Source organism: Phocoena phocoena, chromosome 17 (genome assembly GCF_963924675.1).
Source record: "Phocoena phocoena chromosome 17, mPhoPho1.1, whole genome shotgun sequence".
Lineage (NCBI taxonomy): Eukaryota > Metazoa > Chordata > Mammalia > Artiodactyla > Phocoenidae > Phocoena > Phocoena phocoena.
Genome location: NC_089235.1, coordinates 16,464,414 through 16,536,502, shown reverse-complemented (window position 1 = coordinate 16,536,502; position 72,089 = coordinate 16,464,414).

Sequence of the window (72,089 nt, the reverse complement as noted above, 5' to 3'; positions counted from 1 at the left end):
ATTGGCAGGTCTCACCTCCTTGAATCATAGGACTGACATCCCCATCTCTTTGCTGGCTCTCAGACGGGAACACTTTCAGTTTCTAGAGGAAACACACACACACACACACAAACACAAACACACACACGGCCCTTGCCTGGCCCTCTCTATCTTCAAGCCAGCAACAGTGCTTCAAATCCTTCCCATGCTGTGAATCTCTGACTTCTTCTTTTCCACCAACTGAAAACACTCCCAGCTTTTAGAGGGCTCGTGTGATGAGGTTAGGCCCATCCAGATAACCTCCCCATTTTAAGATGTATGGTGTGTATAACACAACCTAAATACGGAAGTAAAACCCATCCTACTCATAGAGATTATGCAGTGTGTGTACAGCAGGCTGGGAAATGTTGGGACTCGTAGCATTCTGCCTATCACAATGAGCCGCTACAAGGGCTATGACTCAGCTTCGTATAGGCAGAGAAGTCGATGATAATTTAAAAGCCCCTCCTGCTCCCTAAACTCTACCACCTGCTCCCTAAACTCTACCCCACGGACCGACCAGTCCTAACGCAAGTTCTTTCACCGGTGTTAATCTTCTAGGTTAACCAAAAAACAAGGGGACACTGTCTCTAGAGCCCACGCAGATCAAGAGGAAAAGGAACACAATGGCCAGGGCATCCTTCTTCTCAGGGTCTCTCATATGTGCACAGTCACAGGCATTGATCTAATAGAATCAATCACTGGTAACCAACTAGGATACTCTAGTAGATGCTGTTTTTCTTGACAGCCAAGTATCAATTACCCTTTCTCTGGCAAGAACATCATTATTTTCCTTTAGGGAACCACCCGTCCCCCGCTCTAAGTCCACGGGATTTGGGTAGAAATAATTCCCTGCCTAACAACCAGTGGGGTATTGGACCCAGACCTGCCTGTGAGGGTACAACCACCCTCTGGCCACAGAGTTTTCCTCAGGGATGTACCTATAACCCAGGCTGAGCTAACCAGTGCCAATGAGTCCTGAACTTCCACTAAATCTCTCTAGACAATGAAGCTGTCTTTCATTGGTGATAGAATGCCTCAAGCAGGGTTTCTTAACCTTAACGCTATTGACATTTGGGGCCAGATAATTCTTTGTTGGGTGAAAGGGCTGAGCACTGTAGGATGTTTCACAGTGTCCCTGGCTTTTACCTACTAGGTGCCAGCAGCACTGTCCACCCCTGTCCCCAGTTGTGACAATCAAAAATGTCAACACACATTGTCAGATATCCCTGGGAGGGAAAATTCACCAACTACTGAGAACTTCTGTCCATCGTGTCACCAAGAGGAGAGAGGCTGCTTGAGAATTAAACCAATATAGGGAACAGAGAGGGGCAAATCCTGATGACAAGAGTTGAGCACTTTTGAACATTTTCTCACTAGATATACCCTAGACTTTTTAGTGATAAGCAAAAATGAATTCCTTTCTTTGCTTACGCCTATTTGACTTAGGTTTTTGTTTTTGTTTTCTAAATCAAGCACTTTGGATAACATAAAGCCTGAGGAAAGAAATGCTGAGAAATCAATTTCAGTCAATCTGGTAACGTAAGCCTAGGTCAGACAGTTAGGAAAGTGAGCTTCTTAAAAGTAAGGGGAATAGAATCTAATAATGATAAACTTCACCAAATTCATAACGCTGTCTTTTTCTTGCCTAGGATGCTTCACATCAAACTTGTCTTTGTAGGCAAGTAAGTATTAATTGACTGACTGGTAACTGTCATATAGCCTCTGAAAGGAGAAGTTCCCCCAAAGACGTACTAAAGAGCATATTCAGTAGGACTTTTTCAGATGCAAGTTACAGAAGCAAACCTCCAATTAGCTGAAAGAAATGTACTTAACCATAAAATAAAATAAAGTAGAATAAAATAAAACAAGATATTGAATACCAGAGGTCAGGGAAGGCTAGAGACGAGCTGGTCCCAGGACAACTGAAACCATTCTCCTCACTTGCCCCCAATCTCTGCTGCTCCCTGCACATCACTTTCTTTTGCCCTTGATATGAAATAGCTTCTTAAAATGACACAAAATATAGCTGCCCATGGTTTCCCAGCATTTATCTTCCACCCACAGAGGCAGGACCTCTCTGCATCTCTATCTCAAGTTTAGACACTTAGCCCAGAGAACAGACTTGGAGGTGATATCTTTTCCCCGATTAATCCATCAACTGTGGCTCGTGGATGGGCTACCACCAAGGGCCCTGTGTTACCCCTAAGCGGTGGTGTGAGGTCATATAAGGACATGGGAAACCCCTGTAGTAAACCATATGGACTGTGGGGGCAGGGTGGTGTCCTGGGAAGGAGCGTCCAGCAGTCATCTGGGAGCGAGGGCACTCAAAGGAAGCTTATTGGAAACTTTTTCCTTGAAGTCCAAGCAATTAACATTAGGTCTGGCTATACTTATATTGTTCCTTCAAGGTTACTTTAGTTCAGTTCAATAGCAACTTGGAAAGAGCATAACGATCCTGAGATGCACAGCCCAGAGAAACTAAATTGAAAAAAAAAAAGAAAAAAAGGCTTCGTGGAGCACACAGCAGAACCTCATTAATGGTGGCCTTGTTAAACACAGCTTATAGATATAACTGATGGGACCCAGCCCAGACGTTGAAAACGGTATCTGTAAGCAGGTCCAGGTATCAGAGCCTCGGGGCTCTCTGGACAGCTCCATTGTTTGTAGACCTTTAGCTGGAGCTGGAGCTTGGTGCCCTGTTGACGCCAGAATCTGTCTGCCAGGTTCCCGAAGGACTTGCTGGATTTCTGGATGCAGTACAAGTCCCCTGTGTGTTAGTTCAGTTGAGAAACTTTTCCATGTTCTTTTTTTTTTTTTTTTTTCTTTTTGTAAACCCAATTACACAATGGCTGGGGCTAGAGTGTAAGAGGAGAGAGAGGCAGAAGGAAGCTGCTGGCCTAACCGAACTCTCTAGTTTTCCACAGAAAACAATAAATCATCCTGGTAAACCCACAAGCTGATTCACATCTTCTGGACCTAACAAAGATTACCGGAGGGAAATTTTTTATTTTGATGACTTCTGAGCCGTGGTTCCGAAAACTCAGCAGTAATTTGAAGGAAGAAAGAAAGGAAAAAACCATCAGCTCTTCTACCTATTCTTACTACATGCGTGGAGGTCAACACCAGTGGTTAGAAAACTTGTAAATGACCGAGCAACAATCACTAAATCTTTTTTCGGCAACATCATAGGAGCTTGATGAGGATTTTAGGCTAAACCAGAGCCAAAAGAAATTTTAACAATCCAGGCCGACCCTCAGAGCCAAAGGCAGAAAGATATGTTATTCTTCCCTCCCTACTTGTGCAGATAAATTGTATATAGATAAGGGGGGGCCAGACAATATTTCTGCACCTCAGCTCCCAGATCTGTTTTTACTTCTCTGCAAAATGTTTCTGAGGTAAATTAAAGTTAGAGGAAAGGCACAGATCTAATCTGTCGGCTTGGTTTTGAAAATCTTAGGCCTATTCGTCTAAACAGTGCTTTTCAAACATTTCTTTTTTCCTCCAGCGGTTCCACACGTAACCTCATTCAGAATTCCGAAATCTAAAACAGAAAACTGGGAGCTGTTGGCAGACATGAGGCGGGAGGCCCGGAGTTGCTCACGCTTGGCTTCCCCTCTCCCTCAGGATTCCACAGAAAACCACTCACCTAAGGCACTCTTAAATTGAGTGTCTGGACAAAAGTCACACCATGGTCACTCCTAGACACTTGAAAGAAAGATCTGGGCCAGATTCTCCAGATGGTGCTGCAGGTGGAGCCTGCCCTGGTGTCTTTGGTATCAAGTTGGTCATGCCACCTTCATGAAGGTGGGAAGACACAAATGGGAGACATGGAAACGGGGAGTGGACCACCTACAAAAGCAGGCTGGCCAATTTCCCTTGTCATGAAATTAGGCTAAATTTGCAACGAGGCAGTTATTGGCAGTCCTTTCCACCCCTAGAAAAGTACAAAAAGACACTGAGCTACCACACCGATCACCACCCCTGCACTCACTCCCTGGGAAAATCCAATCTTTGTCCCAAAGACTGAAGACCAAGGGTGTAGGGATGGAGAGCAGCCCCCGTCATGGTGGCTGTGGCAAGTTGAGACCCAGGTTACTCAGCTCTCAAACTAGGACCTCCCTGAGGTCCCAGCTGTCAGGCAGCAGTGAATTCAGATCGGGATGATGGGACTACAAACTAAGGGGATTTGTAGGATTTGTGGATCAACTTTCTGCCTGATGGCTCCTACCTCTGAGCTCTAAGAACTTAAATCTGATCAATATAAAATCTCATAAGAATTTCCTCCTTTTTTTCTCAGAACATAGATTCAGTGAGCTAAGTTTTAAATTCCAATCCAACTGCATTTTAAATTCAATTCAAAATTTAAATTTAAATTCAAATTAATATATCATTTGCAAACCACATTTGTTTTCCCCCCGATGACATCCTTGGGAGGTAGACAGCTGATAGCTGCTACGTATTTGCTCATATATAACATACCTAAGGCAGAATTCTTTGTTCTTCTACCCATGCACTCTCCCTCCCTGCCTCATCCCAACATTCCCCTAGTTATTTATGTTAAATCTTAAAAATCATCCTTAATTCCTCTCTGTCCTTTATATCTACATTTAGTGAATTAGCAAGTCTTGTCAATACTACCTCAAATATACGTCCTTAATCTGACCACTTCTTGGCGTCACAAAACTCTAGCCTGAGCCATCATCATCTTTGGTATCATCTTATTGGTTTCCTTGCTGCCTACCCTCCATTCTCCAGTTAGCAGTCAGAGTGATATGCTCAAAGCTAAACCAGATGATATCACTACCCTCCATAAAATCCCCAAGTGGCCCATTATACCAAGAAAAGTTCCAAACCATTCACCATGCTCTGAAGTTCCTAGTAATCTAATCATTGCCTACAACTTTTACCTTCCACCCCCAAACCCCACATGCGTGGGGCCTTCTTTAGGTTCCTCGAACCCACACTCATTCCCATTCTGGGCCTTGGCGGTGCTGTTTCTTCTAGCTGGAAAATTCTTCGCTCAGGTCTTTGCAGGGCTGTTTCCCTTTTACCATTTACATCTCAGGTCAAATATCACTTCCTCAGTCATTTTTGACTATGTGAGCTAACATGGCCTTCCCCATTACCACTCACACATGCTCTGTGTCATTGATGTATCTTATTGCCTTTACGATATTAATCACTACTTAAAATTATTCACGTATTTTATTAATGTATTTTTTGCATTTTTTCCCATACTAGAATAAAATTTGTGAAGTCAGGGATTTTTGTCTTATTATTCTACTTTCAGTGTCTAGGACTGTGTCTACCACATGGTAGATAATCAATAAGTGTTGGCCAAATGAATGAATTGTTTTTCTCCCCTAACTGTGAATCAGGTGCTGTGCTAAGCCCTCTGCATATATTCTTATAGCAATAGTTAATCAGGGTGGCAGTAGACCACAATGGTAGAGTGTGGACTCTAGCACTAGAGTTCTGAGATTGAACCTTAACTCATCACTTACTAGCTGTGAAACCTTGGGTAGTTGGATCTCATTTTTTTATCTGAAAAAAGTAAAAATAAAAATAATACCTACCCCACAGATACTCACGACAAACTTAGAACAATATGTTACCCATAATAAGCATTTAGTAAATACTAGTTATTCTTACCACATTGTTTCACTTTATCCTCACGACAACCCAATAATACTTATCTACATACTACATCTTAGGAAAAGTCCTCAGCCAGATAAAATAATTTCAACCCTAGTCCATGGAGCTAGTACAGGGTAGCACAGAGATTAAACCTCTGATAAGACAATACTCTCAATGCTCTACCATGCTGCTTCATACTGTGGGCTATTTCCAGGATTCTCCAGATTTCTAGGTAATTCATTATACAATCATGTATAAAGCAACAACAATGTGCTTTATACACGATTGTATAATCATGGACAGTATGGTAGCCTTGTAGATACAAATATGGATATTTCAACATTCCTGCCTTTACTATTACACTTTAGAGGGGATAACCAACTCTTGTCCTGGCTAACTTTCTAACAAGGATGGAAAATGCCTCTTATAGTTCCCCACAGTGAGAAGGTAGGAGTGAGTGCTTACTGTCTTTGGGCAAGAGAACAGTTTCCTCCTCTTTTCCTGATACATGCACATGTTTCTTACATGCCACCATCATCTCTTAGATTTCCCTGAGTCCCTTCATTCAAACAAGTCTTTGGTTGAAGCCCTACCCTTAGCCTCCTCCACACTGTTCCCCTACACAGGGATAGGCATTCACACTTGCTCCAGCTGGCCACCCAGGCTGCTCATATGGAATAATAACTCTCACTGGAGTAGGATGGTGGTTCTAGAATTGACCAGAGGCTGCATTGGGATGAATAGATGGAAGCCCGAGGAGAAGTGACAATGCTAAGAGGGACTCTGGGAACTTGAGGAGAGAAAAACTGAACCATATGTTTCCAATAGAGAACTTCTTTCTCTGTCATCTTTTCCTTGGAAAAGTTTAATGAAGCCACATAACTATTATGGATTGAAGTCTATCCGCAAAAAGAAATTTGGAGCTATTACACATCCATGGCACAAGGTGACAGAAACCATAATTCTCTACAAAGATTCTTGTATGAAAATAAAATGGATGGATGAAAGGGTGAATGGATATATGAACAGACAGATGGATAGACTTATAGATAGATTGATAGGTAATAGATTTATGTCTTCCTCATTTTAAAAATATTTTGTCACCTTTTTAATCTTATATATTACCATAATATGATATGCTTATATATCTCAACTGTCTCCATATTGCGACAAATGTTGAAAATAGGCAATTAATCTTTGAATTCAATCGTTCCTTTGTTTCTAATCTTAGTGATACTTTTACAATAATCTCTTCTTTCAGGTATATTTCAACATAATTTAGCAGAAGAAACTTGAATATTAAAAGAGAAGTAGCTTTATTTTGGCATAATAGGAAGTCAAACAGCATTTTAAAACTTTCCTGCTAATCATATGAAATAACATATAAAGTGCCTGGCAGAGGGGTATGCACATGGCGGGTGTCCAATAAGTTCAGCATCATTCCTTTCAACCCTTACATATAAACCATCACTGTGTCGTAGATGTCAATGAGAATTAAACAGTAATTAGCAACTAAATACAAAAACTTCCTTACCATTTCTCATGATGATTTAAACATCCAGATGTGCTTTTTCCCCATTGTTATAGATTCTCTGAAGTCAGATTATCTGGGGACCAAATTACCGTTCCACCATTTTCCAGCTGTGAGACCTCCCCCGCTTCCTGTCGAGTCACTTAACATCTCCAGGGCTCAGTTTCTTTATCTGCAAAGTGGGGACAATAAGAGAGTGTTTATGATCATTAAAGAAGACAGTAAGACATATAAGGGCTTAGAGCAGTGTCCTGCATGTGGTAGATACTCTCTGAATACAGTGGTCTGGTCTTTTGGGTTGTAAGCTGGAGGAAAATTGTCTTCTTCATCAGAAAACCACCTAGACATTTGAAATGTACCAACCACAGTGCATAGAAACCACGCATAGGTACCACTCATAGGTACCACTGCAACAGAAATAAGGCAATGATTTGAGCTTTGAATAATTCTTTTACAGACTTCATGGGATTAATTAGCTTTATGTCTCTAAAATCAGCAATTAGCATTTTAGGAGTATGTGAAAATATGCCTAATGCAGGTATAAAACAGCATTTCCCACCTTCTTTACAATGGTTTGTGGTTGTGGAATTGAATTTCAGCCAAATAATATCAATCAAAAAGTAATTTAGAAGCAGCCCAAAATATGTAACATGGAAATATTACATGCAACTCGAAAGTAAATTATGTTTTTCACAAGAGTGAGGGAGAACTACAGAGTCTGGATTTTTGAAATGAGAAAGAGCTGCTTGAGGCTATTTGAATGGTACCAAGTGAAACAGAGTACCGTTCAGCTGTTCTTGGAGTTACCACAAAAATATACTCGATGATTTTATGACAGCAATAAAGCAAAGAAAATACAAGCAAGAAAGTGATCTGTAAGAAAAAGGAATAAAATTCATCACTTGTACACTTGCAACATACACATCTTGAGGTTCACATTTGCAATTCTAATAAGCATGAGACCTCATTGGTTTTCTAAGCATGAATATGCCCCAGCACAGGGTGATGTCTCTTGAAGAGCGTAGAAGAGGCATTCTGTGTACTTGCTGTCCTGTGGTTAGCATGTCCCATGGAATAATTTCAGCATGGAGTCTCAACTTTTAGATCACAGTTTGAGACACATAAAGAGTATGCAACTCAGAGCTCATCGTTATGAAGCGTAAATAAGACGAGGAACCATTTTATTTTTGTTTGAATTCCTAGTTTTTCATATTAGCAAAGCTCTAACAGCACCAGCAAAAAAGAGACCAGGAGAGAATTTGTTCAAAATAGCACAGAGAAGGAGGGAAAAAAAAAATCCTGGAAACAACAACAACAAAAGGCCCCTTTCTTTTGGCATTGTTACCTCGGATCCCCATTTCTGTATATTTTAACTTTTATTCTGTTTATCAGTTTCTATCTAAAAAATAATGTCTGAGCCAAATTTTCATCCTATGTAACTCTATGAGGATTCTCTTTGGCTTTCTTGGAGTCTAATTCTCCCATGGCGTTGCACGAGATGTAAATCTGACCCTAAGGGAATATTATTTCAGTGAGAGGAGAAACTGCCTTTCATGGCAGCATGGTATCATTTAAGTGTTTTTTTAAATGTAATCTTTAAGGGAGATATAAAATTTATAAGTGGTAATGATATCATTTTAATCATTTCAAGCTAATAGGCCGACACAAAATGAGGGTGTTTTCTTCTTAAGTGTGTTTAATCAAATGCAGAGTTTGGGAGTCTCCAATTTAGAGATACTTCTTCAAATAAGCACTCTTCCTGCTGAGTCACTGTGGTTTTCCTGGAATGGGTTTCTGAAGGTTGGAATTTACATGGTGTAGCATTTTTTCTGTCTTAAAGAGCCTTTTCGACCCCCTACTCCAACCCATTCTCTGGTTCACTTGCTCTCCTAAGTCACGAGCCCGAGGACATCCCTCCATGAACAACCTGCAGGATTATGTGGCTTCATCTCTTCCTGGTTGACCACACAGAACTCTTCCTGAAGACAGCAATGAGATCTAAGGGAGTCCAGGCTATGGAGATCCAATCCATTCTCAGTAACCAAGATATTCATCTCAATGCCCATGTACAATTTGTACTATTGATTTTTTTCCCTTACAACTATAAAGGTTTAGTGTCAACCAGTTCTACTACTCTAATACTGGCATGCCTTTTCAGTGCCTTGCCAGTTAGTAAAGTTTAGGCTATGTTTTTAAAGAACTGATCAGTTTTTGTCAGCAATGCTGGCTCTCAGCAAAAATATACTATTGCTTTAAAAGGACCAGAGGACAACTTTTTGGAAAGTACGGATCTTCTGGTTAAATAAAAATTGAAGGAGAAAAAAGGAGGAAAAGAAGGACCAACTGTGCTATGGATACTGTCCATGCACAGGATTTAGGCTCTTTTCCCTTTAATATACACGTACCTTTCCTCTCTTCTATTCTAGAGCAGTGCTGTCCAATAGAGCTTCCTATGGTGATAGAAATATTTTATGTCTATGCTGTCCAGTAAAACAACCACTGGCCGTATTTGGCTACGGAGCATTTGAAATGCTGCAAAATGCATTTGAGGAAGTGAATTTTAAACTCTATTTGATTAATTAAAATTTAACTTTAAGTAGCCCTGTCTCACACTGTTGTGGTTAGTGCTGGTCTTGAATCTTGAGTTGTGTAATTTTGAGTCCATTTTTATTGTTCCTGTTAGAGTAATAGATATTTATATTTCCTCATGTCATTTTCAAATCTTACTGCAAAGGATGCAGCACAAAAATTCTTTACCTTATTTTTATATGTCCCATGGGGAAAATGTTCTTTATCGGCCTCTCTAAAAACTTACCCTGTTGCTGAAAGTTCGTTCACCTTTTATTTATTTGGACAACAGTTTATTAAATGAAGATAGGAAAAAGCCTAGCTTGATCTATGGTCTGGGAAACCCAGCTCCTAAGTGTAGTTTTGGTCTCTTTAACATAAAATTACTATAAGGTCAAATTTGATTGTATTGGCTTGCTAACCACTTTTTGATTTTTAATTGTTCATTATTGCTCTAACAGAGCCTTCAGGGTCCATGCTATAGGACCAGGTCATAATAAATTGCTTCCAGCATTTCTAGATTTTTAGTAACTAACCTCTCTCGGAAGGGACCCCTAACATATTAGTGTTGTACCAAATTCTACCCAATCTTGGGTTACAATAAAACACCCATGCATTTTGTAATTTTTTTTCTGAATGCTTTGTAATTTATTATATAGAATACAACTTTATTTAGGAAAATTATAATAAAGGTGTTTATAATCTAATTGATGAAATTCGAAATAAATGAATTTGAAGAAAATTAGGTATGTGTATTAGTGAAATACCTGATTTTCGTCTTTCAAATGTTTCAATTTGTGAAAATTGTATAGAACTCATGTAAAAATCTATAAGTTGATATTTTAAGTGTTAATATTCCCTACACATATCACTTGATGGGTTACTAGTGTGTTGTTTAAAATGTTGAGCACCACTTAAGATTTATATTAACCATTGTAATAACATACTTTCTAATAGATAGCTATAATAAAATTTTTAAATAAATTTAAAAATAAATGTGGAAGGGTTCCTTAAGACTACACCCATAAGGTAATATTAAAATTTATGTGTAGGTAAAAACAAATCCTGAAAAGTAGTAATCCTTAAAACTATCTTTAGTTACACTTGAAAAATATCTCAGTATTAAAAACATATAATCTATTCTAGCCCTGTTAAAATGCAAGCTTGATAAAGTAATCAGTAAAATAATAAAGAAGAAAGTAATTAATATTTATTTGCTAAAATAAAATTATGTATTTAAAAGAAGTGGGCAAATATTTTCTTTTCTTAAGCTTCCTTCAACCATAGCTGAAATACAGTAAGAATTGTAACTGGGGAAACATAGGTGATATTAAGCATGACAATATGAACAAATCATAAATCACAAAAGATGGGAAAAAATGATACCCATGTGTATAAATCCTTTTGATACATTACTAGGATTTAGATGTTAGAGAGCTAGCCTTGACATTAACCATTATCTCAATGCTTAGATGTTTCTGAAGAGATAAAACATAAGACCAGGAGTGGCTTTCAGACATTGGACACAAAGCCACGGAGGTCTTTGACTAGAGCTGGTTTACAGGCTTTTCTTTGTGAATCACCCTCTCTCCCTACTGAGCTGAGAAAGAACTGATGAGTAGGAGGAAATAGAGAAATTCCCTAACTCTCTACCAAGACATTAAAACCACCTAGATATTCTAATGGGGCTTATATATAGAAAAAACTATTAGCAATATGATGCATTCATATACTCATGAAATCATAGAAATGAGATACAAATTTAAAAGAACGCAGTTCAAGTAAGACATATCTAGGCAAATAACTTAGATGTACATTAAGGAAGTAATGATTATTCTCAGGAAATTTAGATGAGAAATTTTGTTTAAATGCTACTTTTTTTTGCTGTCGTTTAATTTAAAAACTGTTAAGGCGGGGAGAAATATGAAAGTCAGTTTGGAAATAAAGCCAGTCTCAAGAGAAGAAACATGATATGTAAACTGAGTATAATGGAGGAGAAAAGTTCAGGAAGTCATAAGCAAATTCAGGGATGTTGAGAAACCAGTTCAATTTCCCCGAGTTTTTATTTATTAAGTATCCTGATTCCAAAAGTAGAAGCTAAGTGATGAACTTCTAAGTACCCATATGCAACATTATTTTGACTGACCTAGAGTCTTATTAAAACGACTTTAGAGTTTATCAATGATGATGTAAGCAAAATAGCCTCTTGGAGAGTAAGTTTTAGCAGTGGTTTCTAACAAAATTCAGAAAAGAGCTACAAAGCCATTAACACTTAGAGCCACTCTGGTAGGGCTGTTGTGTTTGTAACCAAAAGGCATCATGGAGTAAACTTGCAATGGCTTTTTGGTAAAAAGTGCTAAAGTTCTCATCTATGGTTGTTGAATTAGAGAATCTTAGGGTTAGAAATCATCTTAGATGTTGCGAATTCATCCCAACCCTTTCTGCAATACCCCTGCTGAGGGCTCATCCAGACTCTTCATAAACACTAACAGCATTAGAGAATTTAGCAGATGGTTTTTATTTTCAGAGAGTTTTATTTGTTAAAATGTTCTTCTTTGTAGAGTTCCTAAGTGCATCTATCTTTAACTACCCTTCTCTAGTACTAGTTCTATTTTCCAAAGACACTCAAATTAAGTTGACACCTCCTGCCCAGAAAACGCTGGCCACTTGTTAAGTTCTTTCTTCTCCTTAGTTGCTTTCATCGTTGCTCACTTACCACGTCTTCTGGTCTTTGCCATCTTTTCTGGGTCTCTCCAGTTGGCCCACGACCCTGTTAGACTAGGGCCCCTTGAAACCAGCACAATATCCCAGGTCTTGTCTCACCTAAGCAGAGTAAATAAAGCAGGACTTTGCCTTCCTGGAGCAAAGCACTGTGCTTCCTTAGAAGATCGGGTCAAGTGCTTTGGCAGCTACATCACACTGCCAACTCATATTGACCATGTGATTCACAGTGTGATGTTAGCTACAGGCATTTCATAGGTAAGCAAGTTCCTTCTATGCCCAGTTTGCAAAGAATATTTACCATAAGTGATTGTGAATTTTGTTTCTGCATCTATTGAAATAACCATATATTTTTTCCTTTATTCTATGAAAGGAATGAGACAAACCTCACTGAGGCATTTTATAAATACATAAGTGGAACCAACATGGCATTCCTGCAATCAATCCAAATTGGTCATAATACATTGTCTAATATATGTATTGCTGCATTCTACTTGCACATATTTGCTTTAGAATATTTGAATCTATTTTCTTGAGTAATATTAGCCTTAATTATCCCTTTCTTATAGAAGCTTTGCCAGTTTGAGTAGTAAGGTTAGGCAGGCCTCATAAAAATGAGGTAGGAGGTGTTCCCTCTTTTTCAATTCCCTGGAAAAGTTGGTGTGCTAACTCTCCCATAAATGTTTGGTAGAGTTTGCCAATGATCCATCTAGTTCCAAAGGGTTGTTTTGTTTTGTTTGTTTGGGTTATTGTTGAAGTTTTAAAATTACACCATTAACGTCTTCAATAGCCATGGGTCTTTTGGATTTTTTTTCATAATAGCTATTTCATTAATGTCTGGCCTTATTTTATTATTTCCTTCTTCTTTTTGGATTGAGCTGCAGTTCTTTTCTAACTACCTGAGATAAATGCTTAACTCATTTCTTGTCAACCTTTGTTCTTGCTGTATGTATGAAAACAGCACATAGTTTTTATTTAATCTGGTATAATTTTTGCCCTTTGATGACATAATTTAGTATATTTAACTTTTAATGTAATTACTAATATATTTTGGGTTAAATCTATCATTTTACTATGCCTTTCTGTTTGTTTTGCTTGTCCTCTATTACTTTTTCGCTCCATTCTTGTCTTATTTTAGATTAATTAGCTTTTCCATCTATTTCTTTATTGGTTTGGAAATTATATTTGGGGGAAGATATTTTATTAGTTCTTACCTTAGAAATTATAATATGTACCTCATCAAAATCTGATGTTCGACTTCTACTGCCAGACAAAACTGAGCAACAGGGACTAGATTTATCCTCCCACCTGAAACAACTGAAAAACTAGATGAAATATATGAAAAAATATCTCTAAAGACTCTGGACATAAGGAAACTAAGGACTGTGCTCCCTGAGAGGCAAGAAATCAAGGTGTCAGGACTTGCAGTGACCTCCGCTTACTGCCTAGAGCAGGTCAGTAAGCCTTTGCAGGGGAGCCCCCAGGAAAGCTGATGGTATCTCTGAGGTGTGGAGATGGATCTGGGAGCCAAGGAGAGCAGAGTTGCTAGGGTCTGTAAGGCAGAGTACTGAAGAGAAGAGCACTGCAATGGGGAGGCACTCTGGATGTCTGTAAAAGGTTTGTCTCAAGTACTCAGTTGGGTACTGATCAACACATGCATTTGAGGAAAACTACCCAAGTCCAGGGAAAGAACCACCAAAAATATTAAAGGGAACAGTGCCCCCAGATCACCAGGGCCAGGAAAAGTGCCTGCACCTATATTAACTCTATTTTCTTCTTTTCTGGATTCTTGATTTTCAGGCATCTGGGGCTTCACTGACAGAGGTGAGGCTACTCCTCCCAGGGCCAGCTAATTCCTAGAGAAGCAAAAGACTCCACTGCAAGCATACCTTTCATATGTATACCAACCAACCCAAAGCCCATACTCCAGCTGTCTTCTTTACTGAACACTCATACTCTAGGAGTTAATAGTCCTCTGCCCTAATCTCCCTAGGGCCAGGTACCAGACACTTAGGGATCACCCGTGTATCCCAGAGCCAGCTCTAATTATTCAACCTATCGAATCCTAAGCCTGGTCAACTGCTGACCTTACTGTATTTATTTATATTTACCTGCATTTTATCATTTTTCCCCTCTCTATCTTTTCTTGTATCTCTCTTCTTCTAACTGGGATGATTTTGATTATGTCTGAAAAAAAGTCCTTAGGTATTTGTTTTAATGTAGGTCTTCTGGTGACAACTGTTTTCATTTTTTATTTGAAAATATTTTGTATCACCTTGACTCCTGAAGGATTTTTCGCTGGATAAAGAATTCTAGGCTGGCAGGAGATTTTTTCATACATTACATTATTGATATCATCCCTCTGTCTTCTAGCTTTGTTGCTATCAAGAAGCAGCTGTCAGTCTAATGTTGCTCTTGAAATAATCTGTCACCTACCACCACTACCCCTAATACTTTTAAGATTTTCTCTTTGTCTTTGGTTTTGGGCAGTTTGTCTATGATGTATCAAGGCATAGGTTTCTTTTTATTTTCTGTGAGTTTAGATTTGTTAAACAATTAAAATCTGTGGATGGATAGTTTTCAAAACCCTTGGAAAATTTTAGTCCAGAATCACTTTAAATATTGTGTCTTCTACACTCTTCACCTCCTTTAGTTCTAGGTCCCCAATTGAATCTGTGTTAGACCAACTCACTGAGCTGACTGTCTTTCACTGTCTTTCATGTATTCCTCATCTTTTTGTCACTCCATGCTTTATAATGGACAGTTTATTCTTAGCTACCATCAAGCTTACTGTTTGTCTCTTGCTAAGTTTATTTTGTTCTTAAACTCAACCATTGCGTTCTCAATTTTAGTTATTACAGTTTTTAGTTCTAAACTTCTGTTTGGTTCATTTCACATCCACAATATCCATTTTAATTTAAAGCTTTTTGCTGAATTTAAGTTGAGCTTTTATTTCTCTAAACATAGAAATCATAATTGTTTATTAGTCTATGTCTGGTGCCTTTTCTGTGTGCAATATCTGTAGGTCTCTGTTCTTTGTTGTTTGTGCTGGTTCTTCTTCATGTTTTCTTGTCTTCTCATATGCCTAGTTATATTTTATTGTCTGTTGCACATTGTATTTGAAAAATAAATTTTGAACATGATTTGAGACCTAAGATGATATTACTTTCCTCCAGAGACAGCTGTCTTCTTTTGCCACATTTTATTTTTTAAATGTTCAAAAATATTAAAAAATTTAAAGAATTTTACAGTGAACATTTGTAGAGTCACCACCTAGACTCTACCTTTAACATTTTTTAATGATTTACTACACTTTCTTTATCATCTATCTATCTGTCTATCCATGTGAGAGGGTTTTTTTTTTTTTTTCTTCCCTCTGCCAAACACAGTTTGTTAGGAGAAAAATAACAATCCAGGATCATTTCCGTCTAATTTCAGGACTTTATATTTTTCTGGACTAATAAAATGAGTTTAAGTGTGCATCAGCGTGAAAGCTGTTTTACTCCTTCCTTTTTCCTTATTAGCATGCATCCCTTCAGGGCACTAACCCAAAGTATATGATGATTTAACAAGCCTCTCTCCCTTGGAAAACTCTAGACTAAAACTCTGGCTACCCAATTCTTTGAAACTACTAGATGTACTGCTCACTCTTTCATATTAATAGATACCCCAGGGCAAAAACAGCCCCATATTGCAGATTTCCATTCCCTGGATTTGCATCTCCTCCTTTATAGTATCTTTGTAGTGATTCAATATTTTGTCAGCTCTTTTATGCTTTTAGAAGTTTTTACAAATATTTCATCCATTTTTGAGTTTTCTTAGTGGAAAGAAATGAACGACCTAGGCTACCATGACCAGGGCATAAATCTCCCATTCTCTCATGAACCCATTCAAATCATAATTTCATCCCTATCACTTCATTAAAACAGTTCCTCTCAAGGTCACCAGGGACTCCCAAATTTACAATTCCAGTGGTGGATTCCCAATTTTCATCTTGACATTTCAGTAACATCTAGTATTAATGATCAAATTTTGCTTTATTCACTTGCTTTCCAGGACTTCCACCTCTCCTGAATTTTTCTCCCATCTCAGCTAACTGGTCCTTCCCCAGAATCCTTTGCTGGAATCTCTTCCTTGAATTAGATCCTAAGTATCAGTGTGGCCAGAGCTAAATCTTTGCAAAATTTCAGTTTTCTAGGCCTGCTTCCTAGGTGATCTCCTCCTGTTTTAAATAACATATACATCCATCTTGACTGTCAATATTATTAATCAAATCCTAAATCTAACTATCAGAAACATTTACCTTTCATCTTTTTTTTTTTAGTTCTCTCTGTATTATAATTTGACTAGTTTAATTTCAGGCTGGTTTGATTTAAAGCTAAATTTTAAATTTAATTCACATTTAATATTTGAATTAAGAATTCCTCTGCAAGATTTTCTCTTGTGATACAGCCACCCTTCCCCACCCCTATCCCTATGTTCACTCTAACTTTAACATTCAGACAAAAAAAGGGTGATACATATCATTGATTATAAAAATCTGAAGAACTCCATTGATCATCAGTTACAATCATGCCAATGGGAACTGCACAATCATAACCAGCTACAAAGTACTTAGGATCTAATAAATTCATCCCTTAAATTTCCACAAGGAGAAAAGCATGGAGTAGAGAGTAATAAATGCAAGACGAGATGACTGAATCAGTCCACTAAAGCTCTAATGAGAAAATGAACAGAGCCATACCAGAATTCCTCATGGCTCATCACCAGCAGCTAAATTTCTTCAAAAACCAGATTTCGGATATCCCACAATTTATGTTGAATACACATTCAAAATAACATTAAGTACTCAAATAGTCTTTGTATTTTAATAAAGTTTTTAAGCCCTAATGAAAAATGACAAGTCATTCGTAGAGAAAGGAACTGAGAGTAATGTACCTACTGTCGCAAAGCAGCCTGGTAGGTAGAAATAGAACAAAAACCTATGGGTTCTGATTTTTTTCACCCATCTGTTCTGTATCAAATTGCCTATGCAACATTTTCAAGATATAATAAGCATCTTGACATTAACATATCTAAAACTGAATTCTTGATTCCTCTAATCCCACCCTGGTTCAAGCCTCTCCTCCTCAGTGTTACACATCTTTAGTAAATGTCATTATTATTCACCCACGTTTTCAGACAAAAACCTATACGTCATTATAAAATTTATAACTTTTATGGCTTCACCAATTTTGGAAAATTTTGACTTCCGTATCTTCAAATCTTTGGCCCCATTCTCCTTGCCTTCCTTCTGGAATTGAAAAACCAATTTGCTGAATCTTCCCACCATGTTTCACATGTCTCTTATACATTCTTCATACTTCTGTCTCCTTGTGCTTTATTTGTGTTGACTTGCCTTACACTTCATTTAATCCTCTTTATGGCTGTGTCTAGTGTGCTTTTAAACCTGCTGTCAGGTCTCTAATTGTATTTATTTTATTTTTCAGCCTTAGAATTTCTGTTTAATACTTTTATTAATATCTAGTTATCTTCTGGGCTTCACCATCTTGCAGTCTATTTTTTAAATCATATGTGTTTTTTTCTTTGTTTGTTTGTTTGTTTTTTGAGTTCATGTCAGATACCCAAATAACTGAATCTCCAAGTGGTCTGTTTATATTCTATTACTTTCTTGGTTTTCAGTTATTTAGTTACGTTTCCTGATATGCTTGTTTATTTTTGGTTGAATGTCAGACATTTGAGGATCTGGATGATATTTTCCTTTAGAGAATTTGCTTTTGCGTTTAACAGGAAGTAGTAAAAAGTCTGAAAGACATCAGTGTTTGAGCTGATTCTGATTTGATTTTCAGTCTTAGGAAGCCTGGCCCATTTTTAGTTCAATTTTACTCATAGAGTTTAGCCCTTTAGTGGTCCCAACAGAGTATCTGAGGTTTTCCCAGGCCCCTCTGGCTTGATGAGTCCGAAACTTCCACTTTTGTCTCCCTAGCTCCATGAGAGTGCTGAGAGCTCTGCTCAGTTTTTCAGAACATACGTGGACCTGTAAACGTCTCAAGGTGAAAAGCAGCACTGAATGTTGGGTTACTTCTCTGTACATACTCTTTTTGGGGGAGGAGAGTGGTCTTGGAACTTCATATTTTGGCTGTCTTGGTGGTTCCATGATGACTTTATACCCATGTTTTTAATATTTTATCCAATTTCTCCAGTTCTTAGTGCATGGTCTGATAAATTCGAATCCACTATAGCCAGAGCAGAACCCATAGGAGTCAATCTTGATATTTTTTTTCTTTCTCCTGTATTACACCCATGTTTGAGCCACCAGAAGGTGCTGTGTATCCTACCTTACGAAAATACCTTGAGTGTAACCAGTTATCACCTTTTACTCTAGGCTGATATCATATCCCACTTAGACAACTACAGTAACCACCTAAATGGCAGAGGAGTTAGCTTTAGATGAAAAGTTAGAGGTTATTTTGAAAGAGAGAAGGAATATAAAATAGATATGGATAAAAGTAATTTTGTATATTTGGTGTTAACTAAAAAACGTGAGCAGGTTTCTCTCTGGTTTCTTCTATTTTCTTTGTAACTTAGGAGGTGAGGTCATCTGCTAGGGAAGGGGCAGAGGTGTCAGATCAGAGGTTTAAGGAGAATGAGAAAGTGATTTGATCAAAATAATGCAGCATTGGTGAGGGCCCATTTGAAGTTGGCCATGAATATAGTAGAACCAAGCTGCCATGTTATATGACACAGAGGAAATAAATAGCTGGAGTCACCAAACCTAGTGATTTGTAGGTAAATACAGTCAAAAGATAAGAGGTGGAGGAACTTTACGTTATTGAAAAGATTGTTTTTTTTACTGGAATGATGGCTTGCAAGCTCTAATTTGGATAGGAATGAAATTTTTTAAAATAGTCAAAGGCTAATATATTTGTATAAAGTGAAATTGTCAATGACCTAGAGGTGCCAAATGAGGTGAAAGAAGCATCACCTCATGGGGTGTAGTTGAACAGACAAGCTGAAAGCAGGAAGGTCATGGTCACATATGGATTCCAAAATTAGTGATATTGGAGTTAGGGAAATTGCTGATGACGACAGTGTCTGATGTGAGGTTATGGCCTGATGGACAGAAGTGGAGTGGAGACTGAGGTCAGGAGGAGATGAGGAACCAAGAGGCGTTGATTATGGCAGTTGAAACTGTGGGTCCTAAAGTAGCTCAAGATGATGGCAGGGCTTGAGGGAGAGAAAAGGACCATAGCCAAAGGCCAGTGTCTTCCATTGGCTGGGAAGTTGGAAGAAGAACGGCCTAGCCAAATGGGATGGGTTTCAAACAGGAGATGACTAATAATCTGAGAGCAGCAGTGGGGAGGACCACTCCTAGGTCCAGAGTAGTATGAGGTGTTAGAAGATAGACAATTACTTGCCAGTACTTCATGAAAGTGGTTTCTTTGTCTCTCAAGTCTCAGAGCTGGGTCAAGGACAAGAAAATAAAGGCTATTTCAGGAATGACTGAGAAGTGGAAGATGGATGGTCAAGTGTTTATAACACATACCTTCCAAGCTGCTGTCCAACCTTGAGACCCTACAATAACAAGATGTCATAAAGTATTTGTATTGTCTGGACATAATGCTTCTCAAATGAGGCATACCAAAAAATTCTTATTTTCTGGAGGATAAAATTAGTTTGTGGTATTAAATAATATCTAAATATGAAAAAGCTACTGCTAAATAACTGTCTCATGGTGAAGGAAAGAAAAAAGACATTATTAGCTGATACTTATTTCTCAAGAATTTGAAGGAGCATGCTAGTCATAAAAACAGCTCCCTTAAGACAAAACAGCAAAGTTGCTCATTTTGTTGAAGAAGTAGCATTCCTGTGTCTATGAAATGATTTGTGTGGTTTCTCCCAGTAATGTGTCAATATGGCTTGATTTTTTAGTAGATAATATGTTCATATTCATATATGTGTAGCTTCCAAAAAGAGGTAGAATGTGGTTTTCTTTTTACATAGAAATTTGGAATAAGGAATTTTTTTCGTTTGTTGATTAGCTCTGAATTATCCAGAGAGTTCCAGATTAACCAAAAACATCTTGGTTCACTTTTTCATCCATTCAACAGATATTTACTGAATACCTCATAAGTGCAACATATTGTTTTAAAAGCCAGAGATATAACACAAAAAGAAAAGGTTAGATTTAGTATTCATTTTTTAGTATTTTCCAAAAATGGTCATGTAAGCTAATTCAAAGGACAACAAATAGCATGGAATAATATGAATTTCTGACAACTCTCTTGTTAATTTGAAAAATTATTAGGTTTTAAAGATCCTTGTATATTTGTTTTCTATATGCTCTGGTATGAATATGGGTATTAATTGATAAAAATTGTGGCTTTTTTCCCCTGAAACCACCAACTTATTCCACAGTCTACAGAATTAAATCCTTAGGTTGATTAAAACTATGCTTATAGATAGGCTGACTTTCCCTCAGTTTTTCCCCAGGACAATCCCTGTTGTTCTGGATAATACTCTCAAAATATCCTGGTTCAGAAAATAAAATATATGGTCAGGTTACTCAGAGACAAATGAGCTACAGGACAGAACTTAAGATTATATTTTAAAAGAAGTAAAGAAAATATATAGGGGCCAAATATGAGTTTATAAAATTATAATATTCGAGTTAAAAGTTTCTATCCATAACCAACTATAGATTCTCTATAAGGTTTTTTTAAGTGTTATTTTTTGCATTAATTATTTGAAAACAAAGAACAATGTTGATTAATGGGAATTTGGGTTTTAGAACAGATTTTTAATAAGTGGTGACGTACGATATTTATCTGCAGAATCAGTAAAAGCTATTAGCTTTGGGTTCTGCCACAGAAAGACAGCAGCATGTTATGCATGATATCCAGAAAAAACACTAAAATAGTTTAACGAGCAAATTTCACTGTACCCTCAGGAGTGATTTTTAGTCAAGATCACTCCAAGTCTGCTATAACAAAGGTCAGGATATAAAGAACACAGAGGTACTGTCCAAAGTGCCTTGTGACTTACAGTGTAGCTGTCATCCATGACATTCTCAACTGACAGTCCTTCCTTTAAGTCTGGAAATATTATCTTATACTTTCTTTCACTTATCTTTTCCACTGGCATTTGTAAGTTGTTGCTTAAAAATTATATGTATATACACAATGGGTTTTCAAATAAGGAAACATTTGTCCTGAAACTACTTTTTTAGAATTAAAGCTGTTTGGATAAATTATCATCCTATTCAAGCCAATGAAGCAAAATTACCCCCTGGGTTTCTGAGGTTAAGAATTTAGCCTAACAAAATTATAGCTCATGTCTAACTAAATGTCAGTTCATTAATAAGTTTTATGTGCAGTACCATAGAGATTGCATTTTAAGAAATTCAATTCCGTGTAAAGATGGCTTAATGATATCTTCAAAACTTAAACCACGACAGAGTTAGAGGGGATATATACCCATTTCATAGGTGAAAAAAGCTGAAGTTCAAATGTAAAAATCACAAAGGGAAATAAAAAGGAAATGTAGAACCTAGGCTTCCACTATATGGAAAACAGAAATTTATTATTCAGATTTTTTTTTTTTTTTTTTTTTTTTTTTTTGTGGTACGCGGGCCTCTCACTCTTGTGGCCTCTCCAGTTGCGGAGCACAGGCTCCAGATGCGCAGGCTCAGTGGCTATAGCTCACGGGCCTAGCTGCTCCGCGGCATGTGGGATCTTCCCGGACCGGGGCACGAACCCGTGTCCCCTGCATTGGCAGGCAGACTCTCAACCACTGCGCCACCAGGGAAGCCCTATTCAGATTTTTTTAAAGGGATTGTTAGAAAGGGAATTCAAATCCTATTGATTTGTTTTACTCTTTCTCAAGTAATGTCAATAATTATATTGGCACTCACTGAGCATTTACTCTACGCCAAGAATTCTATTAGGTGCTTAATCTACATTATCTATTTCTCAATACAGTGTGGTAAGGTGGTTGTGTTCATAACTACTTTGCAGAAGAGGAAATGCAAACTGAAAAGGTTCATTTATTTACCTTGGTCTCACAGAGTCGGGATTCAGACTCAGCTGTCTAATTCCAGAGCATCTGCCTTAAACCAGGCTGCTAAACCAGTTAAGGGGACGTTGTCACCCCGGATGCTCAAAAACCAAGAGATTGTCCTACCTCCATTTTGCAGATGGAAAAACTGAGGCCCTAGCCCTGTGCAATATCACAGCCTTGCTTGACTTCAGAGCAAAGCTCTTTCTCCTGTACCAGGCCGTCTCCTTAATCTCATCTTCCCCCTTAAAATTATCTTAATTAAAAAAAATGTAAGACCTAGAGATTGTCATTCTGAGTGAAGTAAGTCAGACACAGAAGGACAGATATCATACATCGCTTATATGCGGAATCTAAAAAAAAGGGTACAAATGAACTTACTTACAAAACAGAAGTAGGGTCACAGAGGTAGAAAACAAACTTATGGTTACCAGGGTATAAGGGCAGGGGCGAGGGATAAATTGGGAGATTGGGATTGACATATACACACTACTATATATAAAACAGATAACTAATAAAGAACTACTGTATAGCACAGGGAACTCTACTCGATACTCTGTAATGGCCTATATGGGAAAAAAATCTAAAATAAAAAGAGTGGATATATGTATATGTATAACTGATTCACTTTGCTGTACACCTCAAACTAACACAGCATTGTAAATCAACTATACTCAGCTAAAAACTTCTTTTAAAAAAGTAAAATCCATATTCTTCCATTCTCCCTTTGTATAGGCTAGTACTTTACTCTTCCACTGAAGAGAATTTCTCTATGTGGCTAAACAGAAGTGTTTATACTAATGCACTTACAGGTCGCCTACGTCTCCCTGTCTTAGTGAGACCCTTTTATGATTGTCAACTGGCATGAAGCGTATACACATGACGTGTATATTTGAAATACAATGGAGTGATGGGAGGAAATGACATTATCTCAAACTAATCTAATAATATATTTCCACAGTAGTTATTTTTTATCTTTATTTGCCTCTTTTTCACCTGATATTTTCGCATACTACTTCCGGTACTAGGAAAGTTTTAAATGAGGGTGGAGTTTTGTAGACACTTAAACCACCTTAAAAGTTGTTTTTAATATTTTCTGCACACTTTATAGCTTAGTGTAGGTCCCAGTGGAACCAGTGTTTTATCATTTGCCAAGAAATTACTTATGCTCTGATTTCTACAAGTTACTTCTCTATGACTCAGTTTTGTCATAAAATGGGAATAATAAATTCACCTACTCCAAAAGATGGTTGTGAGGACTGATTGAGTCAATTCATATAAAGATCTGGAATTAGGTCTCAGAATTCGTATAAAGAACCTGGCAATTGGGTGATCAGATTTCAATTTTCATTATACTAAGATTATGAAGGTACTTAAACACACACACAGACACACACACACACACAGACACACACACACACACACACACACACACACACACATCAAAGCCTTCCAATGATTTGTTGCTTGTCCAGCTTTCCCTTTCCTTTGGCAATATCTTCATGGTAAATCTAAGTTTCATGAACACAAATTACATACCCTCCCTAGCTGCAATCATTTTGTTTTTGAAATTGGAGAAATGCTAAACTACACCAGAAGTGACCCATGACAAAGAAGACATTTTGAAACTAACAAAATAAAGAAACTTCCTACTAAAAAATGGCAGTTAAACATTGGACTCAAAATTGGGTAAGAGATCATCTTGTCTATATTAATCATCAATTATCTTCTGAAATAGATGGTGGCTATGGTTATTGTCAACCTTCACGGAAAAGAAATCTTGACCCAAATGACTACGCAATGTGATGCCTTCCAAAAATTTTAGGGGGATGAAATATAGCATGTTCCTCGTAACAGTGGGAAATCATACTTCTAAAAAGGCAAACCAAATACAGATCTTAGGCCCAAGAATATTAGCAACAAGTTCGCCTTGTCTATAAAACAAATGTGAGTGACAGCCACAACACTGAGATCGTTGTCAGAACTGAGCGCATACACTCTACTGTAGGTCGTCCTCAAGGTAATAATATGATGGCTATAAGAACAAAAGGAGGGTAAGCTTCCAACATACACCATATTTGGGTAATTTGAAAAGACATCTGTAATGGAAATGCTGAAGTATATACTCTTTCCCAAAGATTTGTTGGCAAACTTAGATTAGCGTGTATGCACATGCATACTTATAGTACATGTGGTTTTGTCCAACCTCATGAGTGAAAAACTTCCCTGGAAGTTTCATTGTTTCAAACTATATATTTTTTTTCTGTAAACTTTGCTGTTATGGCAAAAGTACCACGAATTTTGTTGATTATTATTTTCAATTGCTTAGATTTTCTCTGCTCTGAGCTGGTGCCAGAACATACTCAGTGAAATCTGCCCATTCTGGAAAGATTGTAGATGCAAACCAAACATCTAAAGTGAAGGAAGACAAACATACTCCCGAATGATAATTAATACAGTATATCACTGAACACGGCACACAGATCTTTCATGTCCATGTGTGTATTATGCCTATATTTGTAGTCCTGAATCAACAATGTGACTGTTATCTTTTTCTGTGTACATTGCATGTTCTGATTTAAAATTTCAGAATGCTTTCCCATGTCAATGACAATCTTAATAGAGTCCAATTAGTTCCACAAGGCACTTTCTGATGCACAAGCCTCTGGCTTGATTGCGGTGAATGGTGGGTATTTCCTGTGTTTAAGCCCACATATGGATTGAGTAAGGCAGTGGCAGAGGGACTACTGTTTTCCTTCACTACATCTTCATTTCTTTTTCACAGGCTAAGGCTTTTTTGTTTTTCCTGGCTCTGTTGTCAAAATACTGACCAAAGTTTTGGCTCATGGTTTGGAACACCAGGCCAAAACAATCCTCTGGAAACTAGTGTGGCAAAATGTATTTTAATCTATACATTCACCATTCAACCGTGTGCACTGCCACACCCACTGACCCACTCTGTGGTTTAAAAACAACATGGGTTTGCCCCCAGAACAGCTTGATTTATAGGACAAGTTTTTTCAAGTCTGCTCTATCAACATTAAAAACTGTTCTGAGGCTTGGTTTCATCACATCTCTTGTGGAAAAAAAAAAGGTATTACCTACACTGGGATCATTTTTGTTTCTGTTTTTAAAAACAAGGTGAATTCCTTTTGCATTCTACAGAATTTCTTTAAAAATGTGTTCAAATAATAGATTATTGTGATAATGCATGAAAAATATGTCTGAATCAGAAAGCAGTTAATGCAATTATTAAAAGTATTTCCTATCATGTTACAAATAAGAAAAGATTAAGAACTTTCCTAGAATGAGTCTTCATATTTTTCTTTTTAGGCTAACTCAAAGTGATTAATTCCTTTAAGTGTCAGAAACCATGTTTTTTCCTTGTCTTTCCAGAAGTGCTGGATTAATTCTTCAACTCTATCTCACAGTACAAAAGCATCAAGGGTTGATCTCCCAACCAACTTTGAATATTGCTTGAGAGATCAGATTGTCCAAAGGTATCCTAAAGAGCTTTACCAACAGTGACCCTGCTCTTAATTATTCGTCCGTTCCATTCCCTCCACTGAATATCCACTGAACCCACTTTTAAAGTTCTGAATATTTTAATGAATGCTAATTGCCTCTCTGTCAACAAAAACAGATTTCGATTTGTATCTAATAATACCTGTTCCACTCAAGATGTTTGCCTTGAACAAGGCTACGTGGAAAATTTTGCTAAATGACATTAAATTTGCCACCTGGGTTTTCTCCCAGATGAACAGGAAGAGCTAAAATGGTCAAGAAAATATCCTTTGATTTTAAATTAAGTATTAACCCTTTCAGCAAAATGCAATTTATAGCATGTGCTGCAGAGAATTTTATGGCTCCCCCTTCCTCCACTAGAGAGAGAGGGAGAGGGAGAGAGAAAGAAGGAGGGGAAGGGAGAGAGAGAGGGAGAGGGACAGAGAGAGAGGCAGAGGGACAGAAAGAGAGAGGGAGAGGGACAGAAAGGGGGGGGAGAGGGAGGGAGAGGGACAGAGAGAGAGAGAGGAAGAGAGGGGAGGGGGGAGAGGGAGAGAGAGAGGGAGGGAGAGGAGAGGGAGAGAGAGGGAAGGAGAGGAGAGAGAGAGAGAGAGGGAGAGAAGGAGGGAGAGAGAGGGAGAGAGAGAGAGAGAGAGAGAGAGAGAGAGGGAGGGAGAGAGAGAGGGAGAGAGAGGGAGTGACAGAGAGAGAGGGAGAGAGAGGGAGGAGGGGCAAACTTTTAAAATGTTGCTTTCTCTCTTTCCCTCTCTCCCCCTCTCCCTCCCTCCCCGCCCCCCTCAGATCTGACTACCTCAGTCTTAGTAAACGTTTATATCTCTAGTAGTTCAGGAAGGGTAAAGTTTTCGAAGGTCCCAAATCTAGAGTCTCTTTTTTTTTTAATTAACGAACAATGTCGATTTGGGAACGCTGACATTAAGAGAGAAGGTGGCAAAAAACGATAGGGCAGACGCCGTGGCTTTCTGATTGCTGGTGGCATACCCTGGGCTATCCGATAGTGCAGTGTTTATGAGATATTTTGGTTAGCTGGAACCTTTAGACTTAATTGTACAGTCCCCTATTCTCAACCCAATTACCATTTCCTAAACTGTACATTTCCATAAGCTAGAGACGTTCGCAGTTCGAAATACATTTGCATTTTTAGATTCCGGGGCTACTGATACCACCTAAAGGTTTTCACGTTCATTTGGGACAAGGGTTTAAGATCTTAAGTCAGAGGCCGCTTTCGGCGCTGTCACCGTCTGCGGGTGCCTGAGCCTGATGTTACCGGACACGCGCGTTCTCTGCGCACCTCGGCAGCCCTGGCTGCCAGCTTTCTTCACCTGGAATCCGTCGAGGCTGCACGAACCACAGTAAATGCACCAGTGCCAGGCCCGCCCAAACCCAGGCACCCCAGAGTGGAGGAGGGAGTGGTGGCGACGTCACGCCTTTGAGTAGATGTCTGAACTGAGGACGCTGCGGCGGGTAACCCGGACTGCAACGCCCATCCACCCAGCAGGGAAAATCCACCAAAGAAGGCCGAAGGCGGATCTCCTGCACCCAAACGGGCTGCGACTTCAATGCGCCGAATCGTGTCTCGAAGTGCCTCTTACGAACAATTAAAAACGTTTAGCCATTTCGTAGGAAACAGAGAAAGGCTGCAAATACCTCGAGCAAAGAAAACAAAAGTGGGGTTTTTTTGTGGACAAAGGGCTTTTATTTATGATCTCTGATCTGTTTAAACATCGGTCCCAGAAATATTGGCTATTGAATTATCGAAGATTGTATTCACTATACAACTAATAAAATATATCTCGAAAGGCTGAAAAGAATCAAGACGTTGTTATATTGCATTTATTTTTATTAGGGATTTGCAGTTCATCACGTATTAATAATACATTCTCACTCTGTAATGCAACAGGACTACATCTGTTTTCAATACTTGCTGTATAGATTAGCCTACTGGTCTTTCTGATCTGCTTCTGCAGTTGCAGAATAAATATCATAATTAATGCTATTTTTGTGCCTATGTGTGCCCCTTTTGCACAAGATCAGAGAGGTTATTGGGCCTGCCGATGTGACCCTAGTTTTCAACTCAGGTGATTAGCATAGGGGATTAAGTGTGTCTACTTATTATCCATTGAAGATTGCAAAGATACAGCAGACAATCACAATCATAATTCCAAATGAAAAGAAAGCATGATTCTTTAAAAGTGTTTGGAGGGTGCACAGCAGGGCATATTTTCTTTCTTACTGGCAAGAGTTTGTAACTGGATATGTTAACATTACTGAGAACATGAAAACATGAAACAAAAGTATTGATTCAAGAATTCACTGAAGAATCCAAGTGCACACTGGTTGGTTTTATTTTCTCCTTTTAAAGCACAAGTTACATTGGTTGTTTATGGCAGGCAGGTACAATGTGGCTGGTTCTCTCTTCATGCGTCTTTCAACATACACGAAAGAAAGTGTTATTTGTATTGTTAAATTTACATTATCTCCTCTTCAATTGCATCAGCTGCTAACTAGATCTAGAAATAATGACATTTAAAGGGAAAATGGCAAGCATCTCCAAAAGACTGCAGTATAATGGAAGAACCTAATTAATTTAACCTCATAATCTTCCATAATGGCTGAGTTTCATCATTCCCACAGATGGAGCTCAGAGGAATTAACGGCGCTGTGCATCCCCACAGACTCCACGGAATGACTGGCTAAGGGAGATTTGTCTTTATATTGCTTCGACTCACATGTTGGCAATGCTTGCTTGAAGTATACTTGGAAATATTCTAAGAGGACAAAGTGTGTGGCAAAGCAAAGGTTTAACCTCAGGGAAGTGAGAGATTTGCACGTGTCTACACGTCTTTGAAAATGCCATTATTCATTTTTTCCCCCTAAATGAGTTGTAATCTTTTCTGGAATTTTTGCTAATATTAGAAAATAGATGTGGGGTTCTGTATGAACACATGGGTACAGCAATATATTGGGGATATTTTTAAAAGATAGTTGCATCATGAAAATAGCTTTACTACTATGATTTCTCTGCTACAGTGACCAATTCCCTAGCCATTATGTACTGCCCAAATTCATTATCAGTAAAGAGATCTGAAAGCATCTCCCCCAGCCATTTTTTCTTCCAAAGAAGCCAGTTTCTTTCCACTGTCAAAAAAATAACTGTATCTTACTTTTTACATCCTTTAATTGTGCATATAAACATGGATTCCTGTTTCTCTGATCACAATGAGCAGAGTTAATCTCAGAAAATATTGACAACAGTGTTTGAAGGAACCTCAATGTCAGACCATCCGTATCTCACTTGCATTCAATAGGCTGACAGTCAGGAAGTTGAAATTATTTTTGTGGGTCCCACAGCAGTCTTAAAAACAGGGAAAATGGTAGCTGCTGAGGCTCACCAGAGGAGAGAACGTGAAGTTATTATTGCATAGGGTCACGCTTATTCATTCAATGATCATTATACTTTAATGTGCCAAGTCCTGTGGGTCTTTCCCGCAGGTGCTTCTCTAACGCGTGTCGAGTTTTACGCACGCTTTTCTGTCAAAGAGTGGTTTGTAAGCTGCTGATCTAAATTTCGAAAATGCCCCACATCTCTCTCCATCTCCAGAAAACTGGCGAATCCGCCCTCTAGGGAAGCGCGTCTTTATCTGGAAAAAGCCCTACTGGTCTTCAGGTGGTACCTTGGCCGAGAGGAATCACAGCCTCTCAAGCGCCTTCGCAAAGGTGTTTCTCCCGTCACACTGTGGACGGACGGTCCGGGCTCCTGCGCGCTTTCCCGCGCCTGGTCACCTTTCCTCCCGGAACTGTGTCCCACGGTTCCCCCAGAGTAGTGGTGGCCCCAGAAATTCTAGGAGGCTTTAGCTCAGGGCAACAATTGGCTTGGAGTGTGGCTGGGAGTTGGGGGACAGAGGGTCTTCAAGCTGTGATGTACTGCACACAGGTTTTTATTTTCCACTTAGATTGTATGTTCACTGCGGGGGTGTTGGGAGGGATGCTAAAGCCTCCCCAGATGACCTTTAAAAGCTCCAACCCTGCCCTGGAACGCACCTTGGCCGAGGTAGGTCGCCGGAAAAACAGGGGTGCAGGGTGGTATTCCTAAAGGAGAAAGGAGACCGAGGAGAGAGAATTTACTCCTTGTCATTTTCTGCCGCGGCAGTTCCTGATGCTGAGGAAATGATACTGACCACAGCAGAGTCCGCAGAACTGCGGAATGAAAACCGAGGAGGGGGTACGGTCGGGGCTGGAGATCGCGGATTCTCAGAGATCAGTAAAGAAGAGCGAAGGGCTCCGTTCGCCGGAATCTGTGGGCAAAGGAGCGTCTGGGTTTGGGGATGCTGTAGCCTGGCCTTGCAGCGCACGGGATTGCGCGGGAAACGGCCTGGCACGTGGTTACGCTTCGGTTAATGAGGGCGCACTGGGAGTCCGACCTCGGTTCGGATCCCGAGTCTTCGACCACCTGGCTGGGTGTTCATTCACTGAACACACATTGACTGATGGCTCGCCCTGCGCTAGGCATTATTCCAGAGGCTGGGCGTACAGCCGTGTCATCCTGGACTGGTCACTTGACCCCTCGGAATGTCATTTCTTCATCCATACAGCTGCAGGGTTGGATGACTACAAGGTCACTGAGATCCCTTCCAGCTGTCAAATATGACACAGGCGCGAATGGGTGTGCCCTCCGCTGACGGATGAGCCCCCTACTCTCGGCGGTGGGCGGGGAGAAGGACCCGATAGGCCCTTTGCTTCGGTCACTTCTAGGCTGGCAAGACACTATTGGGCTAAGCCGGAAAAACACAGCTGTGCGAGGGTGCGGGAATCTAAGTCATCGCAGCCCCCGCAGGCTTGTTTTCCAAAATCCTACCGCACGCCTAGGTGCAACCTCTCTTCAGAAGCGTATTCTTACTTATCTGACCATCCTCGGTGTCAAAACAGGCCTCTGCAGCAAGCCGGCCGGCATCAGGCCCCTTTCGAGCCCGGGGCCAGGGGCCCGGCCAGTCCTCACCGGGCTACTCTTGCTGCGGCCCGGGGTCCCACTCTCGCCCGGCGCTGGGAGGAGAACCGACTCCAGCCCGTGGAGCCAGGACCACCGCGGTGGCCGGGTCCGGGCCTGCGCCCCCCGGCGTTGCAGAGCCGAGCCCTAGGTCCCGCGCTCATCGCGGCGCCTCCCCCCACCCCCCAGCGTTGGCTTTCCTGTCCCAGTTTCCATCGAACCTTTGTGAGCGTCTGTTCTCGCCTCTCGGGTGTCTGTTTCTAGCTCACGCTGAAAGTGGAGTTCGAAGACGAGGGAGGGGGCCGCCCCGGCGAGCCGTGCCTCTGGGGGTCACAGAGCGCACTCCCAGTGCCGGCGCGGGCAAGCCGTTCCCGAGCCCCCGGGGCCCCGCGCCGGGACAGCAGCGCCCCTGCACCCTCTCCGCGCGATCTCCCCGACGCTACAGGTGGCGAGCAGGGCCCGGGCCCCCCTCTCTCGCCCAGGCCTCCCGCGCCTTCTTCGGCGCGCCCTGGCGGGTGAGAGGCAGCGGTCTCCAGCGAGCCTAGCCCGGCGCCCTTCCCGCCTGCGGCCTCCTAACATCACCGCCGCTGAGCCTTCCTCTAACCTCCCTCGGTGGGCTTAAAATCTCGTGGTCCTCCTGGCTCATCCCTCGCGCTCCCTCCCCCAGCTGCAGCATCCCGGAGCTCGGAACCTGCGCGCGGGTCTGCGCCGCGGCGTCGACGGGCCGGGCCGCCCCGAAGCTGGCGGGGGAGGCGGGGAAGGGAAGGGAAGGGGAGGGAGGGGCGGGAGGAGATGGAGCCCAGTGAGAGGCCGTGGGTTCGGGCAAACTGATCCTCGCAGGGCTAAGCAGAAGCAGCTGCTGGTAATCGGCGCCGCCGGGGAGGGAGCGGGTTTCCCAGTCCCGGTCGCTCGCGGCTGCGGCGGGCGCGCGGAAGGCCAGAGCCACCGCTGGCAGGAGCGAACCACACGCAGCGGAGGCGCCCGCTCCACCCGCGGGCCTCGATGCAGACCCCCTCCACCTTGCGGGGGACCCCTCAGTCCCAGAGGGCTTTCCTGATACACCCTCCTCACCAAGACGGGGTAGAAAGCCCCTCACACCCCACTTCCTACTTCTCCCACCCGAACGAGCGCTCTCCTTTTCCCTCATTGCACCCCAAGAATGGTGCTTAGATGGGTGTTATTCAAAGCCTGCTAAGGAGGTGGGACCACGGCCCGCAACCGAAGTCCCCTCACCTCCTCCCCCCACACCCAGCATCCTTGCAGAAGTGGCCAAACACTTCCCATTGTTCTGAGATCAGGCAGTAAGGACGCGCTTCACTTAGAAGTGTTTCTTTGGTTCTCTTCCCATGTACTTCTAAGAAGGGAAATAAGGAAATGGTGCCTGTTGCAGTTTCAGAAGCTTAAAATATTAGACAAGTGTTTGTAAATGAAAACATTTAGAAACTTAGGAAAATTAATAAGCACCTGAAAATCCACGACAAGCCGTAACAACTGATTTTTTATCTATCATTTTATATCGTCCATGATCCATCTAAATATGAAAACCCCGTGATTTTATGTAGTTTACATAAACCACAGGCATCTGGCTTTTGCTCTTGAGTTTTTATTCCAATACATTCGTGAATTGGCAATTGGCCCTCAAAACCTACTGAATACGTATTTTAATCCTGGAAAAATAAAATTCAGCTCAATTTATCGTATTTACATCTTATGGAGTTTTTTTTTTAATTGGGGGAAAGTTCTCCAAAGTCTTCCCCTCTCCCCCCCCATCCCCCCTAGAGTCCTACTTTCACGGCCTCTGGTTCCACTACTTCAGCGATATCTAGTAATAAAATCTTTGCGGTCCCAGAATATAATCAATCTAGAATTTCTTTCTTTGAATGTTTACATCATGCAGTTTTCGTTACAATCTTGTTAACATGTTTTGTTTAATTCAAGACATGTTAGAAAAGAAAAACAAAACTGAACGTCCTTATGGAGGCAACAATTTTTCTTAAATCTTGATTGAGATATCAGCGGTAGCACTTTGATTTATCTCTCCTTCCCAAAGAAAATTTGTGTTCGATCTTATTGATCAAACGGTGCATCTACATTGACAAAAGTTTGTCTTTAGATCCTATTTACAATCATGCATACTTTTAGCAAGTAGAAGGTACATTTGGAAGCAAAACACCTTCCAGAAGAAAACCACTCTCTTTCACGCATCTGCCTACCTGTTTAGCCACCCAAAATATATCCTAAAGAGGTGTCTTTTCATCTTTACTTCTCTGATACTTGAGGGCTTCAGATCTCTCTAAATAAATGAAATTCGAATGTCTTGTTTAAGGGATATTATGCATTTCTGTATCTTGGATTTGGACAAAGGAACTGTTCATAGTCTTTGCGGGAAATAATCTACTCCTACTTGGAAACAGCCCGGGGAACAGCATCTCTCTCTGAAGTTTCCCGGAAAAATCCCCACCGGGGAAGCTGCTCCTACATTTATTTCCGTAGACGCGTCGCTGTCCCTCTTCCACTTCTATTGGATAAGTGCGGCTGTGAAGAACCAAAAACAATATGTATTGGGAAAGAAGAAGGGAGATTCTCGAATTCTAAAGCTGTACCGTAATTTCTAGTTTCACTTCTCTCCTCCTCACCTCCCCCATCCTCCTATCCAATTTTCAGGACCACGTGTGCGGTTCTACATCCCATAGTCTCTTCTCGAGTTTCTTAGATAGTTTTTGTTTTTTTCCTCTCAAGTAGTCAGAAAAACAATGCCGAGGTGGAGGGGGTGGGGGGAAAGGGCCTGAAATCGAACTGCAGAGCCAGCAGGCAGAGCGACCGGACGCGCCTGCACACGGTACCAGCAACCCAGAGTCTCCGGGGGCTTTTCCGAGACTGCCTCAAATGCAAATGTGCAGCGTCCTGGGCTGGAGGAAAAAGACGAGTCTTACGAAAGGAGCTAGACTTCCGTAATGTGAAGGCGAAATCGACAAAGACAATCCTCCTACCTGAGGTGAATTTCGCTTAACTATCTGAACCGGGCTCAAGTCGTTCCACGGTCTTTGGTCCTGCGATTCCTCCCACGTCGCCACAGACCCCGCGCGACCCCAGACTCTCTCGCTCTGTCCCTCTCCTCAGGCTTTCTCGCTCAGTTTTCACGTCAAATGAGCTCCTCGCAGCCACGTTCGCAGTATTTCTAGAACAGTGAACCCCTCTTTCCTAGGCAAACGGTTCGATTAGCATTTCTAGCCCACGTTTAAATTTCAACAGATATTCATCCCCCCCCCTGCGCCTCGCCTCGCTGGAAATCCACTTGCAACGACACAGGGTACAGGTAAACGCTCTGTGCGTGCGTTTTGCCTCCGACGATGTCATTGCATCTGATTGAACTTCAGTCTTCGTATTCCCCGTGTTGCTGGAACAACACCCAAACCTACTGAATGAGTGACTTGAGGCCGCTGCGAAATTTTACATAACAGCAAAGATGAAAAAATTGCTATAAGCAGTCACACTGCAGTGACCACAGGGATGTTGTTTTCTTACATACGGAAGAATAACTCCTTTTTCACTCCAACAAACATTTTGCCCCAGCTGATCTCCAGTGGTTTCCTTAGCTGATCGTGAAGTGGTTTGAGTTTTCCTCTTGCCTACATAAATCAATTTTATGATTTGAAGGGAAATATCTGTATCGTGTTAGATTTAGGCAAATTATTGGGCTCGCCATTTACTTCAGGATCTACAGCAAATTAAAATATGAAATCCTGGGACAAATGAATCTACAGCAAATTAAAAATGAATCTACAGCAAATTAAAATATGAAATCCTGGGACAAACAGGAAAATGGCCATGAGCTGTCAGTCAGCATGCTGTGTGTTCTGAAAACTGAATGATGAAAAGTATCTGTTAGATTCCTTCCTTTCATACTCACTATAAACATCGTGGGTTTTGGCTATGATTCAGTTAACATATAGATATAATATCATGTAAAAGCACTGGTTTAAATGATGCACAAAGCCATGTAAAGTGTTGTTCCTTGAAGGATAGCTTAAGCTATCAGACATTTGGTAGATAAAATAGAATACCCTATCAAAACAAAGCAAGCAAACAAAATGTCTGGTGTTAGGAGAGAAACCACACGGAGGCAAAGAATAAAACAAAACAAAGGGAAAAAACAGACATAAACAAAAACAGGAACAAAAGAGTCAACCTCAATCAGCAGTTCAGCTCTCTGAATATCTAATATTCAAGGACATGTCAGGTTTCCATTACCAAGAACATCTCTTCAGTGCCTCTTGTTACATGTTAAGAAATACAGACAATTACAGTGTTGGAAACATAATTTTTCTCTAAATATTTTATGCTTACCAAACAAACAGTGGATTGTTTGCTCTCTCCTTTTCACTACTCCTTTGGCACTAAATTTGGCACTTAGATGGTGCTTGGCTTGGCATGCAAGGCAAGGCAGTTTGAAAATTATCTTTGTGGCTACCTCTGGTGCTATTCTTCAGGCGTATTGTTGGCCAATAGAGAGCTGATTGTTTCGTCTAAATGGGCCTCAGCCCACAATCTATGCTTTTATAGAATAACCCTTTATATTACATCTTTTCAATGAATCCAAGCATTCTTATCTTGGGCTTTCTGAAATCAGAGTGTACCTGCTTAGTTTTATTTTTGCATATGATGACAGAAGTCACAAAATGGAATAGGTTTTTTAAAAGTTCAACAGTAATTTACAACGGTAAACCTAAAGTCAATAAAAGTACTATCAGCTATCTGCCAAATACATGGTTAGGAAACAGCAAATGAGATTTAACCTAGATAAGTACAAGTAGTGTGTCTGCGGAAATATAATCTAGAAGTCATAAACCAGAGGTCCAACTCCATACTCTTCATGAGTCAAACTCCCAGATATTTACATTCTCCTGGCCATTAGAGTTTACTTATGAAGCATGCAGTTCTGTTCTAAACTACACTGGAAGAACAATTACGTTGGGTATATATATATATATATATATTTTTAATGCACCTGCAATTTTATTCTTGGAGGAAGAGGTGCTATTTCTTAAATTTCCTAGTTGTGAGAAAGAAGAATACATCTGATGCTTGTTTGTCATGTGATATTATAGGAACCTAAAAGGAACAATCAAGCCACTGCCTTTGGGGTGGAGGGATAAACAAGTGATTTCCACATTGAGGAATCATATTCCCCCAAAACACTTGTTAAATATCCTCTCTTTATAAAGGTAAAGGCAGCTCACAAACAGATATGTTAATGAGTAGAATGATCTGGATAAAAGAAAACTGGAAGCTCAGGAAAGCTCCATCTATAACAGTAGTTGACAATGAAAAGCATATATATGCCGAGAGAAAAATGATAAGAAGAAAAAACAGGCAAGTTAGTTAAATATGCAGACGGATTACATCTCAACCACTTTGGAAGGTTCACCTAAAAAGAAAAGATCAACAGAACAGGTGTGGGTTGTTTTTTTTTTTTTTAATTAGTGAAATATACAATTAAGTTTACCATAGTAATGATTTATGAGACAAAGGATATGGGTAAAACATCACCTGAAAATTATCCCAAGTCTTTGCTTTAGTAGAAATCTGGCCAAGAATCCTAGTCTTGCACCCCTCAGTTGGTGTCCTAAGCTAGAAGTGCATAAGGATGAAAGTAAACTTAAACTTGTTCCCTTCACCCCAGGTCCTCTCACCGCATACATCCAAAATCCCTGGTGTGATTAAAGCATTTGATGATGTCCTTTTAGAAGTCTTGATAGGGGGAAATATATTTCCTGACATGAGTCAACAACAAATGGTTTAGAAAACCAATCCTAATGTAACAAGAAATTGGATGGAAAAGTCAAAAATTTATGGTTCATGTAATAAGTTCCTGTGTAGTGAATAGACCTCTCTGGTTTATCTCACACGTTTTTTTAGGGGAGCAATAAGCATTTAGTCCAGCAAACTAAAAAGCACATGTACTTTTTATATATAAAGGTCCTGGAGTATAGGGACCATGCCTTGAGTCTTGTGGGTAAGTTTTCTTGGTATTATTATTCTAGTACCTTAAGTTGATGCTCTTCAGCGAGGTGCCTCTACACTGAAGGAATTAACATGGTTCCTAATAGTACTAAGTGATTTAACTGAGTGAAAGAAGAGAGGCCAGTATGGGGAAAATGACTGGTCTTTTAAAAGTTTCTTTAACTGGTTCCTGTACATAAGAGCATTTCCAACTCACACCTGGAGAGTTGGCTTCCCTCTTGCCTGTTCCCATATGGTCCAATCTTCTCTCCCTGATGCTTAGGGGTAAATTTTGACTTAAACCTGTGGGCTGGATCTTCACATCCTCCTTATGAAAACTCCCATTAGGTGCATTTGACAAGTTTCTCAATATGAAATTACATTGCCAAACTAAATAACAGAGGAATTTTTAAAAACGTGGTGTGTGTGTATGTGTGTGTGTGTGTGTGAGAGAGAGAGAGAGAGAGAGAGAGAGAGAAAGGGAGAGAAAGACAAAAGTCTTTTGAATCAGGACTAGTCATAACATACCTGTCAGTATAGGCAGAATACAGATACTCAAAGAACTACAAAACTCCTGTTGATTTTTGCCCACTGCCTTGTGTGGATCTGTATTTGAAACTTTGATATCAATGTACATTTCTGTCACATGTGTTCTATATTTATGCCATAAGCCACAGGATAACTCTACACTTAAGGAATTTTTGTGCCTTTTTGTGCAAAAAAACTTTGTCATTTCTTTATTGTACACAGTGTAGGTTAGGCTAGCAGTTAGGATTAGCATTTTATGACATGTAAACAGTTGAATGTTCTAAGTCCAATATAAACTAACAGATACGTAATTGAGTCCTTATGGCATTTACTAGTTACTCACAGGGCAATTCAACAGATAAATATATCTCTATATACACATCCATAGATGAATATAGACTCTCATATATATTCTCAAATGGAGAGTTGTGAATATATGTTTTATTGGGTTTGGACTTGGCGTTGCAAAGGACATTTAAGTTTTTATTGAAAATTTTATTTATAATCGCATTCATGTCAAATGAAAAAAATAAGTATATTTTAGGTCAAAAATAAACCTATCTTGGGTGGTATAATTCACTAGCAGATTGTGACCCTATGCCCAGGCAGGACCGTAAATCCACACCATGTGCCTGTGACTGATTTAGGATTTGGATTTCTGATTTGGCTGAGAGATGTGTAAAAACCTCAAGTAGTCAACAGCTCCCTACTGGCTGTGCATCTAAGGGGCTCAAGAACATTGTTTATTCCAGCAAGTGTCTGGAATACATTATCCTCGATAAATTGGCTCCCGCTACTCCCGTTTTGGAGAATAGGAAGAATTTGTATACTGCGCTAAAATAAATGTACTTTGCCCAAATAACAATTTTCCTTAAAAGAAAAGTCTAAACATGACTCTATCTTCTGAATCTAGGATTGCCAATATTTTAAACACATGGCATTTCTGAAAGAGCAATAATGAAATAATTCTCCACACTTTCAAATTCCGAAACTGGTACAAAATTTAGATCTGTTTTTATCCAAAGGCCATATGAATCTAGGTTTCGAGAAGTTAAAAAATTAAAATGATAGGACATTTGGGTTGAAAGTTGTTCTGTATATATATTTTAAGAAAAGACCAGGGCTAAGGATCAAAAGACTCCTTGTATTCAAACATAAACATTTTAGACTGTATGTTACTTCTGAATTACATTGATTTTTCAAAATATGATTTTCAAATAAATAACAAGCCTGTAGTTTTTGACAAGAGAAACTTCCGTTGTCTTTGGTGAGTTCTTAGCAGACACATATTTGGTAGTTTTGGGTTATTGTTTGCTCCCTCCTGAAATAATACTTTTGATCACATACGCTTTAAGAGATTCTAGATTCGCTTTTTTATGTTCTAGAAATTCCTTATATTTGAGAATGGGTAGAAATGACAAGCAATGAATTCAAAAAGGCAAAGCCATCCTCAACAGCTGGCTGGTGTGGCTAATGTTTCTATTTGGACAAGGTATTGGGGTCTTATTGGGCTAACATAATTTAGCAATGCTTTGACTTCTACCGGAAGTCCTCTTCACCCAACACACAGGGCGTATTTTGAAAAGTTTCCGGGTCTGCCTACATATAAACATCCAACAGTCAGGATCAAAAATCAGTCTTTGTGTAGATTTCCAATTATCTCCTGTGTGTTGGTTTTATCTTCCAATCTATAATCTGTGGTCTTTGAAGGTGAAGGATTAGGTCTCATTGTTCTGACTAGAGCTTCATAGTACTTACTACAAGTCAACAGATACTCGATGACTGATAGAAACAACAGCAAAGCGTGTGAATCTAGCTGATTCTGAAAGAGCCTGTACCATAATACCCGTATTCATGCCCTGCTTTATACTTTCCGAGGGCCTTTTGCTTACATTATCTCATTTGATGTGAATAATTGAGTGGGGGTGGGAAAGGGATTTCATATGAGAGGGAGAGAGAAGTGCTAACATTTGAAGGCTCACTGGAGGCCGATGAGTCCTTATAAGAGCAAATCATCAAAGTATTTGCATATCTTTCGCTGCTTGTGATTGGATCCTAATCAAGTGAGAGGAAGTTCCCAAAGAAGGAGTAGCTCAGATTACCGGCCTGTAATGGATGCTTCACCCAATGCTGAAATACCTTACGCGTTGAATCAAGAGTCTCTCTGGCCCCTGTTAAGTCACAGATACAAAAGAACTTTGGGGTGACAGAAACTTTCCCCTAACCTCCCAAAGGGTTCCTTGATGCCAAGGAAGACAAAACATTTAGTAGCGAGGATACTGGGCTAGACGTGGACGTTTCGTCCAGGCCCCCATGCACAATTCTGGGGAATCCACTTACCGCTCTTTGCCTCGGTTTCCCTAGCTCTAAGAACAGTACATAATTTTAAGACCACTTGCAAAATTGTTTGATTTCTGATGTTTTGATAAGTTTCAGTCTGACGGCTTATTGCTTTATATCCTCCCCACACCACCAGGAAAAAAAAAAAAATCACTGTGTCACTCCACCCACCTTTCCTTCGGGGCCACCTCCTGCACACCTATCTCCCCCGCGTTAACAGAGCAAACGCTACCACCCTGTGCCTCAGTGGAAACACTGCGAGGGCCCAGGCGGCGGAGCCACCCCTCGGGGCGTGGGCACCAGGCCCAGGCTCCAGCTCGGGCGCCGAGGGGAGTCGGGGCCCAGGGAGGGGGGCGGGGAAGGGCGGGGAAGGGGGTACTGGGAAGACCGGGGGTGCCGAGAAGAGGGCTCCCCTCGCCAGCGCCGGCCACCGCGTCGCTGCGCACTCAGAGCCGCGCCAAGGGCGCCCCGCGACCCGGAGGCACAGGCGCATTTCCGAAGGAAAGAAAGAAAAGAGCTTCGACTGGCTCGAATTTCTGGAAGCCAGAGCCGTTTGGGCCCTAAACACCGACACAGAACCCCTCTTAGCGCTGCCCCGGCCTCTCCGTTACCCATTTTCGGTTTGGTTTTGGAAGAACCGGTTCCTCGGCCCCGCGTCGCCGAAGCTGTGACCCAAGTAAGTCCAGCCGCCGGCCCCCTGTCGCTGGTCACCCTCCCCTCGCGCGCTCCCTTCCCACCTTCGCCCCCGGCGGCCGCGCTCCCGCCCCTGCCCCGGGCCGCCCGGCCGGCTCTGGCCTCCAGTGGGGTTGCGATGACCGGGAGACTTTGTTGTGAAACGAAATCTGACCCTTGGGCGCCGAGGCCGCGGCCGAGAGCCCGGGACCGTGACGCTCGCGGCCCCAACCGGGCCAGGAGGGGCGGGGGCGGCGGAGGGGGCGCAGGCGGCACGACGCCCCGACCCCCCCCACCCCCCCCCACCCCCGCCGACGATCGCGCGCGCGCACGCAGCGCCCGCTCCGCGGCCCGTCCGCCGTCTCCTCGGCCGCCTCCTCGGCGTGGGCACCGCCGCCAGGTACGCGGAGCCACCTGGAAGGACGCGGCGGCGCGCGCGCAATAATGGGGACGCGCGTCGGGAGAGCAGTGAGGGGACGCCGGCGTCGCCCCCGGCCCCGCGGCATCAGGGCGCTGCACGTGGAGGGATGTGTCTAGGGTCGGTGGGTTTTCCTTGAGGGAGGTGATGACTGATGGGGACGGAAGTGGGGGGCGTCATCTTGGCCTCATTTGCTGTTGTGATTGCCGTCTTGGACGTGTGCTTGCGTTTGAAGCTCCAGTGGTAGGAAATATTCGGGGAGTAGGCTGAACAAACGAATATTTATATTTAGTGCTTTCTGGCCCCCGGAGTCCCTTCTTTTGGCCCAAAGTGGGTTGTTTGGTCCAATTAACAGAGACCGGTTAAAAGAAGTAGCAGATGAATTGGAGGAGGTCAACGACGGCGAGGCATTATTATTATTCTATGAATAATTAGGAAAGCAAGGAAAAATAAACAGAATCTCTGCTTTAACTGTGGTGAGAATAATGCAAACGGTATAAACAACTTTCATTGTTTCCTTCATGTTAAGATCCACCCAAGTTTTTTGTTCTGGAAGCCAGACTGACTAACGCTAGCTAGGTAAGTCATCTCATAAAACTCAACGCTTCTTGAAAACATTTGGGTAGGAGAAGGACTCAAACCTGTCAAGAAATGTGAGTGGATATTCAAAAGAATCAGTGGCGACTGTCAGCACAGAGGATCCCAGCTAGGAGTGGGAAGTGCAAGGCTACTGGAGGAGCACTGTCTCTGTGGAGGCCAAGGAAGGCATTCTTCCATCCTGTTCAGAGACCTTAGTACCCTAAGAATCCTCTGTCTCTAGTCAGAGCTGCTCATTCAGCCAACACTGGGAAACGTGCCATGTACCAAACATCTTGTTACATGGATTCAAATGGTTTCTGCCCTGAAGGAGTGGTCTGGTAGACAGTTGTGACCTAAAATGACTAGTGCTCAGATGGGGAAACACAGATGGACCGGGCTTCCCGGAAGCAGGGCTGGATGGGCCTTGAAGGCTGTGTAGCAATCTGGGTGGAAGGTGCATCCTCCAGGCAGAGAGCTGTTGGCACCAAGGGCATCTGGAAGTGGTCTGGTGTAGCTGCAGATGAGCAGGGGAGACCTGGGACGCAGGACAGATGTGTAGGGACTGTAGCTGGGGACAGATTGGAAAGGGCTTCCATGTCAGACCAAACAGACTAAATCAGACTTGTTCCCTATTTGGAAGAGAGCAAAAGCTAACAAGTTTCACAATTTGGAACATGTGAAGAAAGCCTTGGGGAGAAGGCAGAGGAAAGTGTTAATGAAGATGTTACAAAATAAGAAGTATAAAAAAATGATTAGTGGGATTGTGTAGCCTATAAAAAAGTCAAAATGTTCACAAAAGGTAATTAAACAGAGGGAACACAACAAGAGCAATATTGTTTTACTAATTGTTATCTTAGTAACCTGAAATGCAGCTCTGAAAAGTGTCCAGTCATCCTATTCCATGATAATTTTTGAACATAAAAACTAGAGACGATTAAGCATATTGCATTATAGTTTTATGACCTTTCATCCTTTACAAAATGATTGTTATCATCCACTCACACATTCATTGAGCATGTATTATGTGTAAGACGCATTATCAATCTTCTCCATCCCATTAGATGGTATTGATGTCATTGCGTAGATGAAGAAACGAGCTCAGAGACGTTCATTAATTTTTCCAAGATTGCAGAGCTGATGAGTGCTCGTTACTGACTTAAATCCCTACCCAGCTTCCCCGAGTTTTCCGTAGTCCTTTCCTCTACCCTTGGACGCATTGGGACTAGCCGTAGGGGGCTTTCTCTCCTTTATCATTTCTGTCAGTGACTTGAAAGAAGGAAACTAAGGGAATGGTTTTGAGGTTGGCATATTATACAAAGCCGAATGGATGCCTCGGGTCGTTTGCAGAAGCGTTTGTGTATCCCTAAGCTCAGTAAGTGCCAGTGGTGTTTGGATCCAGAGGCCACTGATCACAGACATGTCCTGTGGAGGGGGATCAGAAAGTTAAGTAACTTGTTTCTAAAAGGATGAGTAATTAAATTTTGAGCCTAGAGAGGAGATCTGATTGTAATTTTAGGAAATGTCATTGAAATCTTCAGATGTTTCAGGGATTATTTTGTATCGGGGCATATTAAAATACATCTGTACTTGTGCAGAAGAAAAATGGACCCTAGAAGAGAGGGTTTTGATGGGTCTGTTTCGGCTCAGTAGAAGGGAAAACCTCGTAAAGGTTAAACCTTCCAGCTGTAGACCAAATGGCTTGCCAAGTTGGTGAATTTCTGTCCCCAGAAGCGTTCATGCAGGAGCAGGTTGGCTATCAGTCAAAGAGGTTTCGGGTGATTCCTGCCCTAGATGGAATTTGGATTCTACAACTTCCTTCTGTGGCTCCATCACAACATCCCATACCATGTGTATTGCCATCACATTGTACCACCCAGTAGCTGTTTTCTTAATGAATTAAGGGGAGAGAACTTTCTTAAACTTTTCAAGTTTCGCTGTAATGTAAGTTGTCCTTTTATTTATTTATTTATTTTTTGCGGTAGGCGGGCCTCTCACTGTCGTGGCCTCTCCCGTTGCGGAGCACAGGCTCCGGAGGCGCAGGCTCAGCGGCCATGGCTCACGGGCCCAGCCGCCGCGGCATGTGGCATCATCCCAGACCGGGGCACGAACCCGTGTCCCCTGCATCGGCAGGCAGACTCTCAACCACTGCGCCACCAGGGAAGCCCTGTCCTTTGATTTTAAGAAAAGAGTGAAATCCAAAGAAATCCTGAGTCAGTGCCTCTTTTCTGACAGCTTAATGCTTCCTGCATTACCGTCTTTATTTTCGGTGTTTTGGCCTCTGAGACTGCAGCCCTGCAGTCTTATTCTGCATCGAGCAATCCTTACTCTGGTCGAGACGCAACTAAAAATAAGAGTCAGCATCCAGGAAATGAGGACATTGCTTTGCTAATCTTTGCTTGTGATTGTCAAAGGTAAAGGAGCAGGGAGGCATTTATTCTCCAGTTCCTCCTAAACTACACATGTAATCTTCATGCATTCTAAGGTCTAATGAGGAACGTGGGTCCCCTGTAGTAAATACGTTACCTAATGAGCTGAATATTGAAGTCTCTGCCTCTATCCGTGGTTCAAATTGCCTTTGAATTTTAGCAGTGAAAGAAAAAGAAATGTCAGAATCTGAGAAATATGTTTTCACCTTATTTTTATGAATAAAACTGCTTTTTCTTGACAGCTGAACTTATTGTGGGTTAAACAGTCAAGCAGGAATAAATGTCACGTGCATCAGAGAGGAGTGTTGGTGGGTGAACACCAGCACTGACATCATGTTTGACTTGGAGGGGCAAGAACTTATCATCTCCAATGAAGAAGGCAGTCACTCTCAAAACCGTTTGTTAATGGTACTGGGGGAAAAAAGATGTTGACAATTGTTAGGAAATATGAACTGTGGCACATTAAAATTGGGATTGACATATATACACTAATATGTATAAAATAGATAACTAGTAAGAACCTGCTGTATAAAAAAATAAAGTAAAATTTAAAAAATCAACTTTATGAAGTGTATAGTTCAGTGAATTTTGACAATTATGTACACCCATGTAACCACGACCTTCAAGATACAGAACACTTCTAAAGTTCCCTCATGCCGCCCCATAGTCCAATCCCTCCCCACGCCCATCTCCGTCCCTGGCTCCAAGCAATATCCTGCTTTCCATCCCTGTGGATGGGGTTTGTGATGTTTTATTAGCATCTTCAGAGGCATTCGATGGTAGAGCTTTCTATGTAAAAGCAAAGGAGTAGATATTTCAGATCCCCTTTTCTTTTGAATAAAGTAAGAAAATTCATCATTTAGATATAGCTGTTTGGACAGTAGCGAGCAACCACTGAATGGAACCAGTTTCGTTTGCTACCAGTTGTTCAAGAGCATAAGTTATTTTAAAAGGACAACTATAGGGCTTCCCTGGTGGCGCAGTGGTTGAGAGTCCGCCTGCCGATGCAGGGGACGTGGGTTCGTGCCCCTGGTCCGGGAAGATCCCACTTGTCGCAGAGCGGCTGGGCCGGTGAATCATGGCCGCTGAGCCTGCGCGTCCGGAGCCTGTGCTCCGCAACGGGAGAGGCCACAACAGTAAGAGGCCCGCGTACCGCAAAAAAAAAAAAAAAAAAAAAAAAAAGTACAACTATAGTTGTGGGAAACTGAGAAACAATTTCTGTGATACATTGTGGCCTAGCAATGCCCCAAATTCAGTAGCTGCAGCAGAATTAATATGCCAGCCTGGTGAAGTTTTAGGTGAATTTATCACGTGTGATTACGTTTTAGATTTTTCTCTTAGCTGCCTGAATTTCCTTATTACATGTAAGATATATAGGCCTGTAGTTCTCGGGCATTGTGCTATTATAGCACACCCATGTTTCTCAAATCCACCTCGGGCGTGCCATCAGTCGTCATCTGCGGGCAGCACTGACTTTTTCCGTGCTTCAGTAGAAATTATTTTCTGACAATGGCTGTCAGACTCAACCGACTAAGTCACGTGACATGGTGATTTACCTTGCTGAAGATAAGAGGGGAAAATGATTAGAACAGTGGCAAAAGATCCCATGTTCACTGGAATGCATTTTCACCATTTTGTTTAAAGACTTTTTCTTGTTTTTTTCAGATTTTTACAAATTGAAACATAGTTGATATAATGTTGTGTTAGCTTCAGGTGTACAGCAAAATGATTCTGTTATATGTACATGTATATCTATCTTTTTTCGGATTCTTTTCCCCTATAGGTTATTAGAAAATACCGAGTATAGCTCCCCGTTTTGACTTTTTGTCTTCAGTCTATGAGAGCAGATTCCATTCAGCAAAAGAAAGAGCAGTTGACGAGTGTGTGATAACCGTGCTTACACTTATCAGCACGGTGATCGCCTACGCCAGTGATTTAGTTAAGGCTTTCAAATGTCCTGCCATGGTCTTTGGTATTCAAAAGTTTTCCATGAACACAAAAATTCTGTAACCTCTGATATAGGGAGGTTCATGAATGTTGTCAAGTTCCTTTGTAGCAACTTTATTTGACTATTTTAAAATACGAAATCTATGTTTCATCCTTCCACTAGGGCCAGTGTTGTATGAGAGAAAAATCTGCATGAGTGAATTTGACTTCACTTTAAAAGAATTACTAGTTTTAGCTATCATACCTCTTGATCCTGTAATTAGATTGTTTGGAATTTATCCTTAAAGAAATAAGTTAAAAGAAGGAAAAAACTTGTTGAGTAAAGATATTCAAGTGTTATATGCTATAGTGAAAGAGTGGGAAAAAAACCTCCAAATATCCCACTTTATAGGAATATCTCCCTGATGGAATATTACATGGGCATTAAAAATGATAAGGATACAGACTGTAAGATACTTATGAAATGATGTTAAGAGAAACCAGAAAAACACATGCATGAGGATTTGCTCTGATTATATCTACGTAAAACTATGTACACATACAGACAAGTTGGGTTGATGGAACTACAGGTGTGTTTCTTTAGAGTTTTCTTTATATTGTTAATGTAGAAAGTACTACATTGAAATAATGTGTAGGTCTAATGCTCTTGAAAACATCGTTTGAATTCAACTTTAGTTACTGAATAAACACATGTCATCATTTTCCTAATTAATGTCAGCTCATTGGGTTGCCTTACGTTCTTCCTCTGAAGACAGAAGGAACTTGCATATGGTGGAAACAGAAATCTGATCATATTTATTCAGAAGTTCCATAAAGAATGGATGGGCTTCATACTTAAAACTTTAAAACGGCAGTGCCAGTAAATCAGTGGAAAAGCTATAAAAGCAAATTGGTGTCGACATTTATTTCTATAGAAACTACATCTCCAGCTGTAGAAGACTTTCACCAGTGTAAAGAGCTGAACTTGTTTTTCGATAATAGCTTCCGTGGTTGGGATGTGGTCCTTACAACAATTGGAAAGAGAATCTAGTTTCTGAATCTGACTCACCTGGGCGTGCTCAACCTCTGTTTTCCTCGATATAACCGTATTTCTTAGGAAGGTGAGGAAAGCAGAGGCCACCTTCAGCCACAGCTGCTTATGGCTTCTGAAGCCATGGAATAGTGAGTTGAAGAAGTCTCTGGAGGTCATTTATCCAATGGTTCATTTCACTGCAGGCTTCTGTTTGTAAATTTTCTTAAAGACCCCTTGATTTGATATGTTTATTCAATCTGCAGTTGTAGTCTTCTGGGGACATACTTCAGAATAGCCCTTTTCTTTTCTACAAAGCAATGTTCAACCACTAGTTTCCTTCTGCCTCTCAGGAATGTTAGAAAACTCAACACTTGGTGAGAAGGCAAAGATGAAAGTGATGGTGTGTTGTAATGAAAATACTCTTTCATCCAAGGAGCCGCAAGTTATTAACAGTGTCTGATGGGTCTCTGGTTCATTAGAGATGATTTATGTGTCATCTAAACTGTAACCCATTTTTCAAACCCAGCAGGAAAAATTAAAATATACGTGATGTATAAAGTTTTTAAAAAGATTGTTTTCTTCCCAATCATATCAATCCTCACCTCCAGCCCCACCTTGTTTTTCTTCAATCCAGAAAGTCTGTTCCATGCACCTGCCTAGAGCCTTTTTCTGCCTGCTTCACGCCTCTGTCGCTTGCACACTTATCCCAACTTCTCTTCTCCCAGTCTTTTGATCTGACAATAGATGGGATGTTTGTGATGAGCTAGAACTAAAGTAAAAGTAACAAATGTTTACAGGTAAGATGAGGTGCAGTTGCTTATTTGTTCAACTGCCTGATTTTAGCCAATGGGTGGAAAAGAATAGGAAGTGTGTATGTGGGGTGGTGAAAATGGATTTCCAGAATCCGGAAAGCTTGAGGTTCAAAGCTCTTGAGTACTTTTTTAAAGTAACAAGTGCTGTTTGTAGAATTGGGGAGAAAAATTGTCATCCTGGGGAGAGTTTAAATTATAGCAGGAATGCACGGAATAGATGTGTTGTCTCGTATATGTTAACGTTTTTGTATTTAGAACTATTTTGTATTTTAACAGTAAGCTTGTTAGTTGCAGTGGGGCATAAAATATCATTTCCAAATACGCGTCACTGAACTCTATAGGCATCATTGTAATGCCATCACCCGGGGTGCAATTTCATAATGCCTCTGAGCCCCCAAAGGGGATTTTGTGTGATTGCAAGATTTGTCAGATTGTCATGTTGTTTTGGTGTTTTCTGTAGAGTCTGTTTTATCAGTGTATAAATCTAACGTTTATTTACCATTGTGTATTCGCTGGTATGTCTACACTAATTTCAGCCCCTTCCCAGCCCACTCCCCCAAGAGTGCAAAATAAAGTTCCTAAGGCTTCTATTAATCTTGTGTCAGAAGAGCCTTTGTAGTAAAGTTCACTCTTCCATGGTGTTTCAACAGTCCATGGGATTGGGACCGAAGAAGGCATAGTTCCCTCAGGTGTTGGAAAGATCATTTCAAACAGAGCCAGTACTTCCTGTTTCCTCCTTGTCCGGGATGCCTCCCACTGTCCTTCTTGCCACCTGCCCGCTTCTGCTAGCGGCAGATGCCAAGATGGGCCTATGGCCTGGGGCTGTGAATGCAAGTCAAGAGCTCTAGGTGCCCCTTCCCTGTCACCTGTGGGCTTTGGTGGCCTTGGAAGGGGTTGCTTACCACTGTCTGTCCTGGAAGAGCATCTTCTTTAGGTGGCCTCATGCAACTAGCAAATATGAAATATGTGCCCAGCTGTACAGCTTTTTCTCACTGTTTTGTTCAGTTGGTCTTTTCTTCCTCCTTAAGTGGTTAGTGAAACCCATTCCGAGAAGAGGCTTCCAGGCTTTTGCTCTATGCTCAGAGTGGATAACTGACTCTGGAGTGTTGAATTTGGGTGGCAGAGCCCCAGGATGTGTCTCAGTCCCTTTTCTCTTTATTAGGGAACTCGCACTTGAGTGGCTAATAGAAAGGTGGCCTTCCATTGTGTACAACTCCAACCCACCCCCTACTTCTGGAGGGTACCAAAGAGTTGACTCAGGAGTGCGTAAATAAAGGGTTTCGTCTTTGGAGATAGATGCACAAGTGGGTAATTAACCCAATTCCCTGCTTTGGCGTGGTGAGTGCTGGGGATGGGCGTATGGATGGGTAACCGCCACCAGGCTTATGGCATCCAGACATGTGGGGGTACTTTTGATATCAAGACACCTCCTGCCGGTACTGCCCCACGGATCTCCTGAAACAAATTTCATGTCACCGATCCTTCCATCAATGTGCACCTACCCACACCAACACCGTCCTATACCTAGATCAGCCTCCTTGGACATTCTTCTACTCCTTTTTTTTCTAGGAACCACTCCTTGGTTTAAACAAAGTCCCTTTGAAGTTCACCTCTAAGTACTCTATAGGTCTATATAGTTTTATGAATAGCTGCTCCCTATGTACATAATGTGTAGGTAGGCAGGTAGGTAGATAGATATGAACCAATTAACCTGTTTCTGCTTGAGCCCGTTTCTTAGGGTATTTGAACAAATATTGACGACCTAAAATTCGATGAATCATTTTTAAGTTGACTGAATGATAGCACCACCATTTAACCGCCCATCTAATTCTAGCTCAGAGTTTCCATGTATTCAAAAATTGTCATGTATCGGTAATATTCATTCATTCACTCATTCAGAATATTTAATGAATGCCATATGTGACCAGAACAAGAGAGTAAGGCATGGTCCTAGCCCTCATGGAGCTACGGTCTAGTGGGGGGACAGGTAGAGAAATAATGAGATAAGAGCTATAATGGGGGCAGGCTTATTTATAAACCATGAAAGATCAAGTCCAACAAGGGAATTAAGGGTTTACCAGAGCCAGGCTCCTAGATATCAGTAGACCCAGTCATGGCATATATTTCATGGTTTGGATTGACATGTAGAAATCTGGAAACAACTATGCTGATTTAGCGAGCGGGAGGATTTGTAAATAAAGTCCATGGGTCTCTGTGATTTTGTGATTTCTGAGTGGTAGTCGTCCTTAGTGGAGACATCTACCTGAACTAGATGAATGCTGACTGTTTGGCTTCTCAGTAATCTCGGTCTTTTCTTTTCAGGCCAGGAAACAATAACAAACAGAGTATTTAGTACAGAATAGTTTCATCTTCAGAAGAAATAAAATTACGAATGAAATACCTTTCATGCTCATGTAACTTGACCATTCTTAATACCTTAAACTGTTCAGTAAGTTCAATATGGAAATATGGAAAAGAAACACATGGGAAATAATCCTGGAATATCAAATATACAGACTTTGATTGAAACATGTTCTCAGGACAGGTATGGAGAGGATGGGAATTTAGGGGAAATCAGAGGGGGCTTTGTCTTGGACCTGCCCCCTTCTGTGAGGAATGAGACCGGACTTTGTCTCAGCACATATAGGTGCACTGTGGGCGATTTATGTGAAGGTACTTTGTAAACTGTAAAGTGTTTGCCCAATGTAAGGCAGAATTATTATCATTATTTTAAAATGCTACTTTATCGCCTGGAAAAGTTAACGTGCCTCCAGAGAGTAACGGAAGCAATGAAAAAAATCTAGTTTCTGTAATATCTCTTCCCTAATTATGCAAGAAATCCTCTAAAAGCAATGCCGGTGGATTTTAAGATTTGGTTCTGAAATTTTGTGCAATTCAAAATAGAGTGGTATATTGTGTTTCCTTGGGTTAGCAGAACTTAAATACATCCATATGATTTTTATTTACTTGTAACCTGAAATTATGACATTGTTTTTTTGTTAAAACTACAGAAACACTCCGCTTTAATAGGGATTCTCCAAATTTTAGGAGTTAGTTAGTTATGAGTTTTGTTTTGTTTTGTTTTTAATTAATTAATTAATTAAGTTATTTTTGGCTGTGTTGGGCCTTCGTTTCTGTGCCAGGGCTTTCTCTAGTTGCAGAGAGCGGGGGCAAGCATCACTTTTGTGTTAATGGCGGGTAAGGCATATGTCTTCCAGCATTGATAATTGTGAGCAAAAAATCATAAATGAGAATTACTCTGGCATTTCAAAATTATATCCCAAATGAGCCATGCTTGGAGTATTTTACCTGACAATTAGTGTGTAAATGCATACTTTCATTAAATTATAAATCTAAAATATATAATATCATCCAGTTGAAATCTCCCATTTCACAGATAATAAAACTTAGGCTCAGGGAGCCAAAATTATTTGCCCGAGGTCATTCAACTAGTTAGTGGCGGAGTCAGAACCTGAATTCAGACCTTTTGACTTCCAACTGCGGTGTTTTTCCTACCATGCTGACATGCAGAAGTTTAAGTACCTGTACGAGAAGTGATACTAAAGTTTACACTACTACATGTTCTCTGTTCTGTAATTTTACCTTGAGTGATATTAAGATCGTGTCTATTTTTTTGGTTAAATTTACATGTCTATTTATTTGTGTTGAAGTTGATGTGAGGTGTGTAGATTAATTTCTTAGTTGCTAAGACCCAGCAAGAAAAATTGGGAGTTTCTTTTGGTTCCTCATTTGAGCATCAGTATGAAAATTAATTCTGAGAGTTAGGAAATGAGAATGGGTAGCTAGATGGCTATATTGTTATTATTTGCAGATAGCTAAACATAGACTATATTTCAAAATACTAAATTTATCGTCCATGTCTTGAAGCATGCCCAAACCCCGCTCTTCTCGAAGGTGTTGAGTCTCTGAAGGTTCAGAATTGATCAACTGTGAAACTGTGACCTAAAGTAAACTTGCTAAGAAATGGTATAATAATATCCTTGCCCTGAGGGTAAAACACTCAGCTCTAGATTTTTCTCTTTTATCCTTGCTCAGACTACAATCATATTTCTTTGTTAGTATTTCCTCTTGGCATTGTGATACAGCTGACGTTGATAGATAGCATGGAGAAACCGAATTCAAAAAGAAAAAAAAAAAACAGGGGGCTCTTGGACTGTTGGCTCAAAAATAATGCGTGTAGAAAGCTCTCTGTCTGCCCCCTTCAGTCTTTTTTTTCCTTGGGCCACAGCTGCTGACAGCAGACACACTGAGCTATAATTTGGCCACATTTGGCTCATGTAAATTGTGATAAACAGTGAGCCCATAATATTTATTTTAAAGATTCAATCAGTGAAGGTAAGCATTCTTGACTTGTGTATACATGCTAGTAAATAGAAAGCTACAGACGTAGAGATCAGCTCTTAATTTCATGCCACACAATTAATACGGCGGCTTGATGCTCTGTTCATCACAGGTGCTGGGGTGTTGGAACCCTTTGAAGAAGTGTGTAGCTAATAGCCCATATATAATTCGGAAGAAGAAATCTTCAATGGAAGACCCCCAGGGGATAAATGGACAGTCTGTAAGTAAACAGAATGTCAGTCCTAAGGCAAGAGTTATTACTCTTAAAATCGTAATTACTATTTTTGTTGTAACTTGAGTGTCTGGAAATTCCTCAAAAGCTCTGTACCAATTTTTAATGATTTTTAAAGTTATGAATTAAGTAGTACATTATTTCATCAGCCTAACCTAATTTATATCTTTTTTTAAAGGTATCAGTTATCAAAAGTAGAGATCTAGAGGAAAAAGCCAACCTTTAGTATTACTTAATTATACCAATACGCTTAACAAAATTTTTAGACTTACATTTTCCTTTGCCTCAGGGAAAACATAGATTTGTCTCGTGAAACTTGAAATTAATGTCTAAGTTTGGATTGTTTTGTATGTATTTGTTTTGATGTATACGTGTGTGTGTGCGCGTGTATCTTTAAAATGTGTGATTAAAAAAGCAAAATAAAATAAAATGTGTGGGTGGTGTGGTAGTTTCACAGTTTGATAAACTCTTGAGCGGGCTTTAAATTAAGGAGAACCTTAGGTTTTATTTTGTTTGTTTATCTTGTGAGCACAAGAGAAAGGGTTCAGAAATGTTCCTCAAATTCGTATCGGGAAGAAAAAAAGTTTCCTTTGGCTCATAAACAAATATTCCCAATAAGAGTTCATCTTATAAATAGCCTTTGTTTCGAACTTAAAAAAGTCAACGGATTTTAATTTTAAAAAAGACTATTTCAGTAAGTTACAGTTGTTTCCTTGGAAAATTTCCATAGCAGTATTTGGGGTGGCACTTTGTGACTTTGCCTTTAAAGGTCTCTCATCAGTTAAGATGCTTTTAGACCTGTGGTTTTGTAGCTCAGCTTTGTTCACCATAGAATTATTACAAACCGGAAGTGTGATCTTTAGTAATGACATTGTGGTTTCTGTAAATGTGTGTTTTACAAGACCTTCTGGTGGTTATGTAATAAGCAGTAACTGCTAATGGATTAGGATTTTAATAACAAAGGGTCACGTGCTATCAAGGCGCTTCTGCAGTCATACTGTGTGCAGTTACAGAGTGTATTTCATGGCTCTCCTAAATCATCTTGTGAGGTAATTCACATAAAGCATTTCTCAGGATCATTGTGTATGGTGTAGCTTTCACCCTAAACAGGAAAAGCACCCTTAACACGTTTAAGTTGTTTGTTTGGCCTTTTAAACTTATGTTATGGGCCTGTGATAGTCGATGTTCTTATTATATGAAGAATAGTTTCGGAGTGCCTATAAAATAAGTGAAAAATAAATGCACGAATAACTTACTGTTTTCTGCCCCTTGTGTGTAACTTTGCTCCCAACGTTCATGCAAGTTGCAGTGTTGGCGAATCACGAACAGATTTAACAATCTCTGCCAATAAATGCTCCAGAAATTCTTTTGAGGTTTTGATATTCTGCCAGTTCTCATTTAAAACTTAAGAAATTAACTAAGATTTGAGACAAATAAAAAAAACAGGTAAAGAATAGAATGATTAAAATTTTTGTACCTGTCCTAACAAAATGGTGTTTATTGGGCCATCTCATTCCATATCATTTGGAGGTGTTTTGAAACGTGAAGAGTGAAGCAGTTTTATTCTTGAAAGATACTTGGCTGCCTCAGAAGTAGAAAGCTAGGGAGTGATGTTTCTCAAGGGCAAACAGTGTGTGGCATTGGAGAAGCCGTTTCCGGGCATTTTGGCCCCTGCCTACTCAACCACGAAGGGCAAGAAGTCTTTTCAGAGGTCCCTATGTGTTGGGCCCCAGGTGGGCTCCTCCAGGCTCACTTTCTTTGGCTCTCAGGTTTCCCCTTTTCTTAGGAAGGTGCGGAAACAGGCTTAAGATGGGAAGAGGGCCTAGAGCTTAGCTGAAAGCAATAAGGTAACTCAAGAAACTGAAGGAGTTTTGAAAATTTATTTTTTTATTGAAGTATGGTTGATTTACAATGTTCTGTTAATTTCTGCTGTACAGCAAAGTGACTCAGTTATACGCATATATGCCCTCTTTTTTATATTCCTTTCCATTATGGTTTATCCCCGGATATTGAATATAGTTCCCTGTGCTATACAGTAGGACCTTGTTGTTTATCCATTCTATGTGTAGTAGTTAGCCCCAAACTCCCAATCCATCCCTCCCCCACCTCCACTCCCCCTTGGCAACCACAAGTCTGTTCTCTGTGTCTGTAAATCTGTTTCTGTTTCGTAGATAGGTTCATTTGTGTCATATTTTAAATTCCACATATAAGTGATATCATATGATATTTGTCTTTCTCTTTCTGACTTACTTCACTTAGTGTGATAATCTCTGGGTCCATCCACGTTGCTGCAAGTGGCATTATTTCGTTCTTTTTTATGGCTGAGTAGTATTTCACTGTATATATGTACCCCATCTCCTTTATCTATTCATCTGTCAATGGACATTTAGGTTGTTTCTGTGTCTTGGCTACTGTAAATAGTGCTGCTATGAACTTTGGGGTGCATGTATCTTTTCGAATTAGAGTTTTTGTCTTTTCCAGATATCTGCCCAAAAGTGGGAGTGCTGGATCATATGGTAGCTCTATTTTTAGTTTTCTGAGGAACCTCTATACTATTTTCCATAGTGGCTGTATCAACTTATATTCTCACCAGCAATGTAGGAGGGGTCTCTTTTCTCCACACCCTCTCCAGCATTTATTGTTTGTAGATTTTTTAATGATGGCCATTCTGACCAGTGTGAGGTGGTACTGTGTTGTAGTTTTGATTTACATTTTTCTAATAATTAGCAATGTTGAGCATCTTTTCATGTGCCTGTTGTCCATCTGTATGTCGTCTTTGAAGAAATGTCTATTTAGGTCTTCTGCCCATTTTTCAGTTGGGTTGTCTGTTTTTTTTTTTGTTGTTGTTGTTGAAGGAAACTAAAGGATTAAAAGGAGACTTGGTACCAGAAATTCTTGTACTTCCCAACGTGACTTGCACCGTCCCTTGTTTGCCACATTCATCTTTCAAAGTTTTGCTTAAAAAAGTCAATATATTTGGAGTAAACACAACAGTATACTGTACCCCCAATATTCCTAGGATGTAGCCTCCTGATCATAGTGGCACTTTGGAAATACATCTTTCATGTGACCAGAGACCAGGGGCAGAGGTGAAGTAGCTTCTCATTTTGATCCTAAAGAGATACAGTCCTGGGCAAAACATTTAAATCAGAAATTCCACATTTCTTATTCTGGAATTTTCTGCTTGTGTGTTTTCTGCATCTAGAAAGAAGTAGCTCATGAGATCTTGTAGGTTTTGTCGACTCTTCAACTTGCCTCATGAAGACAAAAAGGAGAGGAGGACATTTGTGGGGCTTTACATCATTTGGGTGATAATTCTAGCCACTCCAGTATCCCCTCTTGAGGAGTCCCATTTGGATAAGCATGGCCCCATTCTCTCTCCGTAGGTCCATGGTTGGCCTCTCCGAGGTAGACACCTCTGAAACACAGACATCAAAGGGCCAGGCTATAGCTGCATCTTTCAGTTTCTTTAGTTTATGAGGATTTCTACAGGGAAATTACGTCAAGATAAGAAAAGCATTTACGAACTCTTTTTAAAAAAGTGAAGTAAAAAATAAATCACTATCTTTTCCTTAGAAGCTGTGAGCTCTGCAGTTACCTAAACCTTGTGTCTGATTTAGATGGAATCCTGGTATCATGAAAACTACATTTTAGATATGGAATACGAAGACTGGGTTTTAAGTTTTACTAATTGTATGATCTGGGGTAGATTTCCAAGCATCAGTCTCTTCAACTAGAAAACAGAGATGATAATATTTACCTTCTCTTATTTAAAATTATAATTTTGTAGGTCAAGTGGGGTCATGTATTTAAAAGTTCTTTGATAACTGAAAAGTACAATACACCTCTCATGCACTTTTATTGTAAATATCGCTAAAAAAGTGTGGTCATGGATAAAAAGTTATCTGGCCGCCTTCAAGTCCACAATAAAAAATTTTGAATGCAACCATTATACCAGTGCCAGGTATTATAAACACCAACACTACATATGTTTGTTTATGTTGTTCGCTGTCGAGGGAATCAGGTCTCCTGAGACTCTAAAGGAGCTTTTTATTATAAATGGTAGGTTGTTAATTTACTTTTATTACAAAAATTTCAGATGGTGATATTTTAGAGCTTTTTGGAATAATTATATGTTTGGGCTCCATTGTATTCTCAAAACTGCATCTTCTTTAGATTATGGTAAATTTGAAATGCTAACAGCAGTTTTTGCTGAGATGCTGGGTTTTGCAAGAAAACCATGAACTAAAATATGTATGTACCTTATTTCTATGTTTGGACATTCTAAAATGGCAAAGTGACTTTTAACCAAAATGGTAAAGTTAAATATATATTTTATGAACAGAGAGAAGAACAGTGTTAACCAGAGATTTCTAAAAGTAGTATATATATATACATTACATTATATAGTACATTACATTATATAGTACATTACATCTGTATAAGTCAAATTAATTGGGAAATTATAAATTAGGTCAAGATTACATTTATTCACCTTTATCATGAGTGAGATATTTTACGTAAGTGAAAGTTTTAGATAAATTAAAAAATATAGAATTCAGTAGTTTTCAGTTTCCTTTTTAAAATCAAGAGCGTCTTATTGGAAGCCTGTGTTAGTTCCATCAGGCTGCTGTAACAAAGTACAATAAACTGGGTGGCTTAACACAACAGACATTTATTGTCTCACAGTTCCAGAGGCTAGAAGTCCAAAATCAAGGTGTTGGCAGGGCTTCCTCTGAAAGCTGTTGAAGAATTCTTCCTTGCTGCTTCTTAACTTCCAGACCTCTATAACAATCCTTGGCATTCCTTGGCTTGCAGCTCCTGCGCTTTGATCTCTGCCATGTTGTCACATGGCATTCTCCCCCTTACCTCTGTCTCTCCTCCTCTTCTTGTAAGGACATTAGTTATATTGGTTTAAGGACCAACCTAATGACCTCATCTTAACTTGATAGCATCTGCAGAGACCCTTTTTCCAAATAAGGTCACATTCACAGATACCAAGGATTAGGGCTTCAACCTGTCTTTTTCGGAGGGGGTTGGGGGGGGATACAATTCAACCCATAACAAAGCCCAAGAAGAATGTGAGGCTTCAGACCTTATCTGTTTGCCTACCCATCCCACTTCCCTCCACCTTAGCACTTTGAATAACTCTAGTTTATTTGGTTGCAAGTAGTGGAATTCCCATGAGCTGGTTTAAGCAAACAAAAGAAATGTCTTAAGAAAAACTTAAACAAAAGGAAAGTCTTAAGAAAGGAAATTCAAGCAATTTTCTTTCCATTTTTCTCTGCATATGTTTTTCAGTCCTCTTTTTCTTCGTAGACTGGCTTTTGTACTCCCCTTGTGTAGCGTTGGCTGCCTGCTGACCATGGTTTACATGTTACTGAACCATCCACCATGCAGAAAGAAAGACTGCTTGGTGCTGCATGAGTCATGATTCTGTGGCTGATGCCCAGAGAAGGAACTGAGCAGACCACCCAATAGGTGCCCACCATGAACCTTCAAGAAACCCCCAGTTTGTACTCAGGGAGGCACTGGTATGAAACCACAGTTTTAGTCCTATCACATCATCTTACAGATTTAGCCTTTGATGTACCATCACCTACATGCTAATCATTTTGATGGAAATATCTACTGGTGAATATATATGTATATATATATATATATATATATATATATATATATATATAAATTCTTTCCTGATGATGTAAGTTCTTTGTTACAACTATCACTTATAAGTTGGATCCCTAATAAGTTAGTTTCTCTTCTCACTTGATCTGACAGAAGCGGTGCTTTGCATTTTCAGCCCCAGGCAGTAAAGCCTAGAACTGGGGCTAAACTGGCTATGATGGGTGCACAGCAAGTAGTTGCTAACTTGAAAATGGAAGGCAGTTGGGCCTAGTGAAGAAAACCTTGACTTGGAATCAGAATACCGAGTTTTGAGCCACAGCTTACTAAGTCACCTTGGGAAAGTTATTTTAACTTCTAAGCCTCAATTTTGTTTTTATAATTACAGATAATTAGATCTACATTGCTGGGTCTCTGTGACGAAGAAATAAGATGTCCTATGCCAAAGCACTTTGTAAACTATAAACCAATATATATGGCCACTAGTATCAAGCCCTGTGGGGCATCTTTTTGGCAAGGGCAGGACACTTTGTGTCAGACATATCTGCTTCAGTCTTTGCCCTGCACTTGGGCAAGCTTTTAAACCTCTCTCAGCCTCAGTTCCTCCTCATTTGTAAAGAAGGGATAAGAGTACCTTCTTATAGGATTAGAACTAGCATATGAACGACAGCTAGTGAATAAGAACACAGTTTTCGGAGCCTGACTCCCTGGGTTCAGATTTGAGCTATGATACTCACTGGCTGTGTGATGTCGGGCATGTCTATGTGCCTCACTGGGGCCATTTTCCTTGTCTGTAGACGGGGATGATGGTAATGACTTAGGTCGCAGGGTGGCTGACACGATTGAATGAGGTTATATGTGTGAGAGTACTTAGAATGGTGCCTGACATACAGGAAATGCTGTCTTAGCATTTGTTGATGTTACTAATCTTATCTCCACCATGCCAGGCACACAAATAGTAAGTGCTTTAAAAATGCTCATTGTTAATTAAAATGGATTTGACTAGGGGGATGAGATACTATTTCTTAACTGAATTGTAATGGACCCACATTCACACGGTTAAGGTGAGATGATGTCTTGGGATGTCAGACCATGCTGGAAGGAATAAGACGGTACTTCCCTTTGCATGGGCAAGGCTGGTTTGGGCCCATTAAAAGAGCCCAGGTTGGAATGCGATCTGAGAGTTTAGAAGAGACTGGCTGTTAAAGTTCAAATTGGGTACCAGGCTGTATTACCAGTTGGGTATTTTAGGTGAAGAATAAAACCTAGACAGGAAAATTGCTCCAGAGCCAGGACGGTGACTTGTTTATATTTCTAAGCCAAACACAATGTCAAGCCCTTTACGTGCACTCTGTAAACGTTTGTTTATCTGAGGTGACCGGCATCTTGTGTCCTGGGATAGCTCACTTGGTCCCTATGCATCAAACAAATAGAGTGTGACAAGGATGAAAATTGTTTGTGGCTGATGCTGGAAAAAAAGGAGAAAGGGGCTCTAACCATTTAGACTCACTGCCTCTGACCTTCCTCTGACCTGCACTCTTAAACATGCAGGGGGCTGAGAGCTCAGTGACCATGGTGCTTGGAACCGGATGTATGAGCAGAGCAGTTAGCAGTGATGGCATTTGCATCTCTCTTTCTGAGGCAAAGGCACAGACTTTGGGATCTCTGTTTTTTTTGTTTGTTTGTTTTGTTTTGTTTTGTTTTGGAAGTAGGAAGGGCAGCTTAAATACTGAAAAGAAAAACAAAACCACTTTCTGGTCTAGAGCTGTGATGTTGAAAAGTTACCAAAAGTGTGGGCTAGAATAAGAAATCGATTTCTTTTTTAAGAAATTGAAGTCTAGTTGATTTACAATATTGTGTTAGTTTCAGGTGTACAGCAAAAGTGATTCAGTTATACATTTTATGTATATATCTATTTTTTTCTTTCAAGTCTATTCCATTATAGTGTATAACAGGATATTGAATATAGTTCCCTGTGTTATACAGTAAATCCTTGTTGTTTGCTCTATATACAGTAGTGCACGTCTGTTAATTCCCTGCTCCCAATTTATCCCTCCCTGCCTCCTCTTTGGTGACCACAAGTTTGTTTTCTAAGTCTGTGAGTCTGTTTCTGTTTTGTAAATGGGTTCATTTGTACTATATTTTAGATTCCACATATAAGTGATATCATATAATATTTGTCTTTCTCTGAGAAAGCCATTTCACTGTAGTGAAAATACAATAAACTTTTTCTTTAAAGGATCAGATAGATATTTTGGGCTTTACAGGCTAGAAGATCTCTATGGCATGTGTTATGGTGTGAAAGTATTGACAATACAGAACAGAGCCCCAGGGCGATATTAATGCCTGCAGATAAATGGAGGATCCCCGCCTTTGTTCCCATTAGCGCTTGCAGGTCAGTCTACCATTGCGCTCCCACCTCCGTCAAGGTTTCTCATTTTATTTCTATCAGGCTTGCTCCATCATCCTGGATTTGACTTATTTCTGCCCTTTGAGCCTCATTTTCTTCATTTATAAAATGAAGAACTGAGGAGAAGTTCTCTTCTGGTTCTAACAAAGTGTGAATCCATTCATGTTCCTATGGTACTGGATAATCGAAGTTAATAAAGTTTATGCATCACAAAATAAATATGTATTTGTTGCCAAGGGATGGGCAGGAGGACCCATCAGGACACGGAGCAACTTTGCGACCCCAACAAGTGCTCAGTTTGATGATCCAATACCACAGTTCCAGGATTGCATTTGAACCCTCATATGACGCATCTTCACATTTCTAAGGTCTCCTGATCATTTCTTTTGCTATCTCCTTCATCCCTCAGTCAATGAATATTTTTATTTGTAGAGCCCATAGGATATTTTTATATTGGCACTGATGTTGTGATAAGGGTTCTTTGATGTCCACATTTCTTCTGTACATATATCATTTTGTTTATATGTAATATCAACTACGTTTCTATGATTAATTTAAAAAGGTGCTTGGAATACATAAAGAAGCACTCCTACATTTTGTATCACCTTCCTGAATGTGTTTGTAGTGATCTAAAAATATGTTTACAGTACTCCTCCCTTTCAGACATGGAGTCTCTTGATGATGAACTCCTTGAGATGAGTCCCTCCCCTTGGGTATGGTCTGGACTTAGTCACTCACTTCTAATAAGTAGAAACGAGAGCAGAAGTGGTGTGCCACTGTAGGTACTAGGTCATGAAAGCCACTGCGGCTTCCTCCTTGCTCTCTCTTGGATCACTCACTCTGGGGGGAAGCCAGCTACCATGTTGTGAGGACATTCAAGCAGCCTGTGGAGAGGCCTGTGTGCCAGGCTCTGAAGCCTTCTCCTTCCTCTCTCCATGTGAGGGAGTCTTCTTGGAGGTGAATCCTCCAGCCTCAGTCCAGCCTTCAGATGAAGCAGCCCCAGCAGACAGCTAACGTACATCCTCATGAGAGCCCTGATATCCAGTAACACTTAGATAAACTGCTTCCAGATTTCTGACTCTCAGAAATTATGTGAGATAATAAATACATGTTATTTTGAGATGCTAAGTTTTGGGGTAATTTTGTTACACAGCTGTAGATAACTAATACAGTGATCTCATGAACCTATTTTTGCATTAAAATTATCTCTACTCAGTATTTATATAAATATCATATAAATATAATTAATAAAACTCTAATTTTTCCTATTTCATTTCATTTGTAACCTGGGGACATCCACATGTCGATTTATTTATCTTTTCTGTTCCCCCAAACAGAAGTTTTTCTTCTTCACACAATAAATGCTTTGAACTGCTAATTAAAATATATTTTATTCTATCTTAAATTGTCCACACTTATCTACAAATCTGCTTGCCTTCTAGACTGTGAGTTTTCTGAGGGCAGAGAATATGAGAGAGGAATACTCACCCTCCCTCTGACATTCAGCCCTCTCTATTTTGCACATTGTAGATGCAAAAAAATCTTTGGTTGAATGAATGAATATAATTGCTATGTAAAAGGAGAGAAATATTCACATATGCTAGTTTGGCCACTTTGCTACACGTGGCTCCAGGGACCCAAGCATCTTTGGAAACATACCAGAATCAGACTCAGAGCTTTTCCTGCTCTATTAGGTTTCATGAAAGTAGAGGTCCACTGAAAGCAAACATCACTGCTGTGAAACCTCATTAGTTGGACCTCCACTAATGGAAAATTTCTGATAATTTAAGCAGAGAACGAAGTAAATTCTTACATATGTTCTTTTATGAAAATAGGATTATAAAAGAAAATAACAATATAGATTCATTTTAACTGTATGTGAATATAGGAAAGTAGGTGGGCAAAATAACCTGACAATCACATACCAAAAATTTCACGTGCTTTTTGCAAATAAATCTTATTCATGGGCTTCCCTGGTGGCGCAGTGGTTGAGAGTCCGCCTGCCAATGCAGGGGACACGGGTTCGTGCCCCGGTCCGGAAAGATCCCACATGCCGCGGAGCGGCTGGGCCCGTGAGCCATGGCCGTTGAGCCTGCGCATCCGGAGCCTGTGCGCCACAACGGGAGAGGCTACAACACTGAGAGGCCCACATACCGCAAAAAAAAAAAATCTTATTCATTGAAGAAATCTTTCCAAAGTGCTGTTCTTGGTTAAACTAGTTCAATTAATGTTTAAATTTCAAAGGAATTCTTGAAATTTCTTTGCGAGTTCTCCCAAATTCAAACTTAACATAAATCAGATTAACAGTGTCTTGTTTTTAAAAATTTTGATTCTTGCAACGCTATGAACGTATACTCCCATCTCGCATCAATAAGGCAATAACTGAGCTTATGTTCTCATCAGTTCAAGTCAGTGGATACCTGTGAGGTACAGGAGGGAACATGGACTTGGCAGGCAGCTGGAGGCTGGGGCTGAAGTTCTAGCTGGAGTGTGTGCAAATCTCTCTGATCATTTCTAGTCAGGGTCTTCATCTCTAAAATGGGATATTTCAGTCCTGTGTATCTCAGAATTGTTGTGAGGACCAAAAGGAGAACAGGCGTGCCTTTATTAAGCAATATATGTACACATGTTATGTGTTTATCAGAAAACAGTAAATACATCTGTCTTCTTCCAGGTAATGTTTAAAAAAAATAATCCTGTGTCCTTTTCAACAATTCTCCCTTCTTTTTATAAGAGAAAGGAAAAATGAGAAGTTTTTTTTTTTAATTACTGATTTTATTTCATTATTTTTTTCATTTTGAAATATGGTGTGGTATAATATAAGGGGACACAAGAGATAATTGCTAATGGGCTGTGCAGATATTGAAATGGATGGCTGTTCATTCACTAGTTCTTGTTTTTACTTAAATACTGTATAAACTAAAATTCCTTTTAGGAATCCTAAAATGTATTGAAATTTATTTTGATGTCTAGAAATTCTCAAATGTTTTATTATATCAAACATCATTTGGCAAGGTATATAGTATATGCTTATTTATTTCTTTAATGAGGCTGTTGTATTTCTTTCAAAGGATAGCCATCTCGAATGTTTTTCAAGAATAAAATTTTATGCTTTGGGTAACCACATATTAACCTTAATATCAGTCATGTTTTACAAGGAAAGAAAAGATAAATGCTAGATTGTTTATGATTAAAGTGATATGTTATTTAAAATTGCATTTCTAATTTCTATTTAAATAAAAGAAATAGATTTTCTTGGCATAGGAAATAATGATCAAATACACATTTTACTTTTTTTAACCTTGGTGTTTACGTTAGTGATTTTTAGTTGACTTGTCCATCGAAGATTCTCTGAAACATTTAAAAAACATACGTTTACCTGACCTTATCTGGTAGGCTGGGAGGGTTAACTTTAAAAACTTCAAAAATATTTTGTTTTCAGGTGTGTGAAACTATATGCCCTGAAAAATGTTCATAATTAGTTAGTTATGCCTGCATTTAACCACTTGTATTCTCAAAATAGGAAACTGTTGGTGGCAAAATGGAACCCAGGCAACTTAAAATAGTTTCATCCATGGAGTTGACTTTTATTAAAGTTCACATTAGACACTGGAATTAGTTGTTTGCTAAGATGCCAAATTATTTTGGAAAAAAAAGACTCATCATTTACTATGGACTAAAAATCAGATCTATATTTTAATTTAATCAATTAGCATTTCACTTTGTCTTTTGAAAAATGGTTATCTTTTGGGGCTTCCCTGGTGGCACAGTGGTTGAGAGTCCGCCTGCCGATGCAGGGGTCACGGGTTTGTGCCCTGGTCCGGGAAGATCCCACAGGGGAGAAGCCACAACAGTGAGAGGCCCGCCTACCGCAAAAAAAAAAAAAAAAAAAAGGTTATCTTTCTGTTTGCCCTAGGGTAGTTTTTTAAATACAGTGACTGATTTCAATCAAAATTGACGCACCCTTTATTTATATATTTTAAATTCAAACTGTGAGTCAGGCTACCATCTTAAAACAATAGAGCTGCCAAAAATTTTCAAATGAACGTGTGATCTATCTGTGATATTGAATGGGGACTGTAATTCACAGAACCATCTGCAATGGCAGCAAGGGGAGTACTGGGCTAATTCATACGTGGCCATGAGTCTATGGTGAACTTCTTCATTACCTGGAGCATTAGAGTCCTTTGAAGTCTGTCTTAACTTGTTGGGACAAAGGTGATCCGCTGCAATTTTAACTGAAAATAGTGGCTTTTACCTATACTGCCAATAAGAGTTGAATAGATTTTGGTATTACTTTGGAAGACCAGGCTTGAAAATCTTACAGTGTTCTCGCCTACCTTGAAAAATGAGAAAAGATAGTATAATATGAAGGACATTTGGAAAAAATAAAGTTTATAATCCTATAGTTCAGTGAAAAGTTTTAAAATTGTAAATGTATTCTGCATTTATATTATAAAATATTACATATTAAATTGAGATTTTGTTCTGAGTCCTTTTAAGTTGTTGCCAAAAAAGTTGTTTGCATTGGTAGCTGAATTCTCCATACATTGTAATTTTTGAGTCCTTGAACCAATGATAGTCCTTAAACACTACAAGTTACAGGAAAAGATGAAATGGGCTGATTTTCTTGGGAGGCATCAGCTTTAGGTCCTTGGAGATATGCAGTGCCTGACTATTACTAAAAAGAATAAATAACGTTTATTAAGCACTTACTATGTAGCACTGCTGTTCTAAGTATGTCACACATATAGCCTTAGCTCATTACTACTTGGTGATAATCTGTTGAAGACTCGTGCATGGGAACAAGGTAGAACTGGATTACCTCTAAAATCCCTTTCACCACTGAGATTTAGTGAATCCATGATTTATTACCTAGTGCTTAATGAAAGAGGAAGTAGGGCTGTAAGGATCAAGGTTGTTTTTCCATATTCAAGTAGGCAAAATGCATAATGCTCTCTGTGTTCCTTTGGGGTTAACATATAATTTTGAAGAAAATGTGCTATATTTTTCCAGAAAGGTTCACACAAAGCACATACAGATTAGAAATACTTCTGCTCTTTCTTGCCATTTTTCAAGCACTCTGTGAGTTCCAAAATATAGGAATTATTCCTTTATTTTTTTATAATATCTAACAAAATTACGTATTGACCCATGATTAAGTAGTATAAGCTTTAGATGGTTATAATTTAACTCAGAGTAATAAACTTGTTCCTATTCTTTTCTTTTCCCTTTTCTTTTTCCTTTCTTTTTTAACAGAAGTTCAGATCAATAGTTACAAATCTGACCTTAAAAAGCAAAATCTAACTAATAACTTGTTGAATAAGTAATAAAAACCTTTGAAAATATGTGCAGCCTTGAAAGAAAAGTATAACAGGGCTTTATTGTGAAATGTTTAGCAAACACAAAGCTTAGATTTTGATGGTTTAAAAAACTATGTTGAGACCATATTTCCCCCCATCTAAAGTTTTACAGAAGTAAAGGAATTCTACAATGATTTCTCCAGTTAATAAATGCCTGCTTTTTCACGCATTCTACTTTTATAAATTTCTGCAGGGAATGTACTGACGAATCTTCGTTTTTCTTTGAACAGTCTTTGAACTTTTCTTGTTTCTTTATATGTACATGAATCGCTTTCCATATGTAGTTCCAAATCTAAAAAAAAAATTAGTCTATGAGTATTTTCAGTTAAATTAGAATAAAATTCACAAATATGATCATCTTATTAGCCTTAATTCCATTTTACTGAAATGTGTGTGATATTGAGCACAGATTTGGGATATATGACTGAAGACATCATATTCAGCCATTTTTATAGTTTTTTTTCTCATTGTTGAGACTGTTTCCATCTATTATTAATTATACTATATACACATTTTTTTCTTTGCTTCAAATCCAAGTAATGCTGGCTTAATTTGAGTTAAAATAAATTTTTTTTTTTTTTAAAGAGGGGACCCAAGTATAAGTTTGGGGGAATAATTAATCTATTATGTCCAGTCTCATGATAAATATTTTTTTAAAACTTTTGCAAATGTAGTTACATGTTGAGATTAATGGAACTTTGGGAACCAGGATATATTTGTAACTAACTACACATACAGCTAACTGTAATTCCTTATGTACATTTTAGAATGATGTGCAGGGTATTTTTTGTTTTTTTGTTTTTTTTCCGGTATGCGGGCCTCTCACTGTTTTGGCCTCTCCCGTTGCGGAGCACAGGATCCTGACGCGCAGGCTCAGCGGCCATGGCTCACGGGCCTAGCCGCTCCGCGGCATGTGGGATCTTCCCGGACCGGGACACGAACCCGTGTCCCCTGCATCGGCAGGCAGACTCTCAACCACTGCACCAACAGGGAAGCCCCCTGATGTGCGTTTTTTAGTGAATTTCTTAAAAATTCTTGAAAATACCGTACTTGGGGTTCATTTATCTTATATGTATATACTTTGGGATCTAAAAAAAAAAAAAAGTTCCCAGCTTCAGTCTTTATTTCTAATCTTCATTACGTCTTTGATAGAATTAGCACAAATTGACTAGGAACTAGATTCAGCTTACTCAAGCTGAACTCTGGCCTGGGGGTGTGGAAGTGAGGAAAGGAAGCTTTTCTTCATCTCTTTCTCTGAGGTGTGGTTCTGTTTACTTTGGAAAGAAAAGATACAAGTATCTCCTAAAGTGGATTAGACATGGCAAGACAAGATGATACATTTGCACTATAAACTCTCAAGCAGCTGTGAGAAGGCCTTATGTGTGAAATTTCTTACCTTCTTAAAAATCTTGATAGTTGTAGCTAAGCTCTTAACAGTCAAAAACAAACTGCCAACGAGGTTTATTTTCTTTTTTGCTGAGTTTTCTGGGCCATTGTTCCGCTTGAGGGCCCTGTTTGTTAGTTTTGGCTCAGGGACTTCTCTTCCTTCAGGATAAGCTCTCCTAAGGCACTTGTACAAGTCGGTACTCAGGGGCTGCTTCACAGTTTATTCACGGCCGGCTAAAGCACCATTCAACTGCATGACTTCCTGTCTCAGAGGAGGGGTGGCCGACTAGGGGTTTTGTATCTGTAATGTAAAAATATAGTGGATTTTGTGGAAAACTGGGACATTTTTGTTTGTTCTCATAAAAGATTCCTGCTGGAAGTTTTATTTTAAAGTTGGCTTTTAGCCTTTTTTTTTTTTTTTTTTTTTTTGCTGTGACTTGGATCCTGATCTGATTTTCTGCTTTTACGGCCCTTTTTGAAAAATTTAAAATATTTAATTCAACATTAACTGTGCTTACAAGCTACATAGCAGAATAAAATCACATTACAAACATTGTAGTATTAGATTTTATCACCATTTATTTCTTCTAGCCTGTCCAGGGATTTCTTCATGTTCAGTAGAACTAATTTGCAGTCAGACATTGAGGTCTTCTAGAAGGCCAGCAGGCTCCAGAAATTAATTTATCCAAATAACCGATCCCTCCTAGGCCAACCATAGAGGGACACCAAAATGGCCTAAGAAGGCAGAGCCTCCTTTTGAAGTCTGGAATGTTTTGACTGACTTGAAACAGGCGGCTGGAATGAAAGCATAATTTTCAGTGACCCAGGGGATTTTTTTGCCATTTTCAAATATTAGGTAAAACAAAGAGAAATTGCTTGCTCTAATTTAGAAAGACTTAGTAATCAGGAAGGCAACCAGACTGAGAATAAAGTTCCAAGGTATATATAGCAGAAGCTTATTTACTAAGCTTAGATTGCTGGCAAAAATCAAAATTATTATACCCTTAAAAAAACCTTACAGGGGATATATTTTAGTCAAACAGCTGCATTTTCATCACCTATACCTGCATTATTTTCTTAGTATTAAAAAAAAAGAGAAGGCTAACTGCTTTGATTTATTGCCATCTAAAATATTTCTATATTACAATCAATTTTATTAAACAAACAGGAGGTTATAATTTAAAATAGTCTACTCAACTAAATGGGTTTACTAGAAACACTGAGTAGATATTTCATATTTGTCAAATTTTCAAAACATTAGTAGATTTTAAGGCCATTAATCCTTTAAAGCAAACTGTAACATGAGCTGAAGCATAGGAGTATCCAGGTGTAACAAACGTTTTTTGATGACCAGGTCAGAGGGGTAGATCAAAGTAATTTTGAAGAGATTCCTTGGTTATACTATACATAAATATTTATTGTTGCAGAAGAAAAAATACCTTTTCTCATTTTGGTGAAAAAAAATGAATTAAAAGTAGGGATTGGTGGCCAAATAACTGCCCATTAAGGTAGAAATAGGAAATGCTTCTTTTTACACAGTACGTTCCATGTCCCCGATAACGCAGTAATGTACTTAATGTATAGCATTATTTAGGAAAAAAGGATTAGGTAATATCTATTTAATAGTTCTGGCTATGAGTAGATGCTAACCGACTTTATGGATTTAGGCTTTATTTTACAGCTTGGGAGAATTACAGAGTAATTTAGGTACTGATGTGGCCACAAGGATGCCAATCCTGTTGCTGGCACTCGGTCATTCTTAAACTGGTGAAGTATGTCTTAAATCAATTTAAATGAAAAATAAATAGTAATTTTATTGATTTTGATTTGTTCTCGGGCTTGTTTGCTAGTTTTGAATTGGGGTGATTGGAGCTCAACATTTGCATTACTGAAGTTGTCAGAGCTTTTTTCTCTAAGTTGCATCGTTTTGTACCAGTTTTCCATTTGATTGGCCGCCCTTGCAAAGCCAAAGTACGTGATAAATATAAGAATATTCTCTGAAAGCAGAGTGTTCTAATGGGAGGTGACATTCACATTATTCTTGGGTGTTACAGAGAGAAAATAGTATTGCCATTCACCTTTATATCATCTTCAAGTTTTTCTTTTGGCTACTGAAATTCTGAGTAAAAAAAAAAAAAATGTCAGCTCTTTAATAAGTTGTGAGAAATAGCCTTTGGAGAAGAAGGTAATTGAGAAGTTTAAGTAATGATTGACTGGGGCCAGCAATGTTGATGAATTTAGGTAGAAGGGAAATTAAGCTATCTTTGGTAATAAGAACCAAGACTCTATGTAAGTACATGGCAGAGATTGGAGAAACGTGTGCAGAGGAAAATGTAGGCGGAAAATTAGAGGGTAATAGTTGCTTATACCAGTGGACTACATAGAAGAATGTCTACTAGCCCTTGAGTCATGGGAAGAAAATAGAATGTCTAATTTTTAATTTCATCCTTTTAAAAAACATATATTTAATTTGTGTGGGTTTTATATATATAATATATTAGTAAAGCACTGTTTGAATATAATGTATAGATACGTGTTGCTCATTTTTTTTTTTTTTTTTTACTGATGAGGAATTAAAAGACATTTGGAAATGGTTAGTTTCAATAATAGTTAGCTTTATATTCACTATCCTACATATTTTCCATTAGGAATCAGCGATTGTATATGTTGATCAGGAATTTAAGTAATTGAAATATGAAAATCCTTCATACTCATGGTTAGTAAATGCATATAAATATTTTCTTTTTGGAGATGACTATTTGGTATTTTTCTCTGTGTTCTGAACAACATCTCTCAATGGGGCTTAGCCATATTTTATCTTTAGAAGGTAATACTATTTCTTTACCTAAAATCACTGTAATGTGAATGTGTATTATTGCATAAATGTTACCTTATGTTGACACATGACAACGAGGAGCCCTAGGTAGAAGGTAGCTGATTCTTTCTTTGAGGTTCTGCTAATTGACTTCATGATAACTTTCTTTTTCTCGGTACTATTCACAGGTTTATCATTTCTTTCTGTTTGAAATTACTGTAACTTTGACTTCTGGATAATTAACACTACAGTTACTTGGTAATAAAAGACTTAGTGAGGATTGAGTGCTCTTTTTTCTAAATACTTAGATTTCCATGCAGGAGAAGAGTTCATCTTAGTAGGTTTAACTGTAGGTGACAGAGGATAATGAGTTCAATTTTGGGCAGTTTGAGAGGTTTTGCAGATCTGCAGGTGATTTGTGTAGACAGTTGAAAATTTGGATGTGGGTTTCTAGAGTGGATTGGCCTAAAAGTATAGGCTTGGGGCCATCAGCAAGTGGATGATTCTGAAGCCATTATGTGAGGTAACGGAGGAAAAGTGTGTTGAGGAAGAAAAGGACCAAACAAGAGAAGATTTAAGGGGATATTAGAGCCAGGGAGAGGACAAAGATCCAGGTATGAAGTCTGAGGTACAGTTGGAGAGGTACATGAACCAGAGATAGAGAGACAACTTGCAGGAGAGGAACGGTCAGTGGTGCCAGGTTCCTCTGAGGGATTAAGATGCGTAGGTACTGAAAGGTATACAGTGGACAGTAAGCCACTAGTCCTAGCAGTTTGATGGGATAGTGATGGGTGGAATCCAGATTACTTGTGTTGATAAGTAAATGGGAACTGAGATATTGAGATTCAACTACCCTTTCGAGCAGTTTGGCTGAGTTGGGAGAGTTAGAGAGTTAAGTAGAGGGAGATGGAGTGCAGGAGGATTTTCAGAGGAGAAAGGACTTTCCCATGCAGGGGAAGTCCATGGAAAGCCCATCCTTCCTCTTCTGATCCTAAACTCCCTGCAGTGTTGCTCTGTCTCTATAGGTCTCTATAGGTCCCTCCTCTCCAGAGAGCGTGACATCGTAGGACATGGGAGAAGCACTTAAAAAAGCTATATTTTTGGCCATAGGCTATTTATATTTGCATAGTAGCGAATAATGATTTATGTGTTACTGGCTGAGGATCAACCTGTACTAACCGTCGTGGTTCTAAAAGCTATACTTTTCCCTTGCTTCATGCATTCTGTGCCCACTTCTCTGCCTGGCAGAAGCCTCCTCCTCCTATTTCGAAGTCAAAGGCCAACCCCTATGTGAAGTCTGCTTTGGTAACTTCAACTAGTTGGATTCTCTCTTCTGTGATCCTTTAAGAGCTCTACTGTGGCTCTTAGTAAGTTGATTTACAACTAGCTATTTACACATCTCTCTTCCAATGAACTGTGAATTCTCAGAGGAGCACCTGTCCTGTCTCTTAATCACTAGCCTGTCACGTTGCCTAGCACTTAGTGGCTACTCCGTCAACTTTGCTTGAATGAATGAATGAATGGATAAGGGAGGACATGAGAAAAGACAAACGGTAAGTGTTGGGAGAGGCACCAAAAAAAACCTGACTTTGTGACTATTGGTTATTTATACTCATTATACTCATCTGTGTGTAACTAGCTAATGGCCAGCTTGAGCTATAAAGAGTGGCTAATTATTACAGTTAATTGAGATTATGTTTTACATCTTGGTCCCTGTTTATTTAAAGTAGGAACATACTTAATTTATTAATCTCAGCCTTTTGAAAAGATGTGTTTGTGTAGGTTTTATACTGTACGTAATATGTCAAATAGAGATATACTTAGTTTATTGTATTCATCATTAGTTGCCAAGTATGAGAAAATAAATTAACTTCAAAAGGAAGTTTGAATTGCAAACTGCCCTGTTGGGAGTATTTAGAGTATACAATTATAGTTTTAATAGAGACTATAATGCTCAGTAGACTACTGTTGAAAAGTTTTGTTTGCTTTTAATTGTTTTCTTTACATTTGCTACCACTGCATAAGAATCGTCAAAGTTAGTAGAATGCAAATTAATGTATAAAAAAGGCTTGAGTTAAGAAATGCTTTACATAACTTTCTGTTTCCCATCGTTTATTCT